This window comes from Hyperolius riggenbachi, chromosome 11, assembly GCF_040937935.1.
Source record: "Hyperolius riggenbachi isolate aHypRig1 chromosome 11, aHypRig1.pri, whole genome shotgun sequence".
Classification (NCBI taxonomy): Eukaryota; Metazoa; Chordata; class Amphibia; order Anura; family Hyperoliidae; genus Hyperolius; species Hyperolius riggenbachi.
The window spans coordinates 72,729,785-72,801,873 of record NC_090656.1 but is presented as its reverse complement, the minus strand read 5'-3'; the positions used below and the strand labels follow the sequence as shown (position 1 = coordinate 72,801,873).

General features: G+C 44.9%; 1 long non-coding RNA gene across 1 annotated transcript; it reads left to right on the top strand.

Moving 5' to 3' along the window:
* The first annotated feature begins 40,284 nt into the window (after window positions 1–40,284).
* LOC137538296 (uncharacterized) lies at window positions 40,285–70,114 on the top strand. The gene is made up of 3 exons (XR_011024741.1): window positions 40,285–40,355; window positions 56,868–56,946; window positions 69,102–70,114. It is a non-coding gene; the product is annotated as an uncharacterized lncRNA (long non-coding RNA).
* Window positions 70,115–72,089: the final 1,975 nt, after the last annotated feature.

The window sequence follows — 72,089 nt, the reverse complement described above, 5'->3', positions numbered from 1 at the left end:
CAATGTGGGCAGTGTGAACAGCCCACTTGTGTTACATTGCTGTGCGTTGGGGGAGCGTTACAGGCTGCACTAACGTCCGCCTGTAACGTCCCTGTGTGGAAGCAGCCTAAAGGACTCATGAGGTGAAAACAGAAATGTAGTTTTATTTACTTGGGGCTTCTTCCATCACCTAGAGGTCATTTGGGTCCCTTGGCGTAGCTCTGGTACTACCCGGTCTACTCGCAGCCAACAAGGATAGTCACTGACCCCAATGGGCCGGCACCTTCTGCACATGCGTAGGCACGTGCACGCGCACAAATGTGCCCACATCATTGGGCATTTTCACCTCACCGTCTTCAACCCTGCAAGGGTGGTACAGCATAGAATGTAACAAGGGGCAGTCCACGCCCATGTCATCAAAGAGTGGAAATGATTGGCGGTACTACGTCTTGGCGGCAAGCCACACAATGCTAATGGTGAAAAGATCAGGATGTGTGTTTGACTTTTAGGAACATAAAGAAGTGATTAGAATTTCCAGCAGTGATGCATCATGGGAGTTCCTTTTTGCTCATATACAGCTGATATAAAGCCCTTGCAGACCTTTACAGGTAATGGACTTGATTCACTAAAGCATGCTAACACAGTTAGCATGCCTAAAAGCTTTGCACGTGTAAGTAGTTTGCATGGCAAAGCTGTTGCTGATCACGTGCTATTTTAGCGCATAAAAGTTTGCGTGCGTAAAGTCGCCGCTTCTTGTGAAAAATCAGCCGTTTTCGCGTGCAAAGTATGCTTATCACGCTACTTAGAACGCGAAGCGGCTGATTTTGCATACGAAGCGGTGCGTGCAAAACTTTGGCAAACTTTTGCACGCATATTAGCATGTGCAAAGCCAGTTTGCACGTGCTAAGTGGCTTTTCACTGGCGTGCTAACACGCTTTAGTGAAACAAGCCCAATGTGTCTTTGGAGAAGTGGAGCTTAAAGAGGAACTGTAAGCTCAAAATAATTTATTGCCAGCAGGTAGCCTATACCCAATTTATAGATGAAAACTCAGTATTTTCTGCTAGAAATCCAGCATTTTGCTGGAATTACACCTTTAAGTAGGAAGCCACGCCCCCTCATGAGGCTGCTCCGCGGCTGTATATTCATTAAGCTTGTGCGCACTGCCTTCTGGGTAGTGACATCATGGGTTGCTAAGGGGGAAAAAAAACAGCAGTCCTCACTGTCATCAAGGTGGGACATGTGCACGAGGCAGAAGAAGTTTATCTTGCAGCCTCCGATGGGATGATTGATCATCCCTCTCTGCCCTGTGAAGCTGCCGCTGCCACTATCAGGTCAGCGACATGTGTTTAACTCTCCTCATCCCAGCTGGAATCCCTCTTGTCAGCTCTTCCTACAGCCTCCGATGATCTTATAGCTCTGCCTGCATGTCATGTGCATTCACCCGACATGCAGGCAGAGTTAGATCATTGGAGGCAATAAATTATTTTGAGCTTACAATTCCTCCTTAAGGTTTTTTTTTGTTTGTTTGTCTTTTAAGATACTTGAGAGCTATAAAGTGGACCTGAACTCTGGCACAGGACAAAAGGAAAACATAGTCTGTCTAATCCCCCCTCATCTGTGACTAATCACAACTGTAATTTGATCTCTCGGCTTTATCAGCTGGCTGCCTCCGCTGAGCAGCTAATATGTAAACACCGGTTGTTAACCCTATGTCTGCTTCCACCAAATCAAGAAGTAGACACACTGCAGATTTATTGCAGGAATTGTATCATCTGTAACAAAGAAATATTTTTATTTAAAAAACTTAAATTGTAAACTCGCCCATTAAATTGTAAGCTCGCAAGGACAGGGCTCTCTCACCCTTATGTGTCTTGGATTTTGTTGTTCATTTCATAGCTCGCACCCTGTTATACATTTTATTCATCATGTTACATCTTTCATTGTAACCATCAGTTCAGTATTTTGTACCAATATCCATATTTGATGTATATCATTGTCTGTATCATTATGTACCCCTTGTTTGTTTTACTACTTTGTACTGGCGCTTTATAAATCAATAATAATAATAATAATTTAACCTCCTAGGCGATACGCACGCCGGAGGGTTTGCAGCCGACAGTCCCCCATTATAATTTTCAGCGATCGGATAAGTGTAATAGCTTCAGCTAGCACTAGGCTAGCTAGCAGTGGTGGCCGGCATCCTCAGATTACTGATGTTCCCCCCTGATCGCCGCTAAATACATTACCCTGCCTGGATCCAGCGATCGGCGCAGCCTCCCCTGAAAGCTCTGCTCTTCTTTATGGGGAGGATAGCACATGATGTCATGACGTCATGCGTAGACCCGATCCTCCCCATAGAGAGGACCGGGGTTGTGCAGGGAGGCTGCGCCGATCGCTGGATCCAGGGGGGGGGGTAATGTATTTAGCGGCGATCGGGGGGATCAGAAGTAATCGGGGATGCCGGCCACCACTACTAGATAGCCTAGTACTAGCTGAAGCTATTACACTTATCCGATCGCTGAAAATTATACTGGGGGACTCCTGGGGACAGCCAGCGGTATGCCCGACACAGTGTCGGGTATACCGCTAAGGAGGTTAAAGGTTATTATGCTGTTGCTTATCTTTTAGAGCAGAGAGGAAGTCCTGAGTTTAGAATAGCTTTAAGAACAAAAATGAAAGCAGTTTTATTGTAAACGATCAAAAGCTTATGGCCTAGTCACCTCACAAACACAATGAAACGCATGGTAATATCCTTCTATAGATGGAATATTTCTTTCATGTCTGCAATGAATGCTAGATGTACTCAGCTGCAGGGCAGTGGCTCTATCCGTATATCACCTTGTAAACACAGTTCAACATTCTACGCACAACACAGCAGCGGTGCAGGGAAGCGGATCCATCCACTGATCATGTCAAACAGTTAATGATAATCTTAATTAATCCACACAGCTTTATGCATGAGTTGTATTAAACCACAAATTTGGTATGAGATAGAAAAATTTAAACACATTCCCGATAAGGGAGAAATTGATGAAGGTTTCTGCCTGGCTGAATACAAGGGGAAGATTTGATGGGTGGCTGGTTTGATTGCTGTCTGCAGCACATTCTTGTGTGTTTATACAGATAAATATTCAGGGGAGTCTTGTTAGGCGTTGAACATGTTATTTCTTCTGTAATCTTCTGTAAAGATAAATAACCAGTGGCAGGGGGTTTATCTGTGGTCATTGCAGACCATTCAATGGCTACAGAATCCACCAATGATGGCAAACTCAATATGTGACTAGGGCTTGTCTGTACATGAGTGCATGCATGTAGCCACACCTCCCAACTATATGAGATGAGAAAGAGGGACACGTAAGCCACGCCCATACCACACCCTATGTTCACAGCCCATCACACCCCCAGTCACGCATACCATAAAGATTTCATAAGGAAAATATGTTGTTTTATAACTCAAACCACACTGGTCCTTTCTATCCTGGTTCATTTTCCTTCATATTAACATTTTAAAATTAGTAATATACATTTTTAGTAGAGAAATATATATATTTACATAGAAAGTGGGACAAAATCCTAAAAGAGGGACACATGTGGAGGAAAGAGGGACAGAGGGACAGGGGTCCCAAAGAGGGACTGTCCCTCCAAAAGAGCAACAGTTGGGAGCTATGATGTAGCTCACATGTGCTCATTTGCAATTACTAGATGTTCAATCTTGCATTGAATTAGATATATTGAACGTAATACAATAGTTGGGCTTCAAACACATGACAATAGGACAGGTTGTGATTTGAAAAACACAGCACAAAGAAAAAGTAACACAAAAAAAAAGAAGAAAGGTAAATGCGCTTATGGCACAAATTTACTCTGTCCCATTCAACATGCAGACTCTGTTCTAAGATAGCGGGTCGATGCATATCTAGCTGGTGGCAAGGCTGCATAATTCCTTCTTATTCCATCCCCATGAGATGCTGACATTAATGTGTATCTGCCGAGCCACTGGAGGTCCCTAGATCAGATGAGAATACTATGGACTTGAAAAAGTTCACGAACCTGCAAACTTTTCGAACTACAATAGACTTCAATGGGCAGGCGAAGTTGAAAACCTACAAACACTGTTTCTGGCCACAAAAGTGATGGAAAAGATGTTTCAAGGTGTCTAACACCTAGAGGGGGGCATGGCAGAGTGGAATACATGCCAAAAGTCCTGGGGAAAATGATGGATTTGACGCACAGCAGGGTTATAATCCCTGAAAGACAGAAATCACATTGCATTGCTAAATTGGAGGTCTATAGTGCTTGAAAACATCTTGCGTGTGTATACATGGATCAGCAGTTAGTGTAAGCAGTGTACTGCTTCACACTGACAGACCAAACTCACTGTGTAACGAACCGCAAACAGCTGTTTGTGTAGTGATGGCCGTGCTGGACTGGTGCGCACCATGGCCAGAGTGCAGGCGATGGCGTTTTCAAGCCCATACGGTTGGGCTAAGGCTGCTCAATGGCGTTCGTTAAAAAAGGGCATCGGGAAAAAAGGGCGCGGGTTGTAAACGATAAAATATTGTACTGTATTTCGTGTACAAATGTTTTACAAATGTATAAATCATTAAATAATGTGTATGAAATCGGCAATTGTGAAAACGTTAATCTTCCCTGTTTCAAAAGTGAAACTCATAATGACATCATCGGACGTCCTCCGGGCTGTACTGCGCAGGCTCAGAACTACTGAGCCTGCGCAGTACAACCCGGAGGACGTCCGATGACATCAGCGCGCCAGCATGGAACGCACAATGGAGCGCAGAAGAGGCCCGACCTGGCCGCCGGCCTGGCCAGGTCGGGTCGGCCACCGGAGACCACCGGGAGCCTGCGGAGTGGCGCCGAGGGCACCTCCTGCCTGCCACGGGCTGGAGGAAGCCCCAGGTAAGTGGATTTGGATTTTTTTTTTTTTTTACTGTCCCTGAACCTTCCCTTTAAAAAAATGATAATATATGTTTATTCATTATAATTGTATATTATTGTGAATAACCTTCATTTATCGTTTCTTCTTATAATAAAATCTCAAAATATTATTTATTACGATGATATAAATATAACTATGTTCGTAATAAGTGTTGTAAAACATTAGTATTACTAAAATTTTACTAAAACTATACCTAACCCTACTCTCACACAGAACCCTCCCTGTACCTATCCCTAACCCCTAGACCCCCTCCTGGTGGTGCCTAAACCTAAGACCCCCCCCCTGGTGGTGCCTAACCTTAACCACCCCCTGGTGGTGTTGTATATTGTACTGTAACTATACCTAACCCTACTCTCACACAGAACCCTCCCTGTACCTATCCCTAACCCCTAGACCCCCCTGGTGGTGCCTAAACCTAAGAAGCCCCTGGTGCTGCCTAAACCTAAGAAGCCCCTGGTGGTGCCTAACCCTAAGACTCCCCTGGTGGTGCGTAACCCAAAGACTCCCCTGGTGGTGCCTAACCCTAAGACCCCCTGATGGTGCCTAAACCTAAGACCCCCTGGTGGTGCCTAAACCTAAGACCCCTCTGGTGGTGCCTTAACCTAAGACCCCCCTGGTGGTGCCTAACCTTAAGACCCCCTTGCTGGTGACTAACCCTAACCACCCCCCTTAGTGATCGATTTATTATGTGGATAATAATGTTTTACAAATAGTGACTGTAAAAAATATATTGCAATTTACGTTACGTACTAATCTCTTTATTTTGTGAATAATAATGTTTTACAAACAGTAAGGGATAAAATTTTAAATAATGTTTTAGTTAAATAGGATAAATATGTTTAGTCTTTTTATAAACGTTATTCGTCACGGGTGCATTTTCTAAATGTAAATCATCACAAGCACAGTTATAAAACATTAAAAATCTCTGGGCGCCGTTTAGAAAACGTTATTAATCTCTGGCAGCCTTTTTTCCTGTTCAGCGCCCATTAAACGATATTTACTATGAGAGTGAATGGCGGTACCCTTTTTGTCCACTAGCTGCCTGCGCCCTTTTTTCCTGTTACCAGCTCAATGACAGAATAACTGTCCACAATAAAGCAACAACCTTATTATCTTGGTTGAGGTGTGCCCCCCCAACACACTCATATAGCCGGCCATTGCTTCCTTGTGATACGCAAGCTCCTTCACCGCGGCAAGGTAACGATCATGAAGGGGAATTGACATATGTACATGCCTTTTGTTTTGTTGTTGCAGCTGCAGTGCAGCCAGAAAAATTAGGCAGCCATGTACACGCACCAGAAAAATTATTATTATGTTTGGTAGCAGCCGCTGCTAGGGCCATAAAAATTCAGGAATCCACCTGGAGTCCTGGACCCTGTTGGTGGTGGCGGAGAAGGCAGTCAAGTGGCCTGCAGGCAAAGATGCTGTGTGGGGACTGACTTAGTCTTGGGGAAGGCAGTCACATGGTGTGCAGGCAGACATGCTGTGTGTGGGGACTGACTTTGTCTTCGAGCAGGCAGTAGCCCTCCGGGATCCATGCCTCATTCATTTTGATAAAGGAGAGGTACTGAACACTTTTTTGACCTTACTGCTGGTAGTATAATACAAAGTGCAGTCACACAGAGGCAGTGAAAGATATGCACTGAATGTGCTGGGCCTGGCACAGTACAGCAAATAGCACGGGCCAACTATGACAGACAGGGCTGTATATACCTAAATTAATGTCCAGCGCTGCGTAATATGTTGGCACTTTATAAATACAATAAATAATAATAATATATGCAGTGTCAGTGGCACACACGCACACAAAAAAAAATACACCAGAAGAATATTAACTCTCAAAAGAACCATTTTGGCGTGCTTTTCATCAACAAATAGCAGCAAGGAGCAAGCTAACAGACCTTCTAACTATCGCTTTCCCTATCTCTCCAATGTCTCTCCCTTCTCTCACAAATACAGCAGCACACAGAGTGAGAACATTGCAGACGCTGCTGCCTTTTATAAGGGGGGTCCAAGAGGGTGTACAGCCTGATTGGCTGCCATGTGTCTGCTGCCTGTGATGTAGAGGGTCAAAGTTTAGCCCAATGCTGTAGTATAGGGGGCGGGTTGAACTCCTTAAGTGTTCGCGGTTCACCGCGAACTCATACCAGCTATGTTCACGCGAACAAGTTCTCCGGTGAACCGTTCCGGACATCTCTAGTCCTGCATACTTTGAACAGAAGAGGCCTTTGTCTGCCCCTATGGTGCCCCTTGCCTGTCTCCAGTGTCAGGTGATCCACATCCTACTCAGTACAATGAAATGCAGTGTTTTTTTTATTTAAAAATTTTAAAATACTTTGTCTGGAATTGGCCTTTTAATGCTACATTTAATGTATTGTTTCATTATGCTGGTGAAGTCCAACTGTCTTCTAATATCCCTCTACTTCTGTGTGGAGTTACCCTTCTCACTTCCACACAAAGAAATTCTCAATTTTTATTTGCTGCAGCCCCACATTTTTCATGAATGGAAACCTGCCTCTTCCACCTCCCTCTTCCATGTACTGTAGCCACTTTCTGTGTTCAGTAGCAGTCCTCCTCATTACATGTGTAGCCTCTCGCTTCCATGTGCAGCTGTCTAAGGCTGAATTCAAATGGTACAGGGTGAAAAACTTATTCTGTAAAAACTGATCCATATTCCATTTAAATGGAACAGGTTGTTCCATTTGGCATCAGTTTTTCATCCAGTCTTTACATTCCAGTTTTGATGTCGACAACACCCGCTCTTCACTTGCCGCCATAATGCTTGCATTTCTCTAACAACACTGGCACCTCCACTCATGCGGATCAGTTCATTTCAGAGCCACGCGTCGAAACTGGGCGCCGTCATAGCAGCAATGCTAAGATGCCCGCCCCGCGTAGCGGTAATTCGGGGCTCTGGCGGCTGCCAGATCCCAAATTATATCTCCCTCCAAGTTGCGACAACTCGGGGAAGGGGAATAGTATTTAACGTCACCTCGGAGTTTAGTGGCAGTGGGGAAAACCGTCATTCGGCTCTCCCCGTGCCGAACTGAGCGGTGCCAAAATAATATGTACCTCCACTCATGTACTCTGCATGCTAGAAATGCCGATATACAGATCCCAGAGCCCCATCAGAAACATCAGGTTCTCATTGGTTTGCAAAAGACCAATAGGAATCCTCCCCAAGAACCAGGGAGGATTTCCATTGATCCACTATTCAGTTAACCAAGGAGAATCCTCCCTGGGTAGGAACGATTCCAATTGCTGTACTGCAAACCAATGTAACTCTGATGCTTCAGATGGATCTGTATACTGGCGGTTCTTCCATGTAGGGACTTGAATGGATAGTGGCTGCAGCCGAGGAACCAAATGGATAGTGGTTGGTAAGTATTTTGCAAAACCTACATGACGAGCAGCCTAGTGAGAACAGACCCAATCTGTATTCATAGGCTTGCAACGATTCCAAAGTCATCTGCTTGGTCCAGCCAATCCAGAATTTTTTGTGCTGGACCAAAATTGCATTCCGCTTGTTGCTATGGGCCAAATGGATCTGTTCCAAATGGACTGATGTGAGCTGATCCTATTTGCTTTGCATATGATCCATTTGCATCTGTTCAGATCTGTTCTGCTAAGTGGAATATTTTTATTACCAGCGTGTATATAGCCGTATCATTAATTCTTCCCCTCCTCTTCCGAGCACTCATTAGACTATTACCTATGCGGTCTTTAAAGAAAGCTATCCCTTGATCTTACATCTTTTGAAAAGGTTGTAGAAGTATGCTACAATAGCCATTGTATGCAGGAAATCAGGCTTTCACATTCAATTCTAGTAGAAGATTTTTTTATTATTATTTTTTTTAAAGTAGAAAGGTTTTAGATAAGGGAAGATATGCATCTTTTTATTCATATGCTGCTGTTTGAATTACTATGTAGTCTGTGACTTGGGAACTTAGATGAACTTGCGGCCTTGAAGATCAAATGTTAAGTGTATTTAAATGAAATTATTAGTATTACGTTTTAAAATGACCACCACACAGGCATAAATACTTATGCCAAAGACATGACCTTGACACATTCTTAGCTGAGCGCTGAATACATTGTGTGCTGTTGGTATGAATTAATGCACAAAGAACAAATCTGGGCGTGGGGTGAGCATTTTTATCTTACTATTGAGGATGGTTATTGTTCTTAAAGAGACTCTGAAGCGAGTCTAAATTGTCTATTTTACCTGTATTCATGTTAAGCCCCATAAGCCCAGCTAAACAACCGCTATCCTACGGCAAAACGAGGGGTTAATACCCCCCAAATCACCCCTGAAAAATCCATGACTTTATTGGTCATGGATTTTGTTGTTAATGGAGGCAGAGCTATGAGCCTCCATGCGTGTCAATCACCGCACGGATCTCCACCTCTCCCCGCCCCTCTCTGTGAAGGCAGATTGAGAGGGACGGGGGAGAGGCGGCCATCAGGGGGGATTGACGCGCTTGAGGCAGAGCTTATGGCTGTAGCTCTGCCTCAATCAGGAAGCACTCCCCGGGCACCGTGGAGGGGATTTGGGGGGTATTAACCCCTCATTTTGCCAGGGGATACCGGCGGTTTAGCTGGGCTTATGGGGCTAAACATGAATACAGGTTAAAAAAGACGATTTAGAATCGTTTCAGAGTCTCTTTAAAGAAAACAGAGATGGAGCAGTAGAGTATTGTACTGTGTTGGCCATCGGTTAAAACAACATATTTTGATCGTAGTTTAAAACTTCCTGCTCACAGAAAATATAGACATTTATTACAGCAAACCTGAACTAAAAATACATTTATGAAATAATGAATTGTGTGTGTAGTTGTATAATGGTAAATAGAACAGTAGCAATATAGAACAGAGTCTCATATTTTTATTTTCAGTTTAAGGGCTGAATATTTAAAGCAAACCTGTGAAGTTTGCATAAGCTTACTTTAGATACTTACCTCGAGAGGCTTCCCCTACTGGGACCTCCAAAGAGCAGCCTGCCTGTGCCTGCACAGAGGCATTGTCCCGCTTGGGCTCTAGTGCAAAAATCTGAGCCCAATTGGATCTGTACTGCAGCGCGAGTGGTTCAAGCATGCACAGTGGCATGGACGCGATTCTGCTTTTTCTGAAGAAAGCCCAGTGGGCCATGCTTGTGTGCATGTGTGAGCTGTTGACAAGCGCCAACATGCTCACTTTCGGGGGTCCCTACACTGGAAAGGGACTGTGGAGGAGGATGGGGAAGGCTCTGGATCCTTGAAGTTGAATACCCATAGAGGCACTTGTTTCCCCTTCAGGGAAAGATTCCAAACAGCAGCCATAACAGTCTGATGTAGAATTTTCCTAAAGAGAACCCGAGGCAGAATTTTTAAATCCTAATAGGGCCCAGAGGCATATCATGTGCACAATGTCATGCCTCTGTGTCTTTCTATCGCCACTGCTTGTCCCCCCCATGGCTCTGCTTTCCCCCCTGAAAATATTGCCAGGCTAGCGACAATCTGCTTGTCGCTAGCCGTTCTGTTTACCTGAGGCTTGTCAATCAGCCTCCTCCACATTGACGCCTCCATTACAGGCTCCCCCCACCACTCCCCGCCTCTGGTAGGTTCCTCCAATCGGAAGCCGAGCCACGACCCAGGACTACTTCCTGGGTTTCCGATTGGAGGAAGCTAGCAGAAACGGGGAGCGGTGGGGGGAGCCTGTAATAAAGGCGGCAAAGAGGAGGAGGCTATACTCCTGACTCGCGGCTTGGCTTCCGATTGGAGGAAGATAGCAGAGGTGGGGAGTGGCGGGGGAGCCTGTAACAGAGGTGGCAATGAGAAGGCTGATTGACAAGTCTCAGGTAAACATCACGGCTAGCAACAAGCAGATTGTTGCTAGCCTGTTGATATTTTCAGGGGGGGACAGCAGAGCCATGGGGGGACTAGCAGTGGATATAGAAAGACACAGAGGCTTGTCATTGTGCACATGACATGCCTCTGGATCTTATTAAGATTTAAAAATCTCGCCTTGGGTTCTCTTTAAGTCAACTACAAAACAATCAGAAATAATCTTTTCAGCGCTAAAATTCTGTCAGCAGTGTTTTCTCAGGCAGCAGCTATATTCACATTCACATTGGCACAAAAGTTTTCAACCAAATGAGTAGCAGATTTGCATATGATTTGCATGTGAATTGAATGCAAAGTGTACAGAAAATCTATTTAGGTGCTGCACACTGAGCTGATGGTCATTTCGGATGCATCCTTAGTGGTATTCGCTGGCGTTCTCCTCGCTGTTCAACAAAAGTTTACATTGACATTCTTCAGTAGACATTAACAGGCTTACCATATATCAATCCATACAAAAAAACTGTTTTTTGCTCTGTTTTTGTGTTTTGCTTTCTTTTTCAATTTTAAACAAACTTTCACGTAATTTTCAGAATTTGAATGATTTCTGTGAATTCTAAATTCCAATTTACAGAGGAGCTGTCAGCTATACTACCTCAACCCCCCCTTCCCAAAACAAAAAAAAACACATATAAGTAGATAAATACTTGCTATATGTACAACATGTGTCTTGCACTATCTACATTTTAATTTCAGTGAGTTTTATATAGTAAACTAGCTGATTGCCCGGCGTTGCCTGGGTATGTATTTGGCTGGTGTTGGCTCCATCTACTTTTCTTGACCCTAACACACAATTACTCAATGACCAAGTTTGTGAGCTTTGTGAGCTTTGGCATCAATAATTATGTATATTCCCATAGAAATCAAACAAATCAGATCATATTAACAGTGTAAAAATGGCAGCAATCAATTCAGATATTCCCCTTGAAAATCAACAAATGCATTTTGATTGGCTATTATAGGCTCCACCCACTTCCCTGAATATTAATCAGTCACCCAGTGATCATCTAGGCAAGGTTTGAGAACCCTGCCATTTACAGTGTAAAAATGGCTGCAGTTTATATTTTCCCAGTAAAATTTGTTTTTGGCTCCGCCCACTTTTTTGTAACCTTGACACACAGTCACTTAATGTCCAATTTTGTCAGCTTTGGGGTCCTTGACATCAATAATTTGTATTTCCCCAGTGAAACGAAACAAATCTGACTGTATGTGGCTCCGCCCCCTTTTCTGAGTTTGAACCCCAGTGACCCATTGACCAACTGTACCAGGTTTGAGGCTTGTGCCATTAAGAGTGCAAGAATGGCAGCAATTTCAATGTTCCCCTTGAAAAACAACAGGTGAATTTTGATTAGCTTTTTTAGGCTCAACCCACTTCTGAATATTAATTCCAGTCACTCAGTATCCAACTGTGCAACGTTTGAGAACCCTGCCATTAACAGTGAAGAAGGGCTGCAGTTTACATTTTCCAAGAGAAATCTGTTTTTGACTCCACCCACTTTTTGTAATCTTGACACACAATGACCTAGTTTTGAGCTTTCGGGTTCCTGGCATCAAAACGGTGTGAATGGAAGCATTTTATCCAGCAAAGAAATCTGATAGGCGGTTTTTGGCTCCGCCCCTTTAGTGAATTTGAACTCCAGTCACTAAATGACAGGCTGTAGCAGGTTTGAGGCCTCTGCCATTAACAGTGTAAGAATCGCAGCAGTTTCAATATTCTCCTTGAAAATCAATAGGTGAGTTTTGATTGGCTGTTGTAGGCTCCACCCACTTTCATGAGTATTAATTCCAGTTATCCAGTGACCAACTGTTTCAAGTTTGAGAACCCTGCCAATAACAGAATGACTGAAATCAAGCTAACAAATCTGATTGGCTGTTTATGGCTCCACACCCCTTTAGTGAATTTGGACCCCAGTCACCCAATTATGACTGTTTTAGGTTTTAGGTTTGAGGCCTCTGCCATTACCAGTGTAAGAATGGTAGCAATGTAAATATTCCCCTTGAAAATCAATAGATGAATTTTGATTGGTTGTTGTAGGCTCCACCCACATTTCTGAATATCAATCCCAGTCACCCAGTGACCAACTGTGTCAAGTTTGAGAACCCTGCCATTAACAGTGTAAGAATGGCTGCAGTTTATATTTTCCCATGTAAATAGTTTGTTGTTTTTGGCTCCGCCCACTACTTCTAACCTTGACATACAGTCACACCAAGTTTATGAGCTCTGGGGTCCTTGACATCAATAAGTTGCAATTCCCCACTGAAATTAAACAAATCTGATTGGCTGTTTGTGGCCCACCCCCTTTTCAGAATTTAAACTCCAGTCTCCCAGTGACTGACTGTACCAGAATTGAGGCCTCTGCCATTAAGAGTGTATAAAGGGCAGCAATGTAAATGTAAATATTTCCCTTGAAAATCAATCAATCCCAGTCACCCAGTGACCAACTGTGCCAACACTGCCATTAGCAGTGTAAGAATGGTTGCAGTTTATAATATCCCATGTAAAAAATGTAGTTGTTGGCACCACCCACCTTTTCTAACCTTGATATACAATCAGTTAATTACCAAGTGTATGAGCTTTGGGGGCCTTGGTATGAATTTGTATATTCCCATTGAAATTAAACAAATCTGATTGGCTGTTTGTGGTTCCGCCCCCTTTCTGTATTTGAACCCCCGGTTACCTAGTGACCAACTGTACCGGGTTTGAGGCATCTGCTATTAACACTGTAAGAATGGCAGCAATTTAAATATTCCCCTTGAAAATCAACAGGTGAATTTTGATTGGCTGATGTAGGCTCCACCCATTTTCCTGAATATTAATGCCAGTCACCCAGTGACCAACTGTGCAAAGTTTGACAACCCTGCCATTAACAGTGTAAGAATGGCTGCAGTTTATATTTTCCTACTGAAATTTGTTTTTGGCTCCACCTACTTTTTGAAACCTTGACACACAGTCACTCAATGACCAAGTTTGTGAGCTTTCAGGTTCCTGGCATCAAAAATGTGTGAATGGAAGCAGTTTATCTACCAAGAAAATCTGATTGGCTGTTTGTGGCCCCACCCTTTAGTGAATTTGGACCCCAGTCACCCAATGACCGACTGTAGCAAGTTTGAAGCCTCTGCCATTAACAGTGTAAGAATGGCAGCATTTTAAATATTCCCCTTAAAAAACAATAGGTGCATTTTAATTGGCTATTGTAGGCTCCACCCACTTTTTTGAATCTTAATCTCATTCACCCAGTGACCAAGTGTGCCAAGTTTGAGAACCCTGCTATTAACAGTCTAAGAATGGCTGCAGTTTACTTTTTCCCATTAAAATTGAATGGCTGAAAATTGATTGGCTGTTTTATGCTCCACCCACTTATCCTGGATTTGTAACTTCAGTCACCAAGTGACCAACTGTGCTAAGTGTGGGGACTCTGGCTTAAATACTGTGAGAGTTGCAGCCTTTTACATTTTTTCCATTGACATGAATGGGTGAAATCTGATTGGGTGTTTGTAGCTCTGCCCATGTGTGCAGGGGGGCAACAAGACCCCCAGAACATATCATCCCAGGTAGTAAGGGATCTGTATACCAAGTTTCGTTCAAATCGGTCAAGAAGTTTTCGAGTGATCGCGGCACATGCATACATACATACATACACACACACACACACACACACACACATCCGATTTTATATATATATATATATATATATATATATATATATATATATATATAGATAAAGAGAAAACAGTTTCGGGCATTTGCCATTTCAACATCCCTGTGTCTGAAGCCAATCCTGATGTCATTTCCTCCCTTACTCTGGGAGGAGGGTGGCCAATGTAAACACAGGAAGTCTTCAGAAACTCCCACCTAGCTCTGCAGTAGAAAGTGCATTGACATTGCGTGACTCTGCAGCTTCTTGGCATGAGGAATATTGGCCAATCAGAAAGGTGTGGTAGGGGAAAACAAGAGGGAAAGAGGCTTCAGCCAATCAGGCTGCATTAGTTAAGTCTGAGGGGAAAGTAAAAAAGCAAAAAAAAAAAACAACCCAGCATGCCCTGCAACTTGCTTTGTGTGGCAGATGTACCAAGTAAGAGCCAGGTAAAGTAGGGAATGATCTTTTATCAACAGCAAAACTAAGAGTGATTTTTAACTTTTGGAATGCCTGGTTAACATTAGAGATGTCGCGAACCTCCGATTTTCGTTCGCGAACCGGGTTCGTGAACTTCCGCGGAAGGTTCGGTTTGCGTAAAAGTTCGCGAACCACAATAGACTTCAATGGGGAGGCGAACTTTGAAAAATAGAAAAAATTATGCTGGCCGCAAAAGTGATGGAAAAGATGTTTCAAGGGGTCTCACACCTGGAGGGGGGCATGGCGGAGTGGGATACATGCCCAAAGTCCCGGGGAAAAATCTGGATTTGACGCAAAGCAGCGTTTTAAGGACAGAAATCAGATTTAATGCTAAATTGCAGGCCTAAAGTGCTTTCAACCATCTTGCATGGGTATACATCAATTAGGGAGTGTAATTAGAGTTCTGCTTCACACTGACACACCAAACTCACTGTGGAATGCACCGCAAACAGCTGTTTGCGTAGTGACGGCCGTGCTGGACTGGTGCGCACCGTGGGCCGTGGCGTTTTTCAAGCCCATATGGTCGCCGGGCTGTGGTAGCTCAATGATAGAACAACAGTGACTGTCCAGCTGATCAAATTTGGTCTGAAAATTAAAAAAAAAAAAAAAAAAAAAAAAAAAAATTTGGTCTGACCACAATGAAGCAACGACCTTATTATCTTTTGTGTGCCACCCCCACCCGAGACACTCAAATAGCCGGCGGTCATTGCTTCATTGTGATGCGCAAGCCCCTTTACCGCGGCAAGGTAATGATCACAAAGGGGGATGGGCACATGTACATGCCTTTTGTTTTTTTGTTGCAGCCAGAAAAATTAGGCAGGCATGTACACGCACCAGAAAAATGTGTGTAGCAGCCGCTGCTAGCAGCGACCTTAAAAATTCAGGAATCTGCCTAGAGTCCTGGACCCTGTTGGTGGTGGCGGAGAAGGCAGTCAAGCGGCCTGCAGGCAGAGATGCTGTGTGTGGGGACTGACTTAGTCTTCGGTCGTGCAGTAGCCCTCCGTGATCCATTCCTCATTCATTTTGATAAAGGTCAGGTACTGAACACTGTCGTGACTTAGGCGACTTCTCTTCTCAGTAACTATGCCTCCAGCTGCACTGAAGGTCCTTTCTGACAGGACGCTTGCGGCAGGGCAAGAGAGAAGTTGTATGGCAAATTGGGACAGCTCTGGCCACAGGTCAAGCCTGCGCAACCAGTAGTCCAAGGGTTCATCGTCGCTTTTCGCAGAGTCTACATCCGCACTCAAGGCCAGGTAGTCGGCTACCTGCCGGTCCAGGCGTTGGTGGAGGGTGGATCCGGAAGGACTATGGCGAGGAGTTGGACTAAAGAACGTCCGCATGTCCGACATCACCCTGAGATCGCTGGAACATCCTGTTTTTGCCTGCGTGGACTTGGGAGGAGGAGGGTTACTGCCAGTGGTACCTTGATTGCATTGTGCAGCCACATCACCCTTAAACGCATTGTAAAGCATCATCAACAGCTTGTTCTGCAAGTGCTGCATCCTTTCCGCCTTGTGTTGAGTTGGTAACAGGTCCGCCACTTTGTGCCTGTACCGAGGGTCTAGTAGCGTGGCCACCCAGTACAGGTCATTCGTCTTGAGTTTTTTGATACGAGGGTCCCTCAACAGGCTGGACAACATGAAAGAGGACATCTGCACAAAGTTGGATGCAGACGTACTCTCCATCTCCTCTTGCTCTTCCTCAGTGACGGGATGCAACTCCTCTTCCTCCCCCCAGCCACGAACAATACCACGGGAACGTGGAGCAGCAGAAGCCCCCTGTGACGTCTGCCGCGGTTGTTCTTCTTCCGCCGCCTCTTCCTCCTCCACAGAAACACCTTCCTCATCATCACCATCATCAGAGTCTGACTCCTCTCCTTCCCCACACGACTCCTCTTCTTCCTCCTCCTCCTCCCTCCTCTGTGCTGCCGCAGGTGTTGTGGGAACATCAGGTTCGTGTGTAAATGGCTCCCACGACTCCTGCTGCAGTAACTCTTCTCGTTCACGCTCCTCCACAGCTGTATCCACCACTCTACGCACGGCACGCTCCAGGAAGTAGGCGTAGGGGATCAAGTCGCTGATGGTGCCCTCATCGCCACTCACCAGTTTGGTCACCTCCTCAAAGGGCTCCATGACCCTGCATGCATTTCGCATCAGTGTCCAGTTGTTGGGCCACAACATCCCCATCCTCCCAGATTGTTTCCTTGTACTGTAATGATACAGGTACTGGGTGACGGCTTTCTCCTGGTCTAGCAGGCGAGAGAACATCAGCAGGGTGGAATTCCAGCGAGTCGGGCTATCGCAAATCAGGCGTCTCACCGGCAAGTTGTTTCTACGCTGAATGTCCGCAAAGCGTGCCATGGCCTTCTAAGAGCGCCTGAAATGGCCATGCAACTTCCTGGCCTGCTTCAGGACGTCCTCTAAGCCTGGGTACTTGGACACAAATCTTTGCACGACCAGATTAAGCACATGTGCCATGCAGGGTATGTGTGTCAGCTTTCCCAAATTCAACGCAGCAATGAGATTGCTGCCGTTGTCACACACCACGTTGCCGATCTAAAGCTTGTGCGGGGTCAGCCATTGCTCCACCTGTTTGTTAAGAGCAGCCAGGAGAGCTGCTCCAGTGTGACTCTCCACTTTCAGGCAAGACATGTCTAACACTGCGTGACACCGTCGTACCTGGCATGCAGCATAGGCCCTGGGGTGCTGGGGCTGTGTAGCTGGAGAGGAGATCGTGGCACCAGCCAAGGAGAAGGAGGAGGAGGATGACGACAGCGATGCGGTGGTAGCAGGTGGAGAGGAGGTGGCTGGAGGCCTGCCTGCAAGTCGTGGAGGTGTAACAAGTCAGTCCGCTGCGCAGCCACGTACTCCCTGGCCCTGCTTGCTGCCATCGGTCACCAGGTTGACCCAATGGGCTGTGTATGTAATGTAGTGGCCCTGCCCGTGCTTGGCAGACCAGGCATCCGTGGTCAGGTGGACCCTTGACCCAACGCTGTGTGCCAGAGATGACACCACTTGCCCCTCAACTGCACGGTACAGTTTGGGTATGGCCTTTTGTGAAAAATAATTGCGGCCTGGTATCTTTCACTGCGGTGTACCAATGGCCACAAACTTACGGAAAGCCTCCGACTCCACCAGCTTGTATGGTAATAGCTGGCGAGCTAATAGTTCCGCCACGCCAGCTGTCAGACGCCGGGCAAGAGGGTGACTTGCAGACATTTGCTTCTTACACTCAAATACTTCCTTCACGGACAGCTGGGTACTGCTGTGGGCAGAGGAGAAGGAACCGCTGAAGGGAAGAGGCGGTGTGGAGGAGGGTGGCTGTGAAGGTGCAAGGGAGAAAGTGGATGAAGACGATGCACCTGAAGGAGGAAGAGGAGAAGGAGGGTGGCTTGTCTTTTGAGGGGTGCTGCTTTTCCTCAGGTGTTCTTGCCATAGCTTTTTGTGCCTTCTCTCCAGGTGCCTTCGTAAGGCACTTGTCCCTACGTGAGAGTTGGCCTTTCCACGGCTCAATTTTTGCTGGCAGAGACAACAGATGGCTTTGCTCCGATATGAGACACACACGTGAAAAAATTTCCAAACCGCTGAGCCCCCCTGGGGTGATGGCTCTACGGTGGCATCAGCAGCTGACGTTGAAGGGCATGTTGGCTGGCTGGCCATAGCTGGCGATACATGGCGCCGGACACTGCCCCCAGCTGTTTCTGAGGACGAGCTCCCTCTGCTTCTATCATGGAGTTGTCTCCTCCTACTCCTCTCTGACTCCTCCTCTGAACTGTCCCCCTGGTCATCTCCTCTACCGGGAACATATGTGGTATCCGTATAATCATCATCATAATCCTCCTGGCCAGCTGCGCTTTCCTCAAACACCTCCTCAAGTGCACCAACTTCAGGTGGTCCACCATCATCCCCATCCACACACGTTACATCCATACTATCGCCACCTAACTCAGACGTATGAGGTGGTGTACCTGCGCCCTCTTGTTGTTGTTGCAGTAGTGGCTGGGAATCAGTGATTTCACCACCACCACCAAATAACTCCTGTGAAGTGTCAAATGCAGCGGATGTGGTGCTTGTTGTAGCGCTGGTGGCTGCGGGAGATGAGGTGTTCTGTGTTAAATTCTCAATCACCTCCTCACGATTTTGGGAAGTGATGGCACGTGCCTTCTTCTGAGCACTGTATTTTGGGGCAGGTCTGCACGAAATCACAGCAACACCACCTCGCACAGACCCTGCCGGTGCCTGGTGGCCTTCCTCTGGGTCTGCCTCTACCTCTTCCTCTACCTGGTTTGTCCATTTTGTCCATCTCGGGGGGATGCTAGCTATATGCAGTGAGGTGGGTTCTCACTCAACACAACAGGTAGTTAGATGCAGTGAGCTGGGTTCACTCAACACAACAGGTTGTACGATGCAGTGAGCTGGGTTCACTCAACAGTAAAGGTACTTAAGATGCAGTGAGGTGGGTTCTCACTCAACACAACAGGTAGTTAGATGCAGTGAGCTGGGTTCACTCAACACAACGCTAGGTATATGCAGTGATGAGGTGGGTTAAGTAAACACAACAGGCTCCCGGGTAGTTAGATGCAGTGAGCTGGGTTCACTGAACAGTAAAGGTACTTAAAGGGGAACTGAAGTAAGAGGTATATGGAGGCTGCCATATTTATTTCCTTTTAATCAATACCAGTTGCCTGGCAGCCTTGCTGATCCTCTGCCTCTAATACTATTAGCCATAGCCCCTGAACAAGCATGCAGCAGATCAGGTGTTTCAGACTTTAAAGTCAGATCTGACAAGACTAGCTGCATGCTTGTTTCTGGTGTTATTCAGATATTACTGCAGAGAAATAGACCAGCAGGGCTGCCAGGCAACTGGTATTGACTAAAAGGAAATAAATATGGCAGCCTCCGTATACCTCTTACTTCAGTTCCCCTTTAAGATGCAGTGAGGTGGGTTCTCACTCAACACAACAGGTAGTTAGATGCAGTGAGCTGGGTTCACTCAACACAACGCTAGGTATATGCAGTGATGAGGTGGGTTAAGTAAACACAACAGGCTCCCGGGTAGTTAGATGCAGTAAGCTGGGTTCACTGAACAGTAAAGGTACTTAAGATGCAGTGAGGTGGGTTCTCACTCAACACAACAGGTAGTTAGATGCAGTGAGGTGGTCAGGTGGGTTCTCACTCAACACAACAGGTAGTTAGATGCAGTGAGCTGGGTTCACTCAACACAACGCTAGGTATATGCAGTGAAGAGGTGGGTTAAGTAAACACAACAGGTACTGGGTAGTTAGATGCAGTGAGCTGGGTTCACTGAACAGTAAAAGTATTTAGATGCAGTGAGGTGGCCAGGTGGGTTCACTCAACACCACAGGTACTTAGATGCAGTGAGCTGGGTTCACTCAACACAAAGCTAGGTATGTGCAGTGATGAGGTGGGTTAAGTAAACACAACAGGTACTGGGGTATATGCAGTACTGGGTAGTACAATGTGCAGCTCCCTGTCACACACACAGGTAGTCACTGAATGTGCTGGGCTGCTGGCAGTGGCACACACACTATCAATTAGCAAGGCTGTGCATGCAACAAAAGTGTCAGTTTGACACACAGAGAAGAAAAAAAAGTACAGGATGAGCTCTGTAAAGAGCTATTGAGGGGTGCTATAAAAGCAATAACAATCATCCAGGAGCAAGCTAAGCAGCCAAGAACCTAACTAATCTGTCCCTAGAAGAACAAGTCTGCAGCAGCTCTCCCTAGTCTGTCTAATAGCAGGCAGACGAGTGACTGTAATGGCCGCCGAAGGCTGCCTTATATAAGGGGGGGGGGGCTTCAGGGCTTAGTGTAGCCTTGTACCTGCTGACTGTGATGCAGAGGGTCAAAGTTGACCCTCATAGTGCATTATGGGGCGAATTGAACTTCCGCAAAAGTTCGCCTGATGCAGGCGAACGCAAACCCCCTAAGTTCGCCTGGAACCGTTCGCCGGCGAACCGTTCGCTACATCTCTAGTTAACATTCCTATTACTTGTTTACCAGATAAAAATGAAGAATTGGTTTTCGATTTTATGCCTGACAGTTACGGTTTAAACTCAAATTTGCTAAATTCGGAATTCCATGCAATCGGTGCGCTCATCCCTACAGAAGAGGCCTTAAATGGCTAAGTAGCAGCAGTAGAGTATTAAAAATTCTTGCTTAAAGGGAACCTTAACTGAATGGGGGGTAAAGAGTTTCACTTACCTGGGGCTATTACCAGCCCCCTGCAGCAGTCCTGTGCCCTCGGAGCCGCTCTGGAATCCTCCGGTCCCCCGCTGTCACTTAGTTTCGGCTTTGACGACTCATTCCCTACTGCAATTAGCGCTGTTGCAGACGGCAACGCCTACAACAATAGGCGTTGCCGCATTCCGCACACGTAGATATGCGGTAACACGTATTTTTGTACGCGTTGCGTTCCGCAACAGCGCTAATTGCAGTAGGGAATGCGTCCAATAATACGCATGTCGGGCGGTCGACTGGTGAGTCGAAACGAAATTCAGTGACAGCGGGGGACCGGAGGATTCCAGAGCAGCTCCGAGGGCCCAGGACTGCTGCAGGGGGCTGGTAATAGCCCCAGGTAAGTGAAACTCTTTACCCCCCGTTCAGTTAAAGGAATACTATCGATTCACATATTTTTTTCAATTGACACAGGAATTGTTTTGGAAGTGCTGCTAAGTACTGGTGTATACATTTTAGTAGCAACTTCTTTGTTTACTGTTATCAGAATGCTTTCAAACTTTACTGACGCCAAAACTGACGGCTGACGGAGCCATGAGGAGAGGGGAAATTCCCCTCACACTTCATCAGTTAACTCTATGTGTAGCTCTGTGTGTGACAGAGAAGAGAGCTCCCAACAGCTGCAGATCCTGTGTCCTGTGTTTCTGACTGAAGTGTCTGAAGAGAGCAGAGGAAATGTAACTAATTGTCATACTGTTTTTGCTTTCAGAGTTTGATATGTTTGATATTTACTTTCTGTAGTCTGATATGCAACTCTGGCTGTGCATTGAAGCAGACACCCCTTCTGCAATTGATTTGTCCCAATATAGCTAAATCCTACCCTCAATAAATTACAGCTTTTGCTTCTGATATTTAACATGAAAAGTAGGAAAATGTTTACACAGCTACTGAGACATTATTTGCACACTGTCATTTTAGAACACTTGGGTATCGATAGTATTCCTTTAAGGTTCCCTTTAAAGTGGACCCAAATTAAAAATACAAGATATCAGAAATAAAATGTATTTTCTAAAATATAATGATGAATAGCAGCCTTTTTTCAGCTGCATGATGACAAATATAAAATATTTTACATTGATTGGTGGAACCCCTCCCTTCCTTTCATATTGCCGGACAGAATCCGGCAAACTGGTGGAGAAGAAGGTGCCCGGCAAAGGAGGAATTGCTAATGGTTGCCACCTGTATGACCCTAGTTATAAAAAGAGAAGGGTGAAAAGCATGCACTGAAATGCTCATAGGCTTGAAGGCGTGTTCAGGGCCGGAGCTACCATAGGAAAAAATGGGCAATTGCCCCAGGGCCCCAGAGCCTGTAGGGGCCCCCAAGGTGTCCCTCCCCATCTTAACTGTTGCTTCCCAGGGACTCTGCAGAGTCTGTTAAGTTGGGAGGTGATTGGGGGAGGGTCAGCAGCCAGCTCAGTGGCCCAGGAGGGAAATTTGGCTGCAACAAAGGGCCTCTAATGGCGCTTTTTGGTCGGGGGGGGGGGGTGTCTGTTGGGGGGACACCCAGGCTAATTTTGCCCTAGGGCCCAATTGTTACTTGAACCAGCCCTGGGAGTATTTATTTATCTTTGTATATGTCAGAGTGGTACAACTAAATATTTTGAATAAAAAAAATGTTTGGTTTGGGTCCGCTTTGAATGGCTAAGAAAGCCATCAAGGTTTTGAGGTGTCCTTCCTTGACTATCATCTCCAAGAAGGTTATCATTATTGCAAAGAGAATGGTGTGTTATAGAAGTGCAGACAATGTGGAACACTTAAAAGGGACCAAAACAAGCCAAGACTGGATATCCACTAAATTTCAGACCTCGCACTTGAGGCTGTAGACTAAGTATGTACTAGATTGGAGTAAATAGAAAAGGAGGTTGGCACTAGATGATGGGGGGTTGTGGGTGACTCACTGTGCCTCCGGACAAGCCATACAAAGTCCATTCGTAGCAACAACAAAAAAAAGGATCTGGGCACCAGATGAGTATTTAAACCCTTTTATTGCATCCCCCAACCAAACAGATACATGCAGAAAAATCAGCGACCTAACAGCCGTTTCACAAGTCTTGCACGCTTCCTCAGAGACCACTCCAACTTAAACTTTCCTCCACATTTGGTCTTACTACTGCTGCCATTGCTGCCACTGCTATAGGCTGAGTTAAGAGACTAAGAATCTGCAGGTGACGATTCCTGATCAGGCCAAATCAATTTTTGCTTTTTACAAACACTATGTGCCTGAAGAATCTCCAATTTATGTAATAAACAGTGAGGATAAAGCTTGTAGTGGTCCTTTTTTTTCTTTCTATATTCTGTATAATGGGTCATGCATGACCAGTCCAAGAATTGACGTTAATTGTTGTTACAAGCCCATTACTTGATAAATGCACTGTTTACATAAACCAGGTTTGTTACAAATATCAGTGATTAGCAAAACTATTACCGCATGCTGAGAATCAGATAAGTGATGTGCAAAGGGATTCGCTTCTGACCTTGCATTTGCCTTTATTACTATGTCCTAGGTATATAATGAGGTCACATATTTTAGTGGATAACATCATTATTACCACACGTTGAGCAGCTAATATGGGTGTGTGACATGCAGAGAGGGTCACTTCTGGCATATGCTACAGCTTTTCTTTCCTTTATTATCTTGTCTGAAACAGACCTTCCCGGTGACTGACACAAGCAGGCTTTCAGAACTGTGCCTTGGGCTGGCCAAGTCCAGGCTATTTCTGACTGTATTGTTAGTATGGAACAGGTCTGTCACACATGCTATTGGCTTGCAGCATTATCACTGCATGATGAGAGGCGAAGAAGAGCATAGAGAGGCATCATTCTTGCTTTAAAACTCATTTTTCTCATTACTATGTTAGATGTGTGTAACAGGTCACATGTGTCAGTGGTTAGAAACATTATTACTGCATGATGAGACGCAAAGACACACAAAACGAAGATGGCTTCTGGCCTCCAATACAGCATTTCTTCAGTAATGTGTTGTCTGAAACAGGTCACAAATGGGACAACCCGTTTTTGGGAACTCCACATAGGTTGACTAAGTCCAGGGCCCATATGCAATTCACTTTTTCTGCTGTGTTTTCCTCTAGGTGATATTTTCACACCTTTTAAAATCACAATTTAAACTTACCTGGGGCTTCCTCTAGCCCAACGTAGACAGTGAGGTTCCCCGGCATCCCCCTGGCTCCTCTACTGGTTCCGCTGGCGGCTCCGTTAATTGGCGACTTCCCACTGAAGTCACCAGTATGAACTCCTGCCACGCACATTACATGTCATCACATTGGCTCCTCTCCTGTTCCCTCTGGCACTTCCGTTAATTGGCGAGTTCCACCTGAAGTCACCAGTACAAGTCCACGCCTCCCACATTACGCATCATGACACCGGCTGACGTGCATCATCACGCTGGCCGGCATGAGAGTCCTCCACATGCGCAGGACTCCCATGCAGGCCAGCGTGAGGATGCATGCAGGCCGGTGTGATGACGCGTAATGTGTGAGGCGCAGACTCATACTGGTGACTTCAGGCGGAACTCGCCAATTAACAGAAGTGCCAGAGGGAACAGGAGAGGAGCCACGTTAACCATCTCAAAATCAACAAAAATGTCAGAAATACTTGACCTTTCCATTGACACCAATACATTGCATGTGCCTCATCTTCACTCGAAACCAGTGAAACAAAATGGAACATTTTTATTTAGGACATGCCATTTATATTTTAATCAGCAGAGGGGGATAGGTAAGAGAACTCAGCATTACAAGTTAACCTGTCCTTTAAGTTGCTCGGTTGGAGCTATAGGTAACATTTATGTAACCATATGCTATCAGTGCTGGCCTATGGTGTCTACAGATTCCTATCTCCCTAACTGAGAAATAAATAATGCGATTGCAGAAATCCATTGTTAAGTAGAATGTTTATCACAGAGTATAGCCATTTTCCAGCAAACAGCGAAATACCAAGAAATGTCAATACAATTTCACATTTACATCCCTATAAATTATTCTTGATGCTCAGACATGTCAATTTATGATCAGAATTGAATGGATTAAATTCTTATTTAAGGCAAAAAAAAAAATAGATTGAACCATTCGTCAGCCTGAGAGCTATTTCGTATAAAGAAATGTCATGGGAGCATCATTTGAGGGCCCTAACAATATAACCACAGTGTGAATAAACAACCTGTTTAAATGCCGCCCACTTGACATTCTCGGAGATTCTCCTTTGCATTAAAATGTTCCAATTTGCTTATATCTTTTCATGGCCTGTCTTGTTGCTGCAGGTTTCTTTTCTCCTTTTTCTTTTTTTGTAAGGTGTTAACTCTCGGTTGTCAAATGACCAAGAAAAATCTATTTGCCGGTATTAATTTACAGGCTGTAGTCAGAACGATGAAGTAAATTACCTCTTTTTTTAGCAAGTATGATATTTAAAGCAAACCTACACCGCATCTTCAGTGGGAACATTTTTGTGTTGTTATGGTCATTTTCACCTTGAATTTAAATGCCACTTTCATTAACAATGAGATTGCTTCTATCATTAATAGAAAAGCCTTTTTGTAATTTAATTTTTACAAAAGTAAGTAAGCACATTATGCTGTACTAGCTATGATTTTATAGACGTGTTGAATTATACTTTGCAGTCATAGCAACATGCCAAGGTTTGTTGGACTGGACATCTCCAAATTTTAATTTTGCTATTCCAGTTTCCTTCTGCCATGAGTGATTCATTTATACAAAACACTAAATTAAACAGCGCTCCGACGAGAAAAATTTACCAAAGCCAATATGGCTTAAGGATGTACTAAATACAATCAATATGATTAATAATTTTACAGCATGTGTGCTTCTTGGATGGCAGTCTCACACCAGTCTGGTATTATTGCACAATGTGTTATAGTCCCTATTTTGTACACAATTCTACAGGTGCGCTTCTGGGAAAAAGGCTTGAGTTAGTCCTCTATTGTTAATATTGTCTCTATTCCAGATCAGCGCTTCACCATAGACAGTATGCAACAGTCACCGCCACCAGGGACACCCTAAAAGATCCTCACTCACCAAACAGGGTGGGCCAGTAGTTATAGTGGCCTTATCACGCCTCTGGGGTATTTCCAGGCTCCCCACACCTTATGGCAACCGGATGCTATTCAGGTATAAACTCTTGTCTCTTCTTTGAATGTACACCTCAATGCAAACAAACGCTATCATTGCGCAGGCATGTTATAAAATCAAAAGGTTTATTAAAAGGTTCCACTCACATGGTACAGGTAGATGGTAAGCCTGTGGAGTTTAGGAACGGGCTCCACCCCGTACGGCCTCCCAGGCTGGCCGCCGTATGTTGTATTTCAGGGTTTGCTCGCTACACCACGCCACCGCATCCCACCACGCCATCTGTGTTATTTCCGCATGTGGCTCCTCCCTATCGATTTCGTCATGAAATGACTCATTCAGGGGATCTAAATGAGTCATTTCATGACAAAATCGATAGGGAGGAGCCACATGCGGATCTCCTTTTGATTTTATAAGATACCTGCGCAATGATTGCGTTTGTTTGCATTGAGGTCAGGTGTACATTCAAAGAAGAGACAAGAGTTGATACCTGAATAGCATCCGGTTGCCATAAGGTGTGGGGAGCCTGGAAATACCCCAGGGGCGTGATAAGGCCACTATAACTACTGGCCTACCCTGTTTGGTGAGTGAGGATCTTTTAGGGTGTCCCTGGTGGCGGTGATTGTTGCATACTGTCTATGGTGAAGCGTTGATCTGGAACAGAGACAAGATTCATTTATACAGGTTGGACCAGAGCAGGATCATCCACCAGGCAACCTAGGAAGGTGCTTGGGGCTTAGTGGGTGTCAAGAGGCCCACCCGCCCCCTTCTTTGACCTCTTTCCACTTCAGCTTACCGATAAGGACCACAAGGTGGGCCCAATTCTATTACCTTGCCTAGGGCCTCATTACTAATACATCTCTGGGTTGGACTGTTTGCATCTAGATCTGTGTAAAAGTGCTAAATGTCTGCCAGTCTCTGAGCAATACAAGTAGACTGGCACTATCTCTAAAAAAGATGGGTAAAGTCTCCATCGTTTGGGGGACATAACATAGAAAAGTTAAAAATTCCTTTCAGTTTTTGTGAAAACGAAGACAGGATTTAAACAATGCAGGGATCCGAATTGGAAATGGTAAAACTTTTAAAATTTGAATGTACATATTTTATAAATGGACCATTTCATAAAGATGGCTATTTAGACATGTGAGGGATTGGATGGCGGATATCAGTGAGTTTTTTAACATATCATTGGAGAGTAGCATATGCCTATTTATACTTTTCAGCCCAAAGGTGAAGTATGTTTGGGCTCCCCTTCTATGTGTAGCAGCACCCCTCCCATTCCATGTGCAGCCCCTCTTCCATGTGTAGCATCCATGTACTGCTGCCTCTCTCTCTCATTTACGTATCCCTTGGGCATCAGCAGGGCCGGGCCGAGGCATAGGCTAGAGAGGCTCCAGCCTCAGGGCGTAGTGTAGGAGGGGGCGCACAATTCATTCAGCTGTCATTTATAATTGTGTTTGAAGCAGAAAGAAATAAGAAAAGGGGATACATAGCAGTGACTGCAAGCCAGATAACTAGATATTAAGGTGTTGGGGAGGTTGTGGGCCTTGTGGCACCTCTTAGTCTAATAGCAACCAGTGTGTGATGGCTGGGGTGGCAGGGATGGAGGGGCGCACTTTGGTGTCTCAGCCTTGGGTGCTGGAGGACCTTGTCCCAGCTCTGGGCATCAGCTTCCGATGTTATGCATTGCGCCCCATTTGCAGCATCCTCTTACATATGTAGCAACCCCTATTTGCAGCTCCCCAAGGTCTGGGCCTTTGTGACCATTCCAAATATTCATATCTGAACATAACAGAGCCCTGGACACTGATATATCTCCTACATGCAAGCTAAGCCTCACTACCTTTGAAGATGAAACATAGCAGTCTCTTTAGAGACACCATAATTGCATGGAGTGAGGTTATAATAAAACATTTTAAAATGCCATTAAAGACTTAAAAGTATATGCCACTGGAAGGCAACTTTATTCCAGGCTCAATGCAAGATGCGTACCTGAGATAGGAGGAAAAAAGGAATAGAGGGAAATCTACCGAACCTAGAGAGCAACTTGGTGGGTAAAGGGAACCTAAAGCAAAATAAAAGTGGCCAGTTTATCTTACCTGGGGCTTCTCCCAGCCCACTGCAGTCCTTCTGTGCCCTTGCTGTAATACCACGCTTCTCCAATAAGCAGCACTCGCCTCCTAATCTTGCTCCTGTAGACTGGAGCATTCTTCCCTTGCATCGTTCATAAAAATTGGAACAGTGCATGTGCAGAATGCTACCTAATAACCGGGATCAAGGAGGCACATTGTCACCCAGTAGCCTGCAACTGGCCGAGTCAGCCAACTTTCAGGAGGGCACTGCTGCTGAAAGGAGCAGCGCAAAATGATGGCCAGGGACTGTCAGGAACCGGCCCGTGGCACGCCTGCATATACGGTTCCTGACTGCGGGTTTGACCAGATCAAGCGGGGGACAGCCTTATTTAAGTCACAAACAAGGCTGTGACCCCTAAAAAGCTTCTTACTGCCACCACTTGCGGTTGCTAGACACGTCAACTCAGCTGTCGAGTGCTCAACATGCAATCTGCGTTTTCATATTTGGGTCAGCTTTGCGCTTAGGCCGAATACGGGAACGCCACGCACCCACACACGCAGTACAGTTGTACAGTAACACAGAAGAATCAAGCACTGACTTGTAATGCAAGTTACACTGTCGTGCAGCAAAACCACTAACAGTCATTCCGAACGATACTGTTAGCCACTCCCACTCTGCTGTCGAGCGCAGAAGTGCCCCATACACACAATGCAATTACAATTTCATATGGTAGTGTTGCTCAAGCATACAATTAGGCATGGACTTATACACATCTACACTGCAGTCTCCTCTAGGCTATGAGTGTTAGTTTAGTACAGCAGAAGTCAAGCTTATTAAATAATAATTTAATATTCCAGGAAAAAAGTGGAACAATGCAGAACAGAATATATACAAAAGATTACAAAAAAAAAATAAAAAGTTACAAAATTAAGAGTCTACAAAGATACACACAAGCGATTTGCTTACCAAAATAACAGGGATCAAGATAGACGAATCTTGGACTTGGGTTGTGTGGACGGACACCGTTCTGATTGGATCAGGAGCCAACTTAGCTTAGACCGGGAGTCCGGCACCAGCTACCGTCAGGAGTAGACTGACTTTAGGTATCTGTCCCCTGCTTTTTATAATGGAATATTTGCCTTGAGGCTGTAAGCCTGTTTGGACGGGGGGAACTAGATCTAATTACATCCTCAGACATAATTTGATTCCCAGAGATCTAACATCCACATGTGAAAAGTGTATTATAGCACACACACAACAAAATACTTCCTTAACATCCAATTTCCCCAGGTTAAAGTGTATTTTAGTACATACATGAAAAGACTTCCCTAACATCCAATTTCCTCAGGTTAAAGTGTATTTTAGCACATACATGAAAAGACTTCCCTAGCATCCAATTTCCCCAGATTAAAGTGTATTTTAGCACATACATGAAAAGACTTCCCTAGTCCAAGTTACAGGTGACAAACACATTGTTGACAGTATTGGCCTGAATAGCCATCTCCTAATTAGAGGCTAGGTAGACAGTCCCTAATTGCAGAGATTTACCATCTCCCAGTTAGGAGCAGACAATGGCCATTGAATGCAGGGTCAATTTACATGATATAACGAACTCCAGGCAGCTGCTAGCCTTCAAAACCAGACTGGCTAGCAGACAATCCCATATGATACAGTAGTACACAGCAGACATAAAAATGGGAAAATTAAAATATATTACTGTATTATCCTTATCAGAACTAGCTGCCAGATGATTCTAACGAATCGTCCTGACAAAGCCTACATTGACGGTCTGGCTGGGTGGGGTAACCCTTTAGTATCCTCAGGAGGGTTCCTCACCTGTCAGTTAGCTCCAAGCTACACGAATGGAAAGCTAGGTCAGGTTGCTGCAATGGGTCGTTACCCTTGGCAACCTGACGTAACCAACCAGGGGAATGCGGGTTAGTGACGACCGTGAATTCGCGACCATATAGACAGTGCTGCAGCTGGGGACGGGTTCCGACCGTCATTACCCGCACTTTCTCTACAGTGGCAGGAGCTATCTCTCAGTCCCTTTGGGGAACGATTATCCGCCGGTCTGCCTCCTCCACTTCGGACAGCTCTGAGGGAATAACTTCCCAGAACCCTCTCAGCCTGCCCCTCCCAGCTGGTGACCTGCTGGCCAGACCCCTGAGCTGTTCCAGGCTGCTGTCAAATCGAACAGCCCCAGAGAGCTCAGTGCTGCCTGTCACGCATTCCAGGAAGGCTGCAGACGGAGAGGCTCCTGGGCCCCCAGGGCCAGGTTCCGAAGTGGATGTTGCTGACCCAGCAACATTTGTCACTTCAGTGGACAGTCCCTCTGCTGTAGGCCCGCTAGCGCTGCGGGTTACCATGGCAGCTGAGGGAGCGCCCACATTACACATATCATAAACCACATCACCTTTGGTCTTGAAAACATCTGAAGGGGGAAGATCTGGCCTGGTGCCGTCTGCCCCTTCAGTGGACAGTCCATCTGCTGCAGCCCAGCGAGCACTGCTGGGTACTCCTGCAGCTGACGGAGTGTCCACATGACACACAGCATTATGTAGCACAACACATATGACATCAGCATTATCCGTCTTACACATATTGACATTTAGAACATCACATTCCACATCAACATTATCTGCCGCATTATACACAGTGCTACTCAGCACTTCACAAGTAGCTTCAACAGTTCTTGCATCGATCGCCTCAATAGTCCGTGCGTCATAAATGACATAATCAGTTTATGCATTCTCCGTATCAACATGTCCCACTCCAGGCCTAGGCACTGGAGAATCACTAGGGCTGGCTCCTAGTACACATTCCATAGCCCCTGGGGCCTCACCAGCACTCCCCACTTGCACAGCATTATCAAACAGTACCTTGCAAGAGTCCTGAACTTCTGCTGGGGATGCAGGCCCCACAGGGTTTGGAGTAGGCTCAGACCGGGCCACTAACCATCCCAGGTCAGTACCCAGCAAAACGTTGGTGGGGATTTTGTTGGTTACCCCAACTTCTTTCAATCCGCTGTCGGCCCCCCAATCCAGGTGGACCAAGGAGGTGGGTATGGCTGGGGTAACACCCCCAACTCCTCTGACAGCAATCATTTTCCCAGGTATGTACTGCTCCGGGTTTACAAGCTGGGGATGTATGAGAGTCACTTCTGCTCCAGTGTCTCTCAGCCCAGTGGCAACTGTACCCCCAACCGTGACAAGCTGCAGATTCTCTGCATAGCCAGTGGCATTCCTGGTAGCACACAGAGCAGTTGGGACTCCACGGGGGTTTGAGGCCTCACTGGATTTTGGGGCCTCCCTCTTCCTCTCTGGGCAAGTCGTGCTGATATGACCCACCCTGTCACATACAAAGCATTTCCGAGTGTCAGTGTTTAGTTGCTTGAATCCAGGAAACAGCGGTGCTTGTCTCCTCTGGGTGCTGGGTGACACAGGTTTAGCAATCTGTTCTCCCCTCCAGCTGGATGGAGTAGTCCTCTGAGACTCGGGTGCTCTATGGGCCGTGTAGGAATCAGCCATTTCCGCAGCCTCATCCACTGTCTTTGGTTCTCGGTCCAGCACAAACAGCCGGACCTCAACAGGACAAGTGTGGAGGAACTGGTCTTTTATCATCAGCTCCTGCAGGGCGTCCAAGGTTTCCACTGACAGTCCTTTTAGCCACTGCTGGAAGGCAGTGTGCAGGTTGCAAGCATGATCCAGGTAACTGTCATTAGGACCTCGCTGCACTGTCCTGAAACGTTTGCGATACACCTCTGGCGTGAGGTGGTATCGCACAATAATGGCTTTCTTAATTGCCTCAAAGTCTGTTTCTACCACCCTTTGGAGACTCACAAACGCCTCCAGGGCCTTGCCTCTCAGCCCTGGTGTGAGATACCTTGCCGACTGCTCACGGGGCACCCCATACTGCTGACAAGTCCTTTCAAACCCCTGTAAGAAAGTGTCTATGTCAGAGTCCTTGTCCAGGGGGATTCTGTGGACCCGCTCACCTTCGCGTTCTGCGGGTCCAGCAGACCGGTTCTGCTGCTGAAGTTTATCCAGCTCCAGCTGGTGTTGCCGTTCAGCTCTTCCCTCCTCTGCCCGGAGTCGCTGGGCAGCTTTTTCCCTCTCTGCTTGCCGATGTTCCAGGATCAGCTTTAGGCGCAGTTTGGGCTCAGCCGAACCTAGTAGCTGTAGGTCGGCTTCCAGAGATGTCATCTCTCGTGTTCGGCGGATCGTCCAGGACATCATCTCCACTTGCATTCTGTGGCGGGAGCGATTCCTCCTCTGGCGTGTCGTGAGCTGCATCCGCTGGCGTTGGAGCACGGGCTTGCTCTGCCTCACACTCCTCGAGGGGACGAACCAACTGCTCCTTAGTCTGGCCGTTCGCGGTCTCGTTGCCTCTGTGCTCACACAGGTTGAGTAGCATCTCTTTGTTTTGCCTTGCATAGCTGGATGCTTTCTGAGCCATCATGTTGCAAAAAGAAAAAGAAAAAAGGGGGGAGGGAAAGCAAAATACCAAGTGTGTATCTTTGAAAAAAAAAACGTATATAGATTCTGCACTGAGTAGACTTCTGTAGGCTAGTTGCTTCTAGCAAGCTTCCAGCCTTTAGCACTCAGAATAGCAAGCTAAACTGCGTACTAATGTACTAAACGTTCCCACCACTGCCAGCCAATTATATCAGGAACTGGCCCGCAGCACGCCTGCGTATACGGTTCCCAACTGCGGGTTTGACCAGATCAAGTGGGGGACAGCCTTATTCAAGCCACAAACAAGGCTGTGACCCCTAAAAATCTTCTTACTGCCATCACTAGTGGTTGCTAGACACATCAACTCAGCTGTCGAGTGCTCAACACGCAATCTGCGTTTTCGTATTCGGACAGCTTTGCACTTAGGCCGAATACGGGATTGCCAGGCACCCATACACGCAGTACAGTTGTACAGTCGTTCCGAACGATACTGTTAGCCACTCCCACTCTGCTGTCGAGAGCAGATGTGCCCCATACACACAATGCAATTACAATTTCATATAGTAGTGTTGCTCAAGCATACACTTAGGCATGGACTTATACACAGCTACACTGCAGTATCCTCTAGGCTATGAGTGTTAGTTTAGTACAGCAGGAGTCAAGCTTATTAAATAATAATTTAATATTCCAGGAAAAAAGTGGAACAATGCAGAACAGAATATATACAAAAGATTACAAAAAAAAATAAAAAGTTACAAAATTAAGAGTCTACAAAGATACACACAAGCGATTTGCTTACCAAAATAATAGGGATCAATATAGACGAATCTTGGACTTGGGTTCTGTGGACGGACACCGTTCTGATTGGATCAGGAGCCAACTTAGCTTAGACCGGGAGTCTGGCTCCAGCTACCGTCAGGAGTAGACTGACTTTAGGTATCTGTCCCCTGCTTTTTATAATGGAATATTTGCCTTGAGGCTGTAAGCCTGTTTGGACTAGGGGAACTAGATTTAATTAAATCCTCAGACATAATTTGATTCCCAGAGATCTAACATCCACATGTGAAAAGTGTATTATAGCATGCACACACAACAAAATACTTCCTTAACATCCAATTTCCCCAGGTTAAAGTGTATTTTAGCACATACATGAAAAGACTTCCCTAGTCCAAGTTACAGGTGACAAACACACTGTTGACAGTATTGGCCTGAATAGCCATCTCCTAATTAGAGGCTAGGTAGACAGTCCCTAATTGCAGAGATTTCCCATCTCCCAGTTAGGAGCAGACAATGGCCATTGAATGCAGGGTCAATTTACATGATATAACGAACTCCAGGCAGCTGCCAGCCTTCAAAGCCAGACTGGCTAGCAGACAATCCCATATGATACAGTAGTACACAGCAGACATAAAAATGGGAAAATTAAAATATATTACTGTATTATCCTTATCATAACTAGCTGCTATATTCCTGACAGGGACCATTGGCGGTTAAGGGGGCTGGAAAAAGCCCCAGGTAAGTTAAACTGGCATCTTTATTCACTTTAGGTAGCCTTTAAACTTTGGAGTAGTAGTCCAAAAGTTTAGAGTATATTGCACAGAATTACTGAAGTAGGCACAGATTAAATCATATGTAAAAAATGATCTCAGAACTATATCAACTATAGTGGGATTCTCCCCTTCAATGTCTTCCCCAGACCTCAGGGAGAGAGAATATCTCTATCAGTGATTCAGAGAGTGCTATTAAGACTAAGGGCCCAATCAAAGGCAATTCAACATATGGAAACATAGAATAAATACTTCAATGTTCCCAAACTAGAAGCCAATATCATAAAGGGAAACAACCAGAGGCAAAAAATGGAGAGAGTCCAACCCACCTCTGATATATCAGACAAAATATGTGTTTAACATACAATATAGATCACCTAGGGAGGTGTATTCCAGCTACAGCACAAAACGCAAACATTTAAGAGCGAATAGCCGAATACAGTACAATGTGTATAGAAGTGCTCAATGATTAAAAACTTCTGGGATTTCATCCTACTACTATTTGTGGATAAAATTTACAAATGTAAATTTGCCAGGAAACCTATGCTACTGTTGTTTTCAAATGATAGTTTAGATAGTGGTTTCGGGAAAAAAAAACGATTAATAGACCTAACATAGTGCATGTAATCTTACTGGCTGCCAGAAGAGTGATATACAGCAGGTGGCTATACATGAAATGCCATCATCAATTTGAGGTTTGAAGGAAGAACTGAAACATCATATGACTCTTGACAAACTGGAAGCCGGCATGCACAAGGAAAAAGGCACAAAAAGGTTCTTCACCAAATGTAAACATTTTCTGATCAAAGTATTATCATCCTTGCATCCTCACTAGCTTATGACTTCATTTAAATATAGATCTTGTTATGCAAAAAAGTAACTGAAAGGCACTCTGGGATGACTGGAACTGAGGGCATCTAACAGAAGATAACTAAATAGTAGCTCCTACAGCGATGCATAATACAAACCCTATGAATAGGAGAGAGGAAGGGGAGGGGGAAGGAGGAAGTATTTGTGCTCCATGCGTCATTACTCAGCCATAAAAGCTATTTCATATATGTATATGCTGAATTATTATGAAAGACTAAATATAATACTTAGGCGAAAAAAATCTCCCCTGTTAGGCCTCCCCTCCAAAGTACTATTAGCCCCCGTTCCCCATGGAGGCTGGCATTTTCCATCTGCTGACTGAGGGATGGGCTTATGGTGTCAAGTCTGATGAAGGTTCTTGAGACAGTAATCACTGTTTGAAAGGAGCATATATATATATATATATATATATATATATATATATATATATACACACACACACGACACACGGACGTTACACACTACAGGAGGACGAGCACGGGCGGGGGGGGGCATGGGGGGGGGGGCATGGGGGTGCGCAGCTACGTGTCACGGGTATTGCTTGCATGCGTGCATTAGCGGTGCACGCAATTGCACGCTGGCGATGCAGTGGTGGTGATGAAAGGGGCGGGGGGGGGGGGGGGTTAAGGGAGTTGTGGCGGGCCGAAGGTCTAATATATATATATATATATATATATATATATATATATATATATATATATATATATATATATATATATATATATATATATATATATTATCTGTGCAGTTTAACTTACCTGGGGCTTCTTGCCATCCCCTGCAGTCATCCTGTGCTCGCACCATACATCTGCAACTGCAACTCTCCAGCTACCACCAGTGATTCCCTCAAAGCTGGCCGGCCATGCACCTCCTCATCTCATCCCCCATGCATGGCAGCATTGTGCAGTATGGTGATATCGGTACTGCGCATGCACAGAACACTCCCAGGAACAGGAGCACGATCACGGTGCTCAAAGCTCGGGGTGTGCATGCACAGTAGCCTGCGTCTGGCCAAGACCCATCAGCTTTGAGGGGGTTGCCGCTGTAGGGAGCTGCAAGAAGCCCCAGGCAATTTAAACTGCTTTTTTTTACATGTACAGTGGGTTGCAAAAGTATTCGGCCCCCTTGAAGTTTTCCACATTTTGTCATATTACTGCCACAAACATGAATCAATTTTATTGGAATTCCACATGAAAGACCAACACAAAGTGGTGTACACATGAGAAGTGGAATGAAAACGTATACATCATTCCAAACATTTTTTACAAATAAATAACTGCAAAGTGGTGTGTGCATAATTATTCGGCCCCCTTTGATCTGAGTGCAGTCAGTTGCCTATAGACATTGCCTGATGAGTGCTAATGACTAAATAGAGTGCACCTGTGTGTAATCTAATGTCAGTACAAACACAGCTGCTCTGTGAGGGCCTCAGAGGTTGTCTGAGAGAATATTGGGAGCAACAACACCATGAAGTCCAAAGAACACACAAGACAGGTCAGGGATCAAGTTATTGAGAAATTTAAAGGAGGCTTAGGCTACAAAAAGATTTCCAAAGCCTTAGACATCCCACGGAGCACTGTTCAAGCGATCATTCAGAAATGGAAGGAGTATGGCACAACTGTACACCTACCAAGAGAAGGCTATCCACCTAAACTCACAGGCCGAACAAGGAGAGAGCTGATCAGAAATCCAGTCAAGAGGCCAATGGTGACTCTGGACGAGCTGCAGAGATCTACAGCCCAGGTGGGAGACTCTGTCCATAGGACAACTATTAGTCATGCACTGTACAAAGTTGGCCTTTATGGAAGAGTGCCAAGAAGAAAGCCATTGTTAACAGAAAGCATAAGAAGTCCCGTTTGCAGTTTGCCACAAGCCATGTGGGGGACATGGCAACCATGTGGAAGAAGGTGCTCTGGTCAGATGAGACCAAAATGGAACTTTTTGGCCAAAATGCAAAATGCTATGTGTGGCAAAAAACTAACACTGCACATCAATCTGAACACACCATCCCCACTGTCAAATATGGTGGTGGCAGAATCATGCATCTCTTCAGCAGGGACAGGGAACCTGGTCGGAGTTGATGGGAAGATGGATGGAGCCAAATACAGGGCAAACTTGGAAGAAAACCTCTTGGAGACTGCAAAAGACTTGAGACTGGGGCGGAGGTTCACCTTCCAGCAGGACAATGACCCTAAACATAAAGCCAGGGTAACAATGGAATGGTTTAAAACAAAACATATCTATGTGTTAGAATGGCCCAGTCACAGGGGCGTAGCAATAGAGGTCGCAGCGGTCGCATGCGCGACTGGGCCCGGCTCCTGAAGAGGCGGGGGAGGGGCCCGGGGGGGCCCATGTCTTTTTATAGTGCGGCCCGTGCGCCGTGCACGCTATTGGGAAGGGGGGAGCCGCAGCTGCGGGGAGAGCAGCCCGACCTCTCCCTCCCTTCCTCTCCCCGGGCCCCCCCCCTTCAGATGCAGAGTGACGCGCACGGAAGCGCTGTAGGCTGAAACTCACCTCCGTCCCTGCGTTCCAAGCGCCGCTGATCTCCTCTCGCTGTATAGATGTTGTTACACACTGCTTCCGGCTAAACAGGAAGCAGTGTGTAACAACATCTATACAGAGCGGGAGGAGAGGAGACCAGCGGCGCAGGGACGGAGGTGAGTTCTGCACTCTGCATTTGAAGGGGGGGGGGGCCCGGGGAGAGGAAGGGAGGGAGAGGTCGGGCTGCTCTCCCTGCAGCTGCGGCTCCCCCCTTCATTATGGGGGGGGGGACCTACCTACCTACCTACCTACCTACCTACCTAATCCTGGGGGGCAGCTACCTACCTATCCTGGGGGGGGCAGCTACCTAATCTAACCTATCCTGGGGGGCAGCTACCTACCTAACCTATCATGGGAGGCAGCTACCTACCTAACCTATCCTGGGGGGGCAGCTACCTACCTAACCTATCCTGGGGGGGGGCAGCTACCTACCTAACCTATCCTGGGGGGCAGCTACCCACCTAACCTATCTGGGGGGGGGGGCAGCTACCTAATCTAACCTATCCTGGGGGGCAGCTACCTAATCTAACCTATCCTGGGGGGCAGCTACCTAATCTATAATGGGGGGCAGCTACCTACTCTAACCTATTCTGGGGGGCAGCTACCTACTCTAACCTATCCTGGGGGGCAGCTACCTACTCTAACCTATCCTGGGGGCAGCTACCTACTCTAACCTATCCTGGGGGCAGCTACCTAATCTAACCTATCCTGGGGGCAGCTACCTAATCTAACCTATCCTGGGGGAAAGCTACCTAATCTATCCTGGGGGGCAGCTACCTAACCTATACTGGGGGGCACCTACCTCATCTAACCTATACTAGGGGGCAGCTAGCTCATCTAACCTATACTGGGGGGCACCTACCTATCTAACCTATACTGGGGGGCACCTACCTAACCTATACTGGGGGGGGGGGCAGCTACTTGTCTAACCTGGGGGCACTTACTTGTCTAACCTATATTGGAGGCACCTACCTAACTAACCTATACTGGGGGCACCTACCTATCTAACCTATGCTGGGGACAACTATTCTGGCTACCTATATTAGAGGCACCCACCTAGCTAACCTGTACTGGGGGCACCTATCTATCTAACCTATACCGGCGGCGCCTGCCTATCTAACCTATACTGGGGGCAACTATACTGGCTACTTATGCTGGAGGCACCTACCTGGCTAACCTATACCAGGGGCAACTATACTGGCTTACCTATGCCTGGCTACCTATACTGGGGGGACCTATAGCTGGCTATAGGGATTTGGATATGTGTGTGCGTCGGGTGTTGCCGGGGGAGGGGGGCTGTTGTTGCCGTGGGGGGGGGCCACATCCAGATTCTACATCGGGGCCCAGAGGTTTGTAGCTACGCCACTGCCCAGTCAAAGTCCAGATCTAAATCCAATCGAGAATCTGTGGCAAGATCTGAAAACTGCTGTTCACAAACGCTGTCCATTTAATCTGACTGAGCTGGAGCTGTTTTGCAAAGAAGAATGGGCAAGGATTTCAGTCTCTAGATGTGCAAAGCTGGTAGAGACATACCCTAAAAGACTGGCAGCTGTAATTGCAGCAAAAGGTGGTTCTACAAAGTATTGACTCAGGGGGCCGAATAATTACGCACACCCCACTTTGCAGTTATTTATTTAAAAAAAAAAATGTTTGGAATGATGTATGATTTTCGATCCACTTCTCACGTGTACACCACTTTGTATTAGTCTTTCACGTGAAATTCCAATAAAATTGATGCATGTTTGTGGCAGTAATGTGACAAAATGTGGAAAACTTCAAGGGGGCCGAATACTTTTGCAACCCACTGTATGTTACCCTTAACCACTTAACCACTTACCGACCAGCCAACGCCGATAGGCGGCGGCTGGTCGCAGTGGTGTTTCCATGGAGCGGCCGTTTCCTGTCAGTTCACGGAGGGAGTCTCCATGAACAGCCTGCGAGCCTCCGATCGCGGCTCGCAGGCGAAATGTAAACACCCGGGGAAGAAATCTGATTGGCCCGGGGATCTCCGGCATCTTATATGTTACATAAAGAAGGAAGGCAGCCAGGGCCGGATTTCTGGGCAGGCCTCCAAGGCCGGTTCCTAGGGCGGGGAATTCTTGGGGCGACTGGGAAGCCACTTATCCACCTGTCACCTCTCCTTCATGCAGCCGCCCGCATTGCTTTGCACATTGCAGCATGTTGTGTGTGTGCGCAGCGGGCGGCTAATGCGGAACGCCAGGGAAGTTAACTTAGCAGCGGATCAGCTGATCAGAGCAGGCAGCGGCAGCATAGGATCAAGTGCTGCACGGAAGTCTCACCACGCCGCTGGGGCAGACATAGGACACACATGTCAGAAACTCCAGGGCGCAGGCAGAGAAGGAGACAGACCTCTGTGCACAGCAGAACTCATCAGGAAGGCCACAGAACGTTTGTGTATACACTCCCCCCTCCCTCCTTTGAGTCCTGACAGCAAAGCACGGGGGAGGGAGAGAGTGCTGAAGTCACCCGGACTGCACGTGGGGAGAAAGCTGAAGCAAGACACTGTACAGAATAGAGATCAGGAAGGGTGCCTTCTGCTGCAGATTGACTTCAAACCTGTGTAAGTACCTGGTCCTGAACTCCCTCCAGGAAGCAGCATTAGATGGTGACTCTTTTGTTCCCTCCACCCACCATAGAGGCACTACAGCTTCCAGCTTGCTCAGCTATACAGAGGCACTACAGCTCCCAGAATGCCCACTTTAGCCTGCTCCCCTCCATAGAGGCACTACAGCTTCCAGCTTGCTCAGCTATACAGAGGCACTACAGCTCCCAGAATGCCCACTTTAGCCTGCTCCCCTCCATAGAGGCACTACAGCTTCTAGCATGCCCAGGTCTATAGAGGCAGTACAGCTCCCAGCATTCCCCATCTCTGTAGAGGCACTATAGCTCCCAGCATGCCCACCTTTATAGAGGCACTATAGCTCCCAGCTTCCCCACCTATACAGAGGCACTATAGCTTCCAGAATGCCCACCTATATGGAGGCTTCACCCCTTAAATAGAGGCACTACAGCTCCTAGCATGCCCAGGTCTATAGAGGCAGTACAGCTCCCAGCATTCCCCATCTCTGTAGAGGCACTATAGCTCCCAGCATGCCCACCTTTATAGAGGCACTACAGCTCCCAGCTTCCCCACCTATACAGAGGCACTATAGCTTCCAGAATGCCCACCTATATGGAGGCTTCCCCCCTCCATAGAGGCACTACAGCTCCTAGCATGCCCACGTCTATAGAGGCAGTACAGCTCCCAGCATTCCCCATCTCTGTAGAGGCACTATAGCTCCCAGCATGCCCACCTCTGTAGAGGCACTATAGCTCCCAGCATGCCCACCTCTGTAGAGGCACTATAGCTCCCAGCATGCCCACATTTATAGAGGCACTACAGCTCCTAGCATGCCCCTCTTCACTCTGTGTATAGTCATCATTGACGCCTTTGCAGAGTATTTGCAGCGGAGTGCCCTCGTCTGTCCAGCTGATACACACCTCTGGGTGCCTCCGGCTTCATCCACACAGATGCCTCATCTCCATGGCCCAGTGGCACATAAGTATGTACATGCCGCCAGGTCATGGAGATGAGGCATCCACAAGGATGATGCACGCAGACTGAAGGAGGAGCATGCCGATTGGACAGGTGAGTGCACCTTGCTGTGAATACTGTGCAGGGGCACCGTGGACCACTATACACATTGGGGGGTTAGGGTCGGCAGCCTGCTCTTAAGCCCTGGGGACACCCCAATACTATGAGGGGAATGCTGGGAGCTGTGGTGCCTCTATGGAGAGGTGGAGCATGCTGGGAACTGAAAACTGAAGAAAGGCAAGTTCCGGGCACCAGATGCGTTGCAAATAACACCACTTTAATTCATCCCACCAAACAAATACATAGCACGGCTGGTCTGACAGCTGTTTCACAAAAAACTCGCTTCCTTTGCGAAACAGCTGTCAGACCAGCCGTGCTATGTATTTGTTTGGTGGGATGAAATAAAGTGGAGTTATTTGCAACGCATCTGGTGCCCGGAACTTGCCTTTCTTCAGGTTTGAGTGGAATCTTCTAACCGGAGGCACAGTGAGTTATTCACCAGGACACCACCATAGGCTGTCATGTGCATCTAGTGCCATTTTTTTTTCTCTTTAAAAGCTGCATGCTGGGAACTGTTGTGCTTCTATGGAGGGGCAAACTGGAAGCTGTGGTGCTTCTGTAGGTGGGGGGTGCACATGCTGGGGGCTGCTTGCCCCTATGGAAACGAGCCCTGGCTAGCCCTTCAATTGTTACCATCCCCTACCCTGGCTGACCTATTTACCCTGAACACCCCCTCAGTTCTGACCGCCCTTCTCTATCTTCTCTATCCTTTCTTACCTCATTCCAGCCTGACTGATCTCTCCTAACCATGACCACCTCTTCAGTTTTAACTGCCCTTCACTTACCTTACACCAAATCTTCTGTCCCTAATGCCTGGTGTGCACGATGAGATTTTCTGGCACATGTACTGTGAAATCGATTATTTCCAACATGTCCAATCTAATTTCCGATTGATCTTCAATAGAAGTAAAGAAATAATCGATCAGAAATCATATTGGAAATCAATCTGACAGGAAATCTGCCAGAAAATCTTATTGTGTCTGCCAGGCGTTAGTTCTGTCCCTCTGCATACACCTCCTCTAGTTGACCTTCCTCAGTTATAACTGCCTTCTTCCATACACATGCACACACACACATACACAGTTGCAGTGCTGGGACCCTTTCTGGTCCAATAGGTTTCTTAAGTGTGCAAGCAGGACTGTGGCCAAGCGTATCTGTACTGGGCATGTGCAAATAAGGTTTGCATATGCTCAGTAAAATGAAATGCTTGTGCATGGAGGTAAAAAGCAGTACACAATGCCTTAGTTCTACTGAGAATGCGGCACCTTTACTTGTACATGCCCAGTATGGACACACTCACCTACAGCCAAGCTCGAACACTGCAGAAACCCATTTGACCAGAGAGGGACCCAGTGCTGAAATGGTGGGGTGTAATATGATTTCTACAGTAGCTTCAGTTAAAGTTTTGTGTTTGCTGGGGGAAAAAGTTTGTGTGTGTGGTTGGTAAGGATGCTGTTGGGGGGGGGCGGATGATGACAGCGGGCCTTGGGCGCCAAAAAGTAGAAATCCGGCCCTGAAGGCAGCACCAGTATGATATCAATATTACAAGCTCAAAAGGAATATTCCAAAATAATGACAGCGTGTGCAGAAAGGATATAAATCTGAACTACATGTAACCAAAAAAAAAAGGAGAATATACTAATAAAACCGCACCACACCAAAATGTCCAAATATGAACCCTATCTGAGGCGGTACAGGACGGATCGCTGTCCTGTACCGCCTATCTTGGGCAGGAGAGGGAGGGGGGATAGCGCTGCGAGGGGGGTTTTGAGGAGCCCCCCCTGCTAGGCGAAAGTGAGCGGTGGCGATCAGACCCCCCCCAGCAGGACATTTCCCTAGTGGGAAAAAAAGGGGGGAAGTCTGATCACCCTGCCTGCCACATGATCTGTGCTGGGGGCTGAAGATCATTCAAAATTCCTGCGGTCCTTAAGTGGATAAAGTTCACTTTTTATAAAACCCATGTTTAAAAAACAATACCATCCCAAGCCCTTTGTGAATTCCTGCAATGAAATTGCAGGTCACAGGCATGCTTTTGGGCCTCCATTTTTAATAGTCACACAATCAGGACATTTTTTTACTAATCTGGAGTCATTGCTGCTTTGTGTTGGAGTAACCTCAATGTTTTCACAGTACACAATTAGCAAGGGGGAAGCAACATTCATAGTTTACTGATGTAATTAGTGGGATTCTTTTATTTATCACATCCTGGAGTCCTCCTTTAAGAATACATTTTATGCAGCTATTTTTAATTAAGCTAAAAATAAAATAAGAGATGTTATCTCCAAACTCCCCAAAACAAATATTTTCCTTTTCCCTTCTAGCTGAGAAAAGTTATTAGTTTTCTCTTGTTTTGTTGTCCTCCGTAGACTGCTCGTTCTGTATTTTTTATGCAAAGTTAAGTGTTCACTGAAAGTAAATAAATATTTTAGGCTAGCCTGGTGAAGTGCATCAGATCTGGAGATCTGCATACTCTGGTGTTTTGTCTTCCTGCGAGCGATGATTTGATTCCGCAATGTTTTATTAACTACATGCCAAACAATAGTCTGCCGGTGACATCTGATACTTTTGAAAATGAAGACAACCGCTGGTTGTGCAGTAATGCAGCCAGGGCAGCCATCAGGGGGGTACAAGAGGGACAGTAGTATGGGGCCCAGAAATGGTCTGGGGCCCAAAGAGTGGCAGTGCCACTCGAGCCTATGCTGGCTATTCTACAGTGGCATAACAGGAGTTGTGTGGTCATCTCCCTCTTCCCTGCTGCGTGATTGATGAACACGCCTCAATGCAGGGGGAGGGTGTTATGGGCGACAGGCAAGTTGCTTTGACTCTACCCCACATACTGTAACTCTACCCCCACCCAATCTACCTATCAGATTGTTATTTGGCATTAGGGGGCCCTGTAGGTTTGCCAAGTATGGGGCCCAGAAAATTCTGATGGCGGCACTGAATGCAGCCATAATATACAACCTGGGGAGCCATGCCAATCTTTTATCTGTCGCTACATTTACATTTCAGGTTTCTGGCTCCAGGAGAATGCAAAACTCTGAATATGAGGCCGGCTAGCGAGAGCAGGGTCCATAAATACAACGTGTCAAAGGTTGGCTCCGATACTGTATATTGATTCTGGATGGAGTCTGTGTTATTTATTAAAATGGGTGCTTAGTGCTGCTTCCACAAGGCTTTTGAGCATCAAAGTCTTAAAGTGCTAGTATACTTCTACAAAAAGCAACCCTGTCTAAAATAATGTTAAGGTAAAGCAAACCTGAACTGAGAATAATATAGACCAAAGAGATAATTAAGTGTGCGTGTAGTACACATAGTATATAGAACTTTTCTGTTGTCTCATATTCCTATTTTCAATTTAAGGGGATAGATTTTAGCTCTGAAGTGTGGACAGCAGTCGTGTCAGCATAACAAAATCTGAGCGCAGATTCCATAATCAAAACATCCTTTTTAACTACTTAAGGACCGAGCTAATTGAAATCTACGCCCTGTTTTGGTGGTCACCTGGCTGGCAGGGTGTAGATTTTAATTAGCCGCCGCTGCGTGCATCCACCGTTTCCGTCACTCCCGCCGATCTCGCCGCTTAATCCCTGCCGTCTCTCACCGCAGCTCGCTCGCTCTGCCCGTCTCTATAATGGCAGAGCCCTGTGAGTGGGTCAGGAGCCGATTTCATTGTCTCCTGGCCCTGTCTTTCAATGTAAGCCACTCCCATTGGCTTACATTGAAAGACAAGGTCAAGAGTCAATGAAAGCGGCTCCTGACCGGCTCACAGGAACTCTGCTGTCATAGAGACAGCAGAGTGGGTGGCCCAGGATCCTGACGTGCGGCGGTGATGGTGGTTGCGACGGGTATGTGCGGCGATTTGTTGGTATTCCGTCGGGATTCCGCATTTCTGTACCATCGGTCTCTGGTCCTTGAATAGTACCAATGTATATTTATTGTATAGCACCAATGTATATTTATTGTAGTTCTATAATATTCCCCCCAATCCCCAAAACATACTTGTAAGTTAATTAGCTTCTCCCAAAATGAGCTTAGGTCCTCTCCTTGTGACTCCCCAATGGTGCATGTTTTAAAAGCAACATCACCTATGCACAGGTGGGGTATTTAGTGTCTCAGCTGCATGGAATCCACCTAGCTGAGACACTAATCACCCCACCTGTGTATAGGTGAGGTTGCCTGAAAAACATAAACCATTGGGGAGTCACAAGGACAGGTTTAAGAAACACAGACTTAAACTCTACTAAGCACATTATACTGTGACTATTTAAGGAGAGTGGGTGGAGCCTACAACAGACAATAAACCATGGCTAAATTGGCTATGTCAGGACAATATAGACTATGACTATAATAGAGACATTAGACTATGACTATGAGGGTTGCTCTCCAAATTCGCAAATTTGAATTTACCCGTGATCACGGGTAGTTTTTTATGAATCCAGAAGTCGAATTCAAAGATCGATACCGATCACGAATTCGAATTTGAATGTATCCAAATTTTACTCTCGAATTTGGCCGGCTCCCGCTGTCTTTCCCCACCTGCCTGCACCTGTCACCCCTGTCACCCCTCACCTAGGCTGGCACCCGGTGCACCCATGGGTGCACCAGGTGCCAGCCTAGGTGAGGGTGACAGCCTGACAGGTGAGGAGGCGGGGAGGACAGCGGGAGCCTTCTTAAAGGGGGACTCCCAGATGCCATCATGAACCCCCCTCCCAGGGAGTCGTCGCCCCCACCTCCTCCTGGGGCACCGGAGGTGGGGAAGAGCCTCTTGTCCATGGATTGGACAAGGGCTCGGGGGGAGAGGGAAAGGCTTGGCCGCCCCTCTCCCCCGGAGCCCCCCCCATACCATGGACCATGCGGGCTGGTATAGCTCAGGGTGCGAAGCCCCAGTTGGCCGGGGCTCCGCATTCTGGCTATCCCAGCCTGCATGGGGAACAAGGGGTTACAGAGGCTCGGGAGGGGGGACCCCACGCCATCTTTTTTTCAGATTTCGCATACTCAGAACATTCCCCAAAAATAAAATTTTTTAATTTTTAAAAAAAAAAATATATTGTTTCCCACTATCTTTTTAACATATCCTGCAAATTTGGTGTTGCTTGGATGTAAGGGGCCTTTGCTATTAACTGCTGTGAAATGTTTCCCATGATTTGTCATTGACCGGCATTTAAATGTATCGGTTGTTTCTTTAAACTTTTAAAATCGATTTTCTCAAACTATATAAGATCTTTTTGAAAAATTGTTTTTCCCCTTGCTCCCACTTTTCTTCTTAACATAACCTGTAAATTTGGTGATTCTGGCATTTAAGGGGGCTTTGCAATTAACCCTTAAATTCGGCGGATTTTGAATCACGAATTCGCGATCACGGACGAATTTTCCCCTGACCCGGATTCGAATGAATCCACCCGAATTGAATTCGAGTGCATTCTAACCGGCCAAATCTGAATTTGACCCGGACCCAAATTTGAATGTACTCGAAACGAATTTGGGTACATTCGAGCATCACTGATGACTATAGTAGGGACATTACACTGTAATTGTTGTAAGGAGGTTATGATAGGAACAATGCTCTATGACTATGGCTGAAGCATTACAGTCTGGCTGTAGAGTAGGGACATTAGACTATGCCTGTAGTAGGAGCATTACTCTATGACTATGGTATGGACATGACAGTATGACTATTGTAGGGAGTAGGGACATTAGATTATGCCCGTAGTAGGAAGATTACACTGTGGCTATGGTAAATGCATTACAGTATAACTTTAGTAAGGGGTAGTACCATTAGACTATGATTGTAGTAGGAGAATTACACTGTGGCTAAGATAAAATCACTACTCTATGGCTATGGTAGAAAAATTACTGTATGACTATGGGGAGAAGGGACATGAAATAAGACAAGACAAAGAAGGCACAGAACATTTATATGGCACTTTTCTCCTGGCAGATGCAAAGCGCTGCAGCCATCTAGGGTGTGCTCCAAGGGCAACCAGGATCATTAGGGAGCTTTGCCAAATGACTCCATCCTTACTGGCTTGAGTCAGGATTTAAACCCTGGTGAAAGGCTCAAATCCCACATCAAAGGCAACAGCCTCACCAGTACGCTCTCCAGCAGACTATGACTGTAGTAAGAACATTACACTGTGGCTATGATATGCTATGGTAGAAACATTACAGTATGATTATAGTAGGGATATTAGACTGACTGTAGTAAGAACATTACACTGTGGCTATGGTAGAAACATTACAGTATGATTATAGTAGGGATATTAGACTATGGCTGTAGTAGGTACATTACACTGTGGCTATGGTAGAAACATTACAGTATGATTATAGTAGGGATATTAGACTATGGCTGTAGTAGGTACATTACACTGTGGCTATGGTAGAAACATTACGGTATGATTATAGTAGGGATATTAGACTATGACTGTAGTAGGTACATTACTTTGTGAGCTCTTCTGAAGTTGAGACAGGAAATGTTCCATGCATGCAAAATAATAAAAACTGGGAATTGTGAGCCACTTGAATCAGTTAAGGGTTGCTTCAGGAGAATCTAAACACAGAGTTTTTTTTGGTATCCGACGGAGTCTTTTAACCAGTTTCTGCATTAAGAGGTAGCGATCTCCTATTCCCCAGCTACATGTGGCTGTGATATTTATTGCCTAACAAAGGGCAGCCTTAGCAGTTCCATCGCAAACTGTGCAGCAAAGGAATTCTGCATGCATAGAAAATCAGCCTGACAGCTGGAAAAAAGGGTCATCATACAAGGCACAGCTCCACCAATCTGACGGTCTCTGAGAAAACGAAATACCTATTCTTAAAGCTACAGTGTAATTCTACCAGACACACGTCTGCTGCATATTACTGGCCTTTCTTTCATCTTTCGTGTCGCTGTTCACTCTACCACACTTCTCCAGCAACGCACGAGTGCCAGGGCCGCGTCGCGGCAACATGTGCTGTTACCTAAATTAAACTGTGAGGTGATTTATAGTAAATTACACACCAATGAGCCATTTGTTATTGGGATCTGCAACTCTGGCAAACAACCGAATTGCTCAGCCAGTGTGAAATCTTCTCAAAATATAAGCGCTATGCTGCTGTCTTATTATTTAGTGTGCAGGAGGGTAGTAATACAGGAAGTCCAGGTAGGAAGAAAAATAGGGAGTGTTATTTTCCAGCACCAGGAAATGGCACATGGCACGACGGCACACAAAAAGTCATGTCTGATTATTCTGCTGCTTACTAAGCAAACAAATAGTACACTTAGAACCTTTGCTAAAATTGTAATTAAAGAAGAACTCTACCCATCATCATCTCATGGCAGAGCTTGAGTGCATGCAGACTAATTCTCACCTGCTTAAAGGCCTAGTACATGTCTTAAAGTGACACACGCAAGTAAACGTATGATATAATGCATTGTATGTGTAGTATGGATAATAATTAGAACATTAGTAGCAAAGAAAAGAGTCTCATGTTTTTATTTTCAGGTACATATCTTTTTCTTATAGCATTGCATCATTCTATCATATTTGCATTTTACACACCACACTGTATTTTAAGCTATAGAACAGAGCAGGGCTAATGACCTTTTCAACTTCTTTGCAGTAAAAATCTTATCTGATCTTATCTTTGATGTATAAGTGCTCCAGAAAACAGCAACCGAAGTGGGTCTGAGAGCTCAGAGAAGCTCTTTTGCAGAGATAACAAGTGAAGATTCTAAACTCTTCCTGTACTGGAAACAATATGAGACTGGCTTCTGTGCTACTAATGTTCTATTTCTTAGCTGAACTATACAGACAATGCATTATTTCATACGTTTATTTTCATTTTAGATTCCCTTTAAAAATCCTAATGTATGATGTCATGCTGTGTCCTATTTTAATGTCCAAAACACTTCCTCTGCAAAAATAGAAAAGAAAAAGAAAAATATCAGGTGAGACTCTTGAATTTTTGTAGATGTGTCTAAAACTTGTTGAAGGGGGTAGAACAGTGAGTCAGAGGGTTGTGCCATGTGCCAAGATTTTCAAGGGGAATACAATATAAAGAGACAGCCTCATTTCAGGGCCACCCATGCAGAACTGGTGTTGTTGTGGCAACATTTGTTATGGGTGGGGAAGTCATGGTGGCCACACTTGTGATTTGATTCCTGACAGACGGGCCTTCTGGTTTCATGGATTTCCATAAGGAAAGGGCATGTGAATGTTGGGGGTCCATTAAATGCTGGAAAAAAAACCTTGATTTGTAGTTATACCACTTTACTTAACCTCAACTTTTAGGTTCTGCCTACCCCAACTATCCCTGACACTTATGTTACAAGGAGAAGAGTTCCCATTACATGTATTTGCTAAAATACCATAACTGATCATAAGGCCCAGATTTACATCACAGGAGCCTATAGGCACAGATGTACTGGCACCCTAGAAGTCGTCCTCCATGAACATACAAGCCCCCACCAAACTACACATCAAGTGTGATGGCCGTCCCAGCTGTCACTTCTCCCTTACTTTCCTTGCCTGTCATAGGTAGCTACAGGTGCCCCTTAGTATTAGGTAGCCAGAGGTGCCCGCAAGTATTAGGAATCTAAATCTATCCTTGGTAATAGGTAGCTAGAGGTGCCCCTGACTGAAGGGAGATCTCATCAGGGGAATGCCAAGAGCTGGGTGAGTAACCTCTCATTTCCACTCTCATCAGGACTCTGCACAGGGAAGGATGGAGGGAGGCACTTGGGGAGGGGATTGAGTTGCCTTCCCATCATCAGGCGCCTTTAGACACATGCCTACAGTGCCTTATGGTAAATCTGGCCCCGCTGATCATATAAATAATAGCAAAAATTATGCCTGGCAATGCCTTGTGAATGAAAGTTATCAAATAGTAATTAGTGGAAAAGTATATAAAAGTAGTTGAGGCATGTGGCAAGCATAAAGCCTGTAGAACCGGGGTACTAGTGTTACCCTCCTCACAGTCTTTGCTGTGCGATGAGGTAAGAGATTAGACAGGAGAAGGGGCAGGGGAGGGTATTAGAGCAGGTAGGTTTGCAGCTGCCTCACTGCCTCTGTTGCTTCTACAAAGGTAGCTCCCCCAATTGTTACAAATAACTTGCGTGTCAGATGCTTCCCTTTCCTACCTGATTACATGACAGCACAGAAGGGTGGCGTAGTGGTTAGCGCTCTCGCCTTGCAGCACTGGGCCCCCGGTTTGAATACCAGCCAGGTCATTATCTGTAAGGAGTTTGTATGTTCTCCCCTTGTCTGTGTGGGTTTCCTCTGGGCACTCCGGTTTCCTCCCACATCCCAAAAACATACATATAAGTTAATGGGCTTCCCCCTAAAAATTGGCCCTAGACTATGATACATACACTACACGATACATACATAGACATATGATTATGGTAGGGACTAGATTGTAAGCCCCTCTAGGGGACAGTTAGTGACAAGACAGGATGTACTCTGCACAGCGCTGCGTATATGTCGGCGCTATATACAATAAGTAAATAAATAAATAAAACTGAAGCCTTTTATGTCCCATTATCCTTAGAAAAACAGTATTGCTAAAGTCAATAAAGGCTGGTACACACAATGTAATTTTCCCATCAGATTAGTGGGTCGAATGATAATTTCTGGCAGGTCCAATCTGCTCCTGATCGAGAAAAGGATCTATTTTGTGCAGTACTGATCTGAAAATCTATCTCTTTTTCGACTCGAAGCAAATCAGACATGCTGCAAATTATTAACTGACCCGTATTGTGTGTATTAGATTTACATCTCTGCAAGAAATAGCTAAGTTACATACAGAGTTAATTGCATTCATATGTCAACATGTATGGCACAGTGGTTAATGCGAAAGTTTGGGCAACCTTGTTATTCATCATGATTTTCCTGTATAAATCGTTGGTTGTTCTGATAAAAAATGTCATTTAAATACAGTATATCATATAGGAGACACACACAGTGATATTTGTGAAGTGAAATGGAGTGTATTGGATTTACAGAAGTGCGCAATAATTGCATAAATACAATTAGGCAGGTGCATAAATTTGGGCACTGTATTGATTCCAAAACTTTTAGAACTAATTATTGAAACTCAAATTGGCTTGGTAGGCTCAGTGACCCCTGACCTACATACACAGGTGAATCCAATTATGAGAAAGAGTGTTTAAGGGCGTCAATTGTAAGTTTCCCCTCCTCCTTTAATTTTTTCCTCTGAAGAGTAGCAACATGGGGGTCTCAAAACAACTCTCAAATGACCTGAAGAAAAATATTGTTCACCATCATGGTTCAGAGGAAGGATACAGAAAGCTGTCTCGGAGATTTCAGCTGTCTGTTTCCACAGTTAGGAACATATTGAGAAAATGGAAGACCACAGGCTCAGTTCAAGTTAAGGCTCGAAGTGTCAGACCAAGAAAAATCTTGGATAGACAGAAGTGAGGAATGGTGAGAATAGTCAGAGTCAACCCACAGACCAGCACCAAAGACCTACAACATCATCTTGCTGCAGATGGAGCCACTGTGCATCATTCAACCATTCAGTGCACTTTACAGAGATGCTGTATGCAAGAGTGATGCAGAGGAAGCCTTTTCTCTGCCCAAGCACAAACAGAGCCGCTTGAGGTATGCTAAAGCACATTTGGACAAGCCAGCTTCATTTTGGAATAAGGTGCTGTGGACTGATGAAACTAAAATTGAGTTATTTGGTCATAACAAGGGGCATTATGCATGGAGGAAAAAGAACATAGCATTCCAAGAAAAACACCGGCTACCTACAGTAAAATATGGTGGTGGTTCCATCATCCTGCGGGGCTGTGTGGCCACTGGCCAGTGCAGGGACTGGGAATCTTGTCAAAGCTGAGGGACGCATGGATTCCATTCAGTATCAACAGATTCTGGAGACCAATGTCCAGGAATCAGTGACAAAGCTGATGATGCGCTGGGGCTGGATCTTTCAACAAGACAACAACCCTAAACACTGCTCAAAAACCACTAAGGCATTTATGCAGAGGAAAAAGTACAACGTTCTGGAATGGCCATCTCAGTCCTCAGACTTGAATGTAATTGAAAATCTGTGGTGTGAGTTAAAGAGAGCTGTCTATGCTCGGAAACCATCAAACCTGAATGAACTAGAGATGTTTTGTAAAGAGGAATGGTCCAAAATACCTTCAACCAAAATCCAGACTCTCATTGGAACCTACAGGAAGTGTTTAGAGGCTGTAATTTCTGCAAAAGGAGGATCTACTAAATATTGATTTCAGTTCTTTTTTTGTGGTGCCCAAATGTATGCACCTGCCTAATTTTGTTTAAACAATTATTGCACACTTTCTGTAATCCAATAAACTTAATTTCACTTCTCAGATATCACTGTGTGTGTCTCCTACATGGCATATTTAACTGACATTTTTTATTGTAACAACCAACGATTTATACAGGAAAATCCTGTTGATTGCCAATGTTGCCCAAACTTTTGCATCCCACTGTATATGTCTTATGCGGGATAAGAAACTATGGTATAATTCCTTTTAAACCCAATGACAGTTTTTTAATAATATGAAAAGGGGGTAGAAAAACTGGGGCTTCATTGCTGTTTACTTCCCTAATGGAAAGACTTTCTCTCATGAGCCATTTCCTTTCCTTTGGACCTTAGTGGAGCTCTGAAACCTCACAATAACAAGAAGTTGACAACTGGTGGTCCAAAAGACAGGAAATGAGGGACAGTAATACAAACTTGTCAGAGCTTCTTACTTTTCCATCACATTACAAATAAAAATCATTTCTATTTTGTTGCTGCTCCTGTCTGGGAAGGAAGTGAAGTAAATTCTCCTAGATGCTTTCATTCATTGCTCTTATATATAAATGTACTAAAACATACTAAAAAGCACATAAAAAAAAAAAATAGCATCATTCTCTTTTTTAGCATTTTCTTTCTTAATGGGGCCAGCCCTTAACATGTATTTTACTGATAAGGGCCCATATGCAATTCACTTTTTCACCCAAGTTTTCTCCTAGGAGATAATTTTTCATCTTCTCTTTAAAATAACTTTCCAGCATTTTTCAGTTAAAAAAGTACCAAAAATTAAATGAAAACGTATTATGACATTTATTTTGAGTCTTTTCTTGCTTTTTGGTGGCTTAAAGGGCATGTTACTGACAAATTTAAAAATATCATCTAGGAGAAAACTCAGGAGAAAAAGTTAATTGCATATGGGCCAAGGTGTGAAAACATCTGTGGGAAAAAAAAAGTGGTAGAAAAGTTAATTAAATAAGTGCCAGGATAACAGTAAAAATCAACATTTCTAACTTCCTTACAACAGTATTCTAAACTAAAATATAGATTTGTCAAAGAGTTAAAACTTTACCCTCAGAATAACTGGAACCTTTACACTAATAGATTAATCCCAATGTGATTTGTAAAATTAATTATGAACTAAAAACCAATATCTACCTTATGAGGTTTTGGAAATTACATTGGCACGAGAGAATGAAAAGAAGAAGTATTACCTAGAGGCTGGTACCCACCACATGATTTTCCTGACGATATTTACAACGACCAGCGATTTTTTTTTTGATTTTTTTTTGAGCAACAAGAGATTGTTTCCGTGATCTTGCAACGTGGGTACAGGTGCACGATCACACAGATTACGTTTAGCGAAACACATTGATAACAACCATCACGGTGGATCGGATCTTTAAGATTCTTGATGAGCGTGCAAAGTACCGCAATCGCTTGTTTTCCCGCTCGCACCCCTCATGTGCCATCGGGGGACGTCTCGTGTGCCCGCCGGCTGGACGATTGATTGTGGAACACTTATCGCCAGGGGGAAGTCACTGGTTCCATCTCTTTCCGTCGGGTGGTGAGTATTTAGCTTTACAGTGCATTGTGGGAAGGGTGCCCACATGACAAGACTACTTGGATACCCATCTACGGCAAAGTATGCATTTACATTTTTCAACCACACCTACGGCATTAGCTTGGAATTCCAGTGCAAGCACGTGTTACAGACACATTTTGAATTACTAGTAGCTATTACATTACAGCATTTCTTTTTCTCTGCTTGCCTTCATCCTCAATATACCGAAGCTGCTGGAAATAAAATATTCGTTAATGATCTGTATATCGGTTTGCAAAATAACTTGTTAAGCATTTGTGTGCCTTAAGGAGATAATGCTGTTGCCATGGTTTCCGAGGATGCTGAGTTAGATCACGCGTTAAATATTACATTAGCGCTGATGTAAAGCATTGAGTCTGCATAAAGTGGAAACAGCAGGGGAGGGAGATCAGCAAGGTATAATACTACAATCAAGTCATGCTATTGTTTAGTGCAGTGATGTGCATATTATCTTGGTAAGGTGTCTGCTATGCGGTGGAGATCTAACAGCGGTACATAGTTTTCCCTATAATGAGAGATGTTAGATTGCTTGATGATGGAAAACATAGTAATCATATACACTTAGGATGCACCACTCTCCACTAAAATATTTTCCAATACTTGTGCTGAAAACCACCCCTACTGCTTATATGGAGCCTGATTCAATATACTTCTTCAGTTTTAAATTACTTTTTTTTTAAAAAGTACCAAAAAGTAGGTGAGAACGTACTTTCAAAATTACTCGAAGTATTTTCTTGCTTGATGTCAGCTTAAAGGGCATTCTGTCGATTAAGTGTGAAAATACCACCTAGAAGAAAACTTAGGAGAAAACATAAATTGAATAAGGGCCAAATACCTTTTCACACACAAAAACAAAAACAAACATGAAAATGTAGTTAAAGGAATACTATCGATTCACATATTTGTTTCAATTGACACAGGAATTGTTTGGGAAGTGCTGGTAAGTACTGGTGTATACATTTTAGTAGCAACTTCTTTGTTTACTGTTATCAAAATACCTTCAAACTTTACTGACACCAAAACTGACGGCGGACTGAGCCATGAGGAGAGGGGAAATTCCCCTCACACTTGATCAGTTAACTCTATGTGTAGCTCTGTGAGTGACAGAGAGAACAGCTGCAGGCCTGCAGCTTCTGTGTCCTGTGTTTCTAACTGAAGTGTCTGAAGAGAGCAGAGGAAATGTAACTAATTGTCACAGCTTTCCATACTGTTTTTGCTTTCAGAGTTTGATATGTTTGATATTTGCTTTCTGTAGTCTGATATGCAACTCTGGCTGTGCATTGAAGCAGACACCCCTTCTGCAATTGATTAGTCCCAATATAGCTAAATCCTACCCTCAATAAATTACAGCTTTTGCCTGTGATATTTAACATGAAAAGTAGGACAATGTTTACACAGCTACGTAGACATTATTTGCACACTGTCATTTTAGTACACCTGGGTATCGATAGTATTCCTTTAAAAAAAGTAATGACACAATTAAGTTCATGTGAAAAAAACGTATGTTATTAAAAGGTTGAGAAAATATCACCTGTGGCTAAGAAATGTTGGAGAAATATTTCATCATTCGGGGCCAATATGTACTAGAATGGTTGAATGCAATCCTATCAGCTCCCCGGTAGGTTTGTTAAGTCTGGTACACTGTGTTAATTCTAAGTGGCCAATCACTGACCAATTTTACCACCTCCATGTAGTATGAGGATCAACGGATATTGAATACTATGAGCAGATTGAGCAGGTAAACCCTCATACTATACAGATGTGGTATAATTGGTCAATGATTGCCCAATCAATCAGAACTGTAAGTGTGTATAAGTTTTTAGTAACTATGAGGGAGCAGCCCCTGCAATTTCTGGGGCACAGGTATATGAACAAGGGGGCCCTTCAGATACTTAGGCCTCTTCCACAAAAGGCGTCGTGTGCCTACACTTGTTATGAGTAGTGGTAGTAATGATGGTCAAACTACTATAGCAGGGGATCAAGGTGGCCAGATACATTATATGGTCCCTCACAAATGAGCTCCCAGACTGTGAAGGTGCTACAAGGGGATGGGAAAGTAGGGTGTGTTCTTCGGGTTCCCAGATCAAAGTTTTGTTGAGGTCCTCATGATTTCTATTTACAACGCTGTCTATAGTCCCTTTACCTGCTCAAGAGATCTATTGGATCAAAATTTAGTATTCCCAAAAAATGTCAACCTTTTTCTAACTCTTTCCATGTAAGTGTCTTTCCAGGTAAGTGTCTTTTAAATGTATATGAGGAACTGAGTTATTAAGGTAAAATAATAAACATCTGTTTGTGAGCTGACTATGAAGATGTTAGGAATATAAAGCATATTTTTCCCCTTGCATAATTTAAAGCAGTTCTAATTATTTGCTGCAAGAATAAAAGAGAGACGATGTTATAATTTCTAACGCCTAGCATTTTCTGTGCATTGACCCCATTGCATGAACTGGTTCTATTATTTAGTAGAAGTCATATCTACCATTCAGTTATCTGGCCATTGATGATAATTTGCCTTTTGGGGCTTTTTTTTTCTCCACTTTTCTCATATCTTCCATTACAAGAGGTGAAATGTCACATCTTACAACAGAGAGCCTGAAAATTAGAGAGAAAATGACTCTGAGACCTCTTTACGATTACAAGGTATGGTTCAATAATAAATATACCAAGGTATTAAAGTTTGAGTCTAGACCTATGAATCTTAGCAGGTCAGGTCAATAAGTCATCTATCTCAATTCTTAGAACCAACCCCCTACCATATCACCATTCTTGCAATCCAGACTTTGTCACAGCAGCTGCGATGTCTCAATTTGGGTTTCATATATTTTTATGTTTTTGTGGCCACAAAAGTTGTGGTCTAGATCATCCTCTTGTCCTTTCTATCATATCATATTCCCATGACCCTCAAGGTCAGTTTGGACTTGATGAATTTGCCATGAAATGCAAATTAACCTCTTTTTGGCCTGTAAGCATGATAGCTAACCTCCCATAACGTGTTGGGAGCACATCCGAGCAGATACCTATCAATCTCACTATCCAAGCTGTTTATTTTAGAGTAGATTCACACCATGGCTGACCTTCTCCAAGACTGATGGAAAGAAAATAACCAGACCACTTAAATGTTTTCGAGAGCCTAAAATAACAGAGGCCGAGACACATTCACTGCTGTTTTATTTTCATAATACGCCTGTGGCTTTGACATCTCATTTTTCAACATTTGGGTTAAAAACACACCTAGGCTGAGATTGTCCTTATTTCATTTCTTTTAAAGACGTGGTCACTGAATCCTTAAAATATTGTAATACTACTATACGTCTGTATGCAGAAGGTAAAACATATCCAAGAATTTGAATACATTGCAGTATTATTATTATTGATTTATAAATCACCAACATATTCCATGGTGCTGTACAAAGTGAAAAGCATGGGGTACAACACAATACAGATAATTGTGTTCACCAATATACAAAATTGGTACAAAATATAGAATTGACCATTACAGTGACAAAAGTAACATGATTAATAATATTCCAGATTCCACGATAAAGCCCTGGCCTTGTAAGCTTACAATCTAAAGAAAAAGTGTGTGTGTGTGTGTGGGGGGGGAAGAGATGGGTTAGTATACAATATTCATACAGGCAGTGTGTTTTTAGATTATAGAGTAAGGAGTAGAGTACATCTTGGCCAGAGGTTAAAGGGAGAATGGCTTAAGTTAGAGCTTATGTGAGTTTTGAGGGAGCAGTAAGTAATTTTGAGGGAGCAGTATAAGTAACTAGTAAAAATTCCCGCCCATTAACCACTTGAGGACCTAGCCTTTACCCCCCCTTAAGGACCAGCGCTGAATTTTCAGATCTGTGCTGGGTGGGCTCTACAGCCCCCAGCACAGATCAGCTGGCATGCAGAGCGATCAGATCGCCCCCCTTTTTTCCCCCCTAGGGGGATGATGTGCTGGGGGGTCTGATCGCTTCGGCATGCTGTGGGTGGCGGGGGGGGGGGCACCTCAAAGCCCCCCTCCGCGGCGACATTCTCCCCTTCCCTCTTCTCCCTCCCTGCCCGAGAGATCGGAGGCTGCACAGGAACGGATCTGTCCTGTGCAGCCTCTAATAGGCTCCCCGCTGTCATGTGACAGCGATCCCCGGCCGCTGATTGGCCGGGGATCGCTGATCTACTACAACGCTGCTACTGTAGCAGCATTGTAAAAATTTAAACAAAGCGGATTATTTCCGCTTGTGTTTACATTTAGCCTGCGAGCCGCGATCGGCGGCCCGCAGGCTATTCACTGAGCCCCCCACCGTGAATTGACAGGAAGCAGACGCTCGCGCGAGCGGCTGCTTCCTGATTAATTATCCTGCAGCCGGAGATGCAGTACTGCGTCGCTGGTCCTGCAGCTGCAACTTTGCCGACGCGCGTTATGAGTGCGCGGTCGGCAAGTGGTTAAAGCTAATGGGAACCCATTTAAATAAAAAAAAATGTCAGATACTCACCTAAGGAGAGGGAAGGCTCGGTCCTAATGAGCCTTCCCTCTCCTCTCCCGGTGCCCCCCGTGCGGCGCTGGCTCCCCCGTTCAATTCCCCCACCGAGGGTGTCAGGAACCGGCCCACGGCACGCCTGCGTATACGGTTCCCGACTGCGGGTTTGACCAGATTAAGCGGGGAACAGCCTTATTTAAGCTACAAACAAGGCTGGAACCCCTCAAACACTTCCCACTGCCACCACTAGCGTTGCTAGACACGTCCCCTCAGCTGTCGAGGGCTAAACACGCAATCTGCATTTTCGTATTTGGGTCAGCTTTGCGCTTAGGCCGAATACGAGAACGCCACGCACCCACACACACAGTACGGTTGTACAGTAACACAGCACAATCAGACACTGACTTGTAATGCAAGTTACACTGTCGTGCAGCAAAACCACTAACAGTCGTTCCGAACCATACTGTTAGCTACTCGCACTGGTGTTTCGTACGTTGGGTCAGCTGCGCGCTTTAGGCCAACGTATGACAAACGCCCCCCACACACAATGCAATTACAACTTCATATGGTAGTGTTGCTCAAGCATACAAATTAGGCATGGACTTATACACAGCTACACTGCAGTCTCCTCTAGGCTATGAGTGTTAGTTTAGTACGGCAGAAGTCAAGTTTATTAAATAATAATTTAATATTCCAGAAAAACAATGAACAATGCAGAACAGTATATATACAAAAGATTACAAAAAACAAAGTAAAACAGTTACAAAATTAAGAGTTACAAAGATACACACCAAGCAGTTTGTGTAAGGCTTGGTGGTGTATTCTCCACAGTCAGCATGCAACGCATGAGCTGACGTGGAGGAGGTACACACACTAGCACAAGGAAACAGGCTATCCCTAGTATAGTGGAGGGGAGGACTGACTCCAAAAGGAGATTGTGGCGCACAGAGCCGGTGCAGATCCGACAGCCACAAACAATGCTTTCGCTATAACGTCTCAGCGCAAAGTAGCGCTGAGCGCATAAACCAGAACTGAGGAGATCAGGACAGGTAGACATAATGAACGCTTGCTAGCTAGCCGCTACTTAGTGACAGCAAGCGTCCACAACAAGACAGACTGGAATGAGGCAGCCAAAGCGTAGCGGCGATGGCGTGCCTCACAAAGACAGGACAGGATAGTCAGGAATTAGCAGGATCAAGATAGATGAACGTAACACAGATAAATATACAAATAGTATGATTTCCTAGTGTATTATAATTACAGCTATCAATGAAACTATTTGTAACGTCTGACTAACATATGTATATATCGGCAATGAACCGATATATGACATAAGCAGGAACGCTGACTAGGACTGGAGTAATACAGGGAACAGGATTTAGAAGGATTCGCTATCTCTTCGCAGAGATGAACGCAATCCACAAACGGTAACAGAACAGGATTCAGAAGGATTCGTTATCTCTTCGCAGAGATGAACGCAATCCACAAACAGTAACAGAACAGGATTCAGAAGGATTCGTTATCTCTTCGCAGAGATGAACGCAATCCACAAACGGTAACAGGACAGGATTCAGAAGGATTCGTTATCTCCTCACAGAGATGAACGCAATCCACGAACAGGACCAGGAGCAGGATACTAGCTCAGCACGGGTGCTCACGATACGCGCAAACTACCAAAACGTGCTGGAAAGCTGACTAACTGCACACAGGATATAAACAGTTCGTGTACGTATACATCAGCGACACTGATGTATCAACGTAACACGAATACAAGGAAAATAATAAACGTGCTGGTATGCATATATATGGGCAATAAACCAATATATGATGCAAAACCAGCAAAGTATCTTTTAGAACAAGAACCACGATCGGGGGCTGAAGCGACAGCAAGACTAGCTTAAACTGAAGCTATGAAAACCTGAGGAGTCCTGCAGGAAGCAGATCTTTATACTGAGGTCATCCAATGGGAGAAGACATGCAGATTCCCACACAGGTGAATGATAATCAGTCACAAGCTGACAGCAGGGAAAGGCAGACAAAGCTATGCAGCTTGCATGGAAAGAGATCAGAACTGCCTGAGCTGCAGCACTACTACTTCCAGCAACACCTGCTGCAGCAGCGATCATTACAGTACCCCCGCCCTTAAAAGCGGATTCCAGACGCTTTTCAAAACTGAAATTCCCAACAAAACAGTCTGACTGATAATTCATGATGACCGGGACAGCCCGGCAAGACCGAATTCCAGAATCAGTCCCCACAAGACTGGACCCATCAGAACCAGAACCTACAGAACCATGCCCATCAATACTACAAGCCCCAGTGTGACACCCATCAGAACCATGATTTCCAGAAGAAAGCCCTCCGAAACTCCCTGAGCGATACCCACCGCCTTCCAGGAACCGTTCAAAAACGCCAAAGCCTTTGCAATGCCCACCGGGACTATCTTTACCAACACAAAACCCACTGTTGAACCAGTCCAAGGCACCAGGACAAGTTTTCTCAGAGACCTCCCAGAACACCTTGAAGCTCCAAAGAGATCCCCATAGGTCAGAACGCCCCTTAGGCTCACATGGAGAACTATCAAGAACCCCTATGGAACCTAGGGCAATTCCCGAGTCAGGGCCACAAGGACAAACATCAAGATCAGGGCTTTCAGGGACCAGAACCATCTCTGGGCATGCAGGCAGACTGGCAACATCAGAACATGTTCCCACTAAGGAAGCATCAGAGCACGCTAACACCTTAGACACACTTGGGCATTCTGGCACACAAAGAACATCTGGGCACACTGGCACAAGAGAAACCTCTGGGCATGTCAAGGAACTGTGAGCCTCAGGGTCAGCCAAGACAGGACCAAAACCAGGACTGGCCAAAAAAAATCATCATGACTAGACTTCGCAACTACTGGACTTTTACACGAGAATGCAGGATCAGACTTAGATGTCGCTGATTCCAGCAAAGTCAGTAACAAATCAGATTCAGGGGCACTAACAAGACAGGACAAATCTTCTGATGTATGCACTGAACCAGATAGGGACTCCACAACTACCTCTAGACTGGACAGAGACTCATCTAATACACTGGATTGGAGCTCATGAGGCGCTGCAGAACAAGTCAGTATTGCAGCAGCCCCCACTGGACTAGGCAAAACTGAGGAATTCCCTGGACAGGAAGGGGACTCTGGAACCTCTGCCACAGCGGCCAGAGAACCAGAATCTTTCAGGATATAGGGCTGGGTTTCAGGAACACTCATCAGACCGGACTGAAATTCTGAGATTTCTATTATTTTGACCAGAGAATCAGAATTATCCATGTTACAGGGCAAGACTTCTGAAACATTCAGAGGACAGGGCTGGAGTTCCTCGGCTGTTACAACACTGGAGAGGGACTCAACAACATTGGTTAAATCAGACTGTGTACAGGGCAAGGTATCTAACACACTTGCTGACGAGGACAATATTTCAATGGCTTCTGCTTTGCTGGGCAGAAATTCATCAAGTTTTATTAGAGCAGACTGTAATTCCAAAACAGCTGCTAGACAAGTGAATATTACTGCAACACCAACTGAGGTAAGCAGTGCCTCTGACTCCTCTGCTAGAGGGTTTGAAGTATCCAAAGTACTGGGTGAAGCATAAGACTCTGCGACCACAGCTTCACTGGACAGGATCACTGAACAGTCCATATTGCAGGGCAAAACCATGGAAGCACCTGCTGGACAGCATAATGATTCTGTGACCTGAGTTTCATTGGAGAGATCTACTGCACAATTCATGGTACAGGGCAAATTTACTGGAACATTTTCTGAACCAGGTAATAATTCTGCGATTTCAGGTTCACATAGCAGATGCTCTGAGCTATTCACGAAACTAGAGCGAGGTGTAGAAACAGGAAGATCAAGACACAATGTTTGCGCATCTGAATCACCATTCATTTGTAAAATTGGAAAATTCAGATGCTGGGGTTCTGAGGTTTCTAGACAGGATTGCTGGGACTCGGAAACTGATGTAGTGCATCTATTGGCATCAGCTGGATCAGACAGGAGTTGAACTTTATTAACACAGGTAATTTCTGCAGAAGTGTTTGCAGAGGCAGGCAAGATTTTTCTGGTGTCTGTTTCACTGAACAAAGAGTCATGAGTACTGGCTAGGCTGGACTCGGAAGTCAGCAGGACCTCTGGATTCTCTGCTGAGAAATTTGCGCAGGGCAAGGTTAAGAATGTATCAGTGGCTTCTGTTTTACTGGTAAGTAACACTGAGTTATCCATGGTACAGGGTGGAATTGCAGGAACTTCAATTTCACACAAAAAGAGCTCCGAATCACCTGCTGAATCAGCCAAAGGTGCTGAAGCAGGCGGGTCAGAACGCCAAATTTGCGAATTCGGAGTCACATAAAAATCATCCAAAATCAGTTCCCACACATCAATCAATGGAGCCACAAAGTCATACCCACACACACCAGTTTTTATTAGGTTATAGGCAGACTTAATGCATGAATTCAATACTAATTCACTTTTTGCACTGTAAAATTGACAAAATGAACTTGAATCATTCTTCCATTCATTGACCAGAGCTTCCATCTCTCCTTTCTCAAATGGAGGATTCCAAGCATACTTAACAGGCAGATCATGGTTTGCAGATATGATTGTAGCAGGGACATATATTGGGTTAATTAGCAGGTGATTGGCAGATTCCTTATTCCTAAGAATCTCCAATACCTGTAGCAAGTGCTGAACTGTAGTGTATGCAAACTTTCCTTGCTTCACAAATAAGTTGATTTGTTCAATACTCTGTAATATCTCCTCATAATCATACTTAGATAATTCTTTTAAACAAAAATCTTTATTTTCCCTAGCCAGGGAGGAAAGTTCATTAGTAGTTTCATAAGTCCATTTAACTCCCCTGAAAGACAATTGCATTTCATTATCTGTTAATGGCAGAATCTCATTATAGGTCTCAGTCGCTAAGGATAACGACTCTGCAGATCGGACACGTTTCTTAGAACGTTTGCGTTTTGCCTTAGACCCTGCTGTTTTTGGTGATTTATTCAAGGCTGCAGGAAAATTATCAGTAACACTTTCTGCTTGCTGAACATTTTTGCAAGCAATTGAAGGAGAAGCTGATTGGCCTGCTGCCAGGAGTTCATTAAGAGGAAAAGGCAATGGATCTATGCGCAACCAGTTATGGATCACAAATGCTAGAAATTCCAGCGGTCTCTCTTTCAAATTGGAATGATTGAGAACATCAAATGCCCACTGGAATAATTCCCCTTTAAACAAAATATAACTTAGTTGGAGTGCCCAGGTTGAAACAGGAGTCGCTTGGAGATCGGGATTGGCCAGGAACCTGGCACATTCAGAGAAAAACTCATTTTCTGTTTCGGAGTTAAGTTCTTCAAATTTCTTAAAGGAACAGGAACCATAATTAACAGTGTCATACTTTCTGGGAATCCCCCCCCACAATGGGGATTGGTAATGGGGTTTTCATAATGTAAGGCTTGGTGGTGTATTCTCCACAGTCAGCATGCAACGCATGAGCTGACGTGGAGGAGGTACACACACTAGCACAAGGAAACAGGCTATCCCTAGTATAGTGGAGGGGAGGACTGACTCCAAAAGGAGATTGTGGCGCACAGAGCCGGTGCAGATCCGACAGCCACAAACAATGCTTTCGCTATAACGTCTCAGCGCAAAGTAGCGCTGATCGCATAAACCAGAACTGAGGAGATCAGGACAGGTAGACAGAATGAACACAACAAGACAGATTGGAATGAGGCAGCCAAAGTGTAGCGGCGATGGCGTGCCTCACAAAGACAGGACAGGATAGTCAGGAATTAGCAGGATCAAGATAGATGAACGTAACACAGATAAATATACAAATAGTATGATTTCCTAGTGTATTATAATTACAGCTATCAATGAAACTATTTGTAACGTCTGACTAACATATGTATATATCGGCAATGAACCGATATATGACATAAGCAGGAACGCTGACTAGGACTGGAGTAATACAGGGAACAGGACTCAGAAGGATTCGCTATCTCTTCGCAGAGATGAACGCAATCCACAAACGGTAACAGAACAGGATTCAGAAGGATTCGTTATCTCTTCGCAGAGATGAACGCAATCCACAAACAGTAACAGAACAGGATTCAGAAGGATTCGTTATCTCTTCGCAGAGATGAACGCAATCCACAAACGGTAACAGGACAGGATTCAGAAGGATTCGTTATCTCCTCACAGAGATGAACGCAATCCACGAACAGGACCAGGAGCAGGATACTAGCTCAGCACGGGTGCTCACGATACGCGCAAACTACCAAAACGTGCTGGAAAGCTGACTAACTGCACACAGGATATAAACAGTTCGTGTACGTATACATCAGCGACACTGATGTATCAACGTAACACGAATACAAGGAAAATTATAAACGTGCTGGTATGCATATATATGGGCAATGAACCAATATATGATGCAAAACCAGCAAAGTATCTTTTAGAACAAGAACCATGATCGGGGGCTGAAGCGACAGCAAGACTAGCTTAAACTGAAGCTATGAAAACCCGAGGAGTCCTGCAGGAAGCACATCTTTATACTGAGGTCATCCAATGGGAGCAGACATGCAGATTCCCACACAGGTGAATGATAATCAGTCACAAGCTGACAGCAGGGAAAAGCAGACAAAGCTATGCAGCTTGCATGGAAAGAGATCAGAACTGCCTGAGCTGCAGCACTACTACTTCCAGCAACACCTGCTGCAACAGCGATCATTACAGTTTGCTTACCAAAATACAGGAATCCAGATAGAAGAATCTTGGACTTTTGTGGACGGACACAGTTCTGGCTTTGACCAGGAGCCCCTTAGCTTGGGCCGGGACACCAGCTGCCGCTACCGTCAGAAGAGAACTGATTTGAGGTAGCTGTCCCCTGGTTTTTATAATGAAATATTTGCCTCGAGGCTGTAAGCCTGTGTGGACGGGGGGAAGCTAGATTTAATTACATCCTCAGTCATAATTGGATTTCCAGAGATCCAACATCCACTATGGTACACACACCCAACAAAAGACTTCCTTAGCCCAATTTCCCCAGGTTACAATGTCTATACATCAAGAGATTGTTAAGTGAGGCTTTTCAACTCCACCAATAATTCAGTTTCCACAGGTCTAGTCCATACATAACACGCGTCATATCCTTTCCTGTGATATGCCACTTCAAACCTTTCCTTGTCTCAGTTTTCAGATCATCAAAAAGGTCTCCCCCCCCCCCCCCCCCCTCCAGGTGACAATTGATTAAGGCTTCCTCCACCTTCCAGCAGGCTTGCCAGATGTAAATTCTAGAGTTTTTTGTTAGCCGTTGAAGTTCCCTGACTCTGTCTGGATTTGTATAATGGGACAATAGGGCTTCTAATTAGCTCCCTGCTCTCAGAGGAACTGAGGGTAATTGTATTCCACACTGTCACACAGACAAGTACAGCTTCTCCAAAGCCAGATGATGACCAATACATATGCATCTGAAGTACATAGCAGACAGGAAAATGAAAATATTATCCTTACATCATAAGCACCCCAGTATATTCCTGACAGAGGGGACTTCGGAAGTCTTTGGGAGCCGAGTCCTCCTGAAGACAGGCGGCTCCACACTGCATATGCGCAAGTGCGTCATAGAGAGCGCTCGCGCGTGCGCAGTGTAGAGCGGCCCGTCTTCGGGAGGTTCAGCCCATCTCTACTTGGGATGCCACTTGATGCTGAGATATGTCAGACTCTCTGTCAGTGTCCTACTCTGGTTTCTGTCAGTAGCCTCACTTGTCACATCACAGTGAAATCCATACACACCATCTCAGTGTAAACAGAAAGCAGGCATCAACACCAATTCATTATTGTAGTTTTATTCATTTACTTATTTTTCCTGCAAGGTGTATTTTAAGTATTAGAACCAGCGAGCAAAGTGAAGAGACCAGGCAGAGAACTTCTTGCCGGCGATGATTATATTTGCAATTAGCAAAGCAGTACAAACTTGCATTGCTCTCTGCATTGAAAGTAAACATTTTTACAAATGATTAGAAATGTTCCTTTATGTACCTAAGTGTAAATACTTCCCAAAATGTAAAGAAGTGGCACTGGCAAGGAATAGATTGACTTGTGTCACAAATGCACAGAAATAATAACCAGAACATTGTCAAATTATTATCAACAATATAAATCTGCTTTATTAGATATAGAAGCATGAGTAATACAAAACTAAAGTGAATTAAAAGCGCATGTGATGGCCACCCCACCATACATTCAGCACACTCACAACACACACAGGTGAACCACCACAGTTACCACTAGCGATATAAACAATGTCCACTCAATTGAAAAATCGGGGAAAAGATTGTATCGATTGATAATCAATGTCTATAAGGACCCTTAACTGTGGTTATTCCCACAAGTAGATCTGTTAGATCCACTTCTGTTTTAGATTAGTGCGTTTAAGTCCACTTCAAAGTATCTATGGGCCTTTAGAAGGTACGAGCAAGAACGCCTCTGACATTCTTGCAAGAATTTCCTCACATTTCGAGTAGTAGTGCAAATTTTCACCAAAACTCTTTCGTAAATTGCAGGGATGGGCTTTCTAGTAGTTTACTACCCGAATTCGGAATTCAAATGAAGTCTAATGACTTCACGTGTGACCACAGGCAACGGGAGTTAACTTACCCAAAAGTCTTCGGATACATCTGTGTTCCTGTTCCATTACTCATCATAGGTGTAATGAAAGGTGAAATTCCTTCCGGCATGAAAGAGGAAGCTCAGTAGTGAGTCATGGAATGCGGCTTTCATTACGCCTATGACGCATAATGAAGTACACACGTCAACGAAGACTTCTAGGTAAGTTAACCCCAGTTGCCTGTGGTCACATGTGAAGTAACTATACCTAATTTGAATTCTGAATTTGAGTCCTTCTGAAAAAATCAACAAAATGATGTGGGCTCCTCCCTTTATCACCCATGGAGGCCCATTGTCACCCATGGAGGCTGGTAGCCAGAACTCAGAGTCCGGAGGTCTGCGCCTTGAGCAATACCAGCCAACATGTGCCCTGATATGGGGGGTAGAAATTGGTGGCAAAGCCCTCTTCCCCTGAGCCCTTGTCCAATCCATGGACAAGGGGCTCTGCCCCAACTGTGGGGCCCAGGAGAGGGGCTCATCATGGAATCTCAAAAACTATAAGATCCTCTTTTTCCCCTTGTTCTCACTATTCTCTGTAACATAAACAAATTGATGACTATAGCATATATGGAGGCTTTGCTATTCACCACTAAAGTTGTCAGTATTATTTAATGCATTTTTGTTGAGTTTGTGGAAATGTGAACGGTGAATTTTACTTGTCAAAACTGCATAAGGTTCGGAAAGCGAGAATGGGTCAATTCACCACAAATTCCAGCGAGGAGAACGTAAGTTACACATTTTTTTGCTTAGCTGCTCCCAAGGTTTTAAATTTAGGTTAGGTCACTTGCCCGGAGGTCTGCCTCACCGTGGCGCAAGTGTCTAGTATAATATACTTTGCATGCAAACCATATTGGAAGCTAAAGTTCCTCCTAGTTTAATAAATGTTAGCACTTGTCTTGGATGCAGGGCATGCATTTTTCAGTCTGGCGGAGGCGGTGTATGCCTGTGCGATTAACCATTCAATTGCAGCATGTGTTTAGGGATGCGCAGCCTTTCCCCCCACCTTTCCTTCACCACAATTTCCAGTTCGTAAAATTCCCCTGCTCATCTCCAGTCTTTAGAGACTTGTTTATTTAGCATTTCATAAGTATCTAACAATAAAAACAAACTAAATAAAGCAAGCAAGTAAAGAAATATGCTTGAAAAAACAAAAAAACAAAACCAAACAAACATACATTCACATGAAACTACATTCATTCTACATACATTCTGAAGCTCCTGTTCCTTTATACATCGGCTGTCTCAGCAATGTAACAATCTCTGCATTTTCACGGTTTTGTACTAGATAAAGAAATGAATCCCATCTGAGATGGGTTTTCCCTTTCACGCAGTACATGCCTCTCTTATTAGTGACAGTCCGAGAGATGTATACATTATCCTTGCTATCTTAGCAAGAAATTTCTATAATGAAACTTACATATCCCATATCCGAGAGGAGAACCTCATTGCGCACACTGCTTTGCCTCCTAATATATGAGCTTTGTTGGACCGCCAAGCTTTGACTTCATTAGCTGTGTCACAGTGATCTTATTTCCGTATATAGAATATACAATAATGCATTGTATATTATTTTCACACATGATCGGACCTTGAATTACATGCCATTCCCTCTTGTTTATTTCCAGCTAATAGTGTTGTGTTTGAACAGCACGTCCTCAACACTTCCATTCCTCGGTGTGATATGAATGACAAAGGTCTCACAGATACAAACAAAGAATAGAAAAAGAAGTTGTTAGACTGTTTTTAATCAAAGGCATGATGAGTTGTGTGAACAATGGAATGCCGTGGATTCGTCGGAAGCCAATCATCCGCAAGGTTCTTTTTACTCATCGTTCTTCACTACAAAATGTTACTTTAAAAAATTCCGATTTGCATACTGATACGTTATTCCACAGCAGTCTCTAGTGTGTTGATTTGTCTTCAAAGAGAATTTTGAAGTTGTGTTCCTGAACTGTTCTCGTTGAAAAAACATGTTTGCGGCGCGGAAACAAGGTCTTTCTTTGAGATAATAATGAATTTCTTAATGCCAGTGTTTATGACTTTCCGCCGTTTTAATGAGACATCATTCAACAGGACTTGTTAATAAAGCGATAAAGTGAGAAAAAGATGATTAAAGAGGAAACAATGGTCCTGTTAGGAAGCTGATACATGTCTCCGTGATTTGACAGAGATGTGACAACTCATCAAACGCATCCATAGAAACTTGTATTTTGAATACTTATGAAAACATAAAGTTATTGTGGGAATTCCAGGCATCACGTGAAACAATCAAGAAAACTACAGCGCTGTTATCTTTTTTTTTATTTAGAGTTAAAAAGAAACATTGATATTTCCTCCTAACTTAAAGTGCACCTTTCGTCAGCATGAAATATTACGCAATTTTTTAATGAGGATTACTTATGATGGCTGGCAAATTGTATTTCATGTAAGTGTCACTAGAGTCTTATTTCAACTGGGATCAATCATGTAGACTCACCCCTTTGAAGAAAATGGTCCCCGCCTTTCCTGTTTTTCCATCACTAGAGATACAGAAGGGCAGAGGCCCTTTTCCCCAAGGGGTGGGGCTAAACATTCTAATTGGAGGATTAAGTAGTTTTCTATGGAGACCAAATGTATGCTTTAAAGTGAACCTGAATTAAAAAACAAACAAACAAACAAAAGAAGTTAGATTCTTACCTCATGAATAAGAAGCCTGTGGATAGTCCAGACCCTCCTCCAGCCTTTATATTCCTCTCAGTTTAGGTTCCCTTTCAATTATCTTCCCCATAATGTTGGGGACGTTGCATAAAATATCCATTTCCCCCCATTGCACACCATTTTTTTTTAAATAAATAGCAACATATTCCTCCATCATTTGGTAGGACTTCCATGCCATTTTTATGATTTTTGCAACAGCAGTTGCTCTTAAGAAACAGAATTTTTTCTTATTTGTTGTATTCATCTCAACAGTGTTTTTATTTGGTGCCTAAAAAATCCTGCACACTGCTTTGGAAATCCAGTATAGATCCTACATGGCATCCACAGGCCTCATGGCTTGTGTATTCTGAAGGCCAGGTCATTGCAGCAGCCTGGGTTTCTATGGGGAGCCTGATGTAGGCAGGGACCCGCCAATCATTACTAGGACCTCTGTCCCTCTTGATCAGCACCCACGCTTCTTTTCAGGCAAAGAGGAATTGGGTGCCATTGCAATGTACAGTGGTTGTTAAGCAATAGTACTACTACTGCAATTATAATAGTAGGTGCAAAATTGCATTAAGTGCCAAGGTGCAGTGGGTGTCCAGATGCAGTGGGTGATACGATGTAAAGGTCCAGTTTGTGCTACGTTACAGTGGATGCTGAGGTGCCAAAGTCAGTCAAGCTGCAGTGGGTGCAAAGGTCCAGTTTGCACTAAGTTGTAGTGGATTCTAAGTTATATTGGGTGTTAATTATCAGTGGTTGCTAAGCAGTATTGGGTGCTGAATGAGTAGCAGATGCTATATGAGTGTTAATTGGTACAGGAAGCCATGTGAGTGCTGGGTACAGGCCAAGAGTCAGTACTGGGTGCATGTAGGTGTAGTGGACAGGACATGAGTAAGTAGTGAGTGCCATTTGGGGTCTGGCTGTGTGCCATGGGAGAGTACTGGGTGTCATATGGGTTAAGACCATGAGTGGGTACTGGGTGATATTTGGGTGCAGGCCATGGAAGGGTACTAGGTGCAAATAATGGCTAGATACTGGGTGCCATGTGGGTACAGACCATGGTTGGGTGTGGACCATAAAGGGTATTTGGTGCCATGTGGGTGTTGGCATAAGTGGTACTACTGGGTGCCATATTGGAGCTGGTTGCAAGGTATGGGGTACTAAATCCCATGTCAAGTCCAAGTAATGGCTATGGGGGGAACTTGGTGCCATGTGTGTAATATGTACCACGTGGGTGTTATTTTTTTTTTGGGGGGGGGTATTGGGTGTCATGTGGGTTCTAGGTGCAAGTACAGGGTGCAAAGTTTGTACTGGGAGCAAGTACAGGGTGTCATGTCAGTGAAGGGTGCTGGCTAGGGGGGTATCGGTTGGCATGTGAGTGCTGAATGCAGATGCTGGGTGCCCTGTGAGTTCTGGGTGCAGGCACTGGGTGTTTTGGGTTCTGGGTATGGGTGAGTATCAGGTATCATGAAGATGTTGATTGCAGGTACTCAGTGCCATGTGAGTTCTGGGTGCGTGTACTGGATGTCATGTGAGTGCTAGGTGTGGGTACTGAGAACCAAGTGGAGACTTAGTGCATCTGAAACTACTGCAGATTAAATAGGTGAGTGCTGGCTGCAAGTACTACAGGGTGTCACCTGGGTGCATGGGTGTGTGTGTGAGGGGGAGGAGTAAGACTTGATATCATGTGGGTGCTTGATGCAAGTACTGGGTGCCAGCGATAGGTGTAGGGGTATTTGGCACCATGTGGGTGATGGATGACAACTATGGGCGGCTTTATGTGGGACTTGTGGGTACCTAGTGCCATGTGTGCTTGCCATGGGGAGGGGTACTGGCTGGGTGTAATGATGAAAGCAGGTTCTGGGTGTCATTTAAGTGCTTACTATAGTGGGGTTACTGGTTGAGTGAAATGTGGGTGCTGGATGGGGGGGGGG